This window comes from Hemitrygon akajei, chromosome 6 (assembly GCF_048418815.1).
Source record: "Hemitrygon akajei chromosome 6, sHemAka1.3, whole genome shotgun sequence".
Classification (NCBI taxonomy): domain Eukaryota; kingdom Metazoa; phylum Chordata; class Chondrichthyes; order Myliobatiformes; family Dasyatidae; genus Hemitrygon; species Hemitrygon akajei.
Window position 1 is genome coordinate 111,523,411 of NC_133129.1, and position 72,089 is coordinate 111,595,499.

The following is a 72,089-nucleotide window of genomic DNA, read 5'->3' on the forward strand; positions in this document are numbered from 1 at the left end:
CCATCCTCCTCCTCTCACACCCATCTGTCCATCATTCTCTCTCACACCCATCTGTCCATCATCATTCTCTCACACCCATCTGTCCATCAACCACCTCTCACTCCCATCTGTCCATCATCCTCCTCTCACACCCATCTGTCCATCCACCATCTCTCACTCCAATCTATCCATCATCCTTCTCTCACACCCATCTGTCCATCATCCTTCTTCCTCACCCATCTATCCAACCTCCTTCTCTCACACCCATCTGTCCATCGTCGTTCTCTCACATCCATCTGTCCATCATCCTTCTCCCTCACCCATCTGTCCATCCTCCTTCTCGCACACCCATCTGTCCATCCTCCTCCTCTCAGACCCATCGGTCCATACTACTCCTCTCACATCCATATGTCCATCCTCCTCCTCTCACACCCATCTGTCCATCCTCCTCCTATCACATCCAACTCTCCATACTCCTCCTCTCAGATCCATTTGTCCATCCTCCTCCTCTCACACCCATCTGTCCATACTCCTCCTCTCACATCCATATGTCCATCCTGCTCCTCTCACACCTATCTGTCCATCCTCCTCCTCTCACACCCATCTGTCCATCCTCCTCCTCTCACATCCATTTGTCCATCGTTCTCCTCACACACCCATCTGTCCATCCTCCTCCTCTCACATCCATTTGTCCATCCTCCTCCTCTCACACCCATCTGTCCATCCTCTTCCACTCACATCCATCTGTCCATCCTCCTCCTCTCACACCCATCTGTCCTTCATCATTATCTCTCACACCCATCTGTCCATCATCATTCTTTCACACCTATCTGTCCATCATCCACCTCTCACACCCATCTGTCCATCATCCGCCTCTCACACCCATTTGTCCATCCACCATCTCTCACTCCAATCTATCCTGTTCCTCTCACGCCCATCTGTCCTTCATCCATCTCTCTCACACCCATCTGTCCATCATCATTCTCTCACACCCATCTGTCCATCCTCCTCCTCTCACTCCCATTTTTCCATCATCCTTCTCTCACACCCATCTGTCCTCCTCCTCCTCTCACACCTATCTGTCCATCATCCTTCTCTCACACCCATCTGTCTATCCTTCTCTCAACCCATCTGTCCATCCTCCTCCTCTCACACCCATCTATCCATCCTCCTCCGCTCACACCCATCTGTACAACATCCTTCTCTAACACCCATCTTTTCCGCCTCCTTCTCCCTCACCCATCTGTCCATCATCCTGCTCTCACACCCATCTGTCCATCCTCTGCCTCTCACACCCATCTGTCCTTCATCCACTCACATGCATCTGTACATCACCTTTCCCTCTCACCCATCAGTCCATCACCCTCTTCTCTCACTTGCATTTGTCCATCATCCTTCTCTCACACCCATCTGTCCAGCATCCCTCTCACACTCATCTGTCCATGATCCTTCTCTCACGCCCATCTATCCATCATCCTTCCCTCTCACACATCTGTCCATCCTCCTCTTCTCTCACTCTCATCTGTCCATCATCATCCTCTCTCACCCTTCTTCCATCATCCTGTCACACCCATCTGACCACTATCCTCCTCTCACTTTTCATCATCCACTCACACACATCTGTCCATAACCTTTCCCTCTCACCCGTCTGTCCATCACCCCTCTCTCCCTCACCCATCTGTCCATCCTCCTCCTCCCTCACTCATCTGTCCATCCTCCTCCTCTCTCACCCATCTGTCCATCCTCCTTCTCTAACACCCATCTGTCCATCATCCTTCTCTCTCACCCATCTGTCCATCATCCTTCTCCCTCACCCATCTGTCCATCATCCTCCTCCCTCACCCATCTGTCCATCCTCCTTCTCCCTCACCCATCTGTCCATCCTCCTCCTCTCACACCCATCTGTCCATCCTGTTGCTCTCACACCCATCTGTCCTTCATCCATCTCTCTCACACCCATCTGTCCATCATCATTCTCTCACACCCATCTGTCCATCCTCCTCCTCTCACACCTATCTGTCCATCATCCTCCTCTCACACCCATCTGTCTATCCTTCTCTCAACCCATCTGTCCATCATCCTCCTCTCACACCCATCTGTCTATCCTTCTCTCAACCCATCTGTCCATCCTCCTCCTCTCACACCCATCTGTCCATCCTCCTTCTCTCTCACCCATATATCCATCCTCCTCCGCTCACACCCATCTGTCCAACATCCTTCTCTCACACCCATCTTTCCCTCCTCCTTCTCCCTCACCCATCTGTCCATCATCCTGCTCTCACACCTGTCTGTCCATCCTCCTTCTCCCCTCACCCATCTGTCCATCCTCTGCCTCTCACACCCATCTGTCCTTCATACACTCACATGCATCTGTACATCACCTTTCCCTCTCACCCATCTGTCCATCATCCTGCTCTCACACCTGTCTGTCCATCCTCCTTCTCCCTCACCCATCTGTCCATCCTCTACCTCTCACACCCATCTGTCCATCATCCACTCACATGCATCTGTACATCACCTTTCCCTCTCACCCATCAGTCCATCACCCTCTTCTCTCACTTGCATCTGTCCATCATCCTTCTCACACTCATCTGTCCATGATCCTTCTCTCAGGCCCATCTTTCCATCATCCTTCCCTCACACCCATCTGTCCATCCTCCTCCTCCCTCACCCATCTGTTCATCCTCCTACTCTCACAACTGTCTGTCCATCCTCCTTCTCCCTCACCCATCTGTCCATCCTCCTCCTCTCACACCCATCTGTCCATCCTCCTCCGCTCACACCTATCTGTCCATCCTCCTCCTCTCACACTCATCTGTCCATGCTCCTCTGCTCTCACCCATCTGTCCATCCTGGTTTTTACATTCCCATCTGTCCATCCTCCTTCTCTCACACCCATCTGTCCATCCTCCTCCTCTCACTCCCATCTGTCCTTCATCCATCTCTCTCCCACCCATCTGTCCATCATCCTTCTCCCTCACCCATCTGTACATCATCCTCCTCTCACACCCATCTGTACAGCATCCCTCTCACACTCATCTGTCCATCATCCTTCTCTCACACCCATTTGTCCATCATCCTTCTCCCTCACCCATCTGTACATCATCCTCTTCTCACACCCATCTGTCTGTCATCCTTCCCTCTCACACATCTATCCATCCTCCTCCTCTCACACCCATCTATCCATCCTCCTCCTCTCACACCCATCTGTCCATCCTCCTTCTCACTCACCCATCTGTCCATCATCCTTCTCCATTACCCATCTGTACATCATCCTCCTCTCACACCCATCTGTGCATCCTCCTTCTCCCTCACCCATCTGTCCATCCTCCTTCTCTCACACCCATCTGTCCATCCTCCCTCTCTCACTCCCATCTGTCCTTCATCCATCTCTCTCACACCCATCTGTCCATCATTCTTCTCCCTCACCCATCTGTACATCATCCTCCTCTCACACCCATCTGTCCATCATCCTTCACTCTCACCCATCTGTCCATCCTCCTCCTCTCACACCCATCTGTCCATCCTCCTTCTCCCTCACCCATCTGTAACATCATCCTCCTCTCACACCCATCTGTCCATCATCATCCTCCCTCACTCATCTGTCCATCTTCCTCCTCTCTCACCCATCTGTCCATCCTCCTTCTCTAACACCCATCTGTCCGTCCTCCTTCTCTCACACCCATCTGTCCAGCATCCCTCTCACACTCATCTGTCCATCATCCTTCTCTCTCACCCATCTGTCCATCCTCCTTTTCACACTCCCATCTGTCCATCATTCTTCTCTGACTTGCATCTGTCAATCATCCTTCTCTCACACCCATCTGTCCATCCTCCTCCTCTCACACCCATCTGTCCATCCTCCTCCTCTCACATCCATTTTTCCATCCTCCTCCTCTCACACATCTGTCCATCATCCTTCTCCCTCACCCATCTGTCCATCATCCTCCTCCCTCACCCATCTGTCCATCCTCCTTCTCCCTCACCCACCTGTCCATCCTCCTCCTCTCACACCCATCTGTCCATCCTGTTCCTCTCACGCCCATCTGTCCTTCATCCATCTCTCTCACACCCATCTGTCCATCATCATTCTCTCACACCCATCTGTCCATCCTCCTCCTCTCACTCCCATCTTTCCATCATCCTTCTCTCACACCCATGTCCATCCTCCTCCTCTCACACCTATCTGTCCATCATCCTTCTCTCAGACCCATCTGTCTATCCTTCTCTCAACCCATCTGTCCATCCTCCTCCTCCCTCACCCATCTGTCCATCCTCCTTCTCCCTCACCCATCTGTCCTTCCTCCTCCTATCACACCCATCTGTCCATCCTGTTCCTCTCACGCCCATCTGTCCTTCATCCATCTCTCTCACACCCATCTGTCCATCATCATTCTCTCACACCCATCTGTTCATCCTCCGCCTCTCACTCCCATTTTTCCATCATCCTTCTCTCACACCCATCTGTCCATCCTCCTCCTCTCACACCTATCTGTCCATCATCCTTCTCTCCCACCCATCTATCCATCCTCCTCCGCTCACACCCATCTGTCCAACATCCTTCTCTCACACCCATCTTTTCCTCCTCCTTCTCCCTCACCCATCTGTCCATCATCCTGCTCTCACACCTGTCTGTCCATCCTCCTTCTCCCTCACCCATCTGTCCATCCTCTGCCTCTCACACCCATCTGTCCTTCATCCACTCACATGCATCTGTACATCACCTTTCCCTCTCACCATCTGTCCATCATCCTGCTCTCACACCTGTCTGTCCATCCTCCTTCTCCCTCACCCATCTGTCCATCCTCTGTCTCTCACACCCATCTGTCCATCATCCACTCACATGCATCTGTACATCACCTTTCCCTCTCACCCATCAGTCCATCACCCTCTTCTCTCACTTGCATCTGTCCATCATCCTTCTCTCACACCCATCTGTCCAGCATCCCTCTCACACTCATCTGTCCATGATCCTTCTCTCACGCCCATCTATCCATCATCCTTCCCTCTCACACATCTGTCCATCCTCCTCTTCTCTCACTCTCATCTGTCCATCATCATCCTCTCTTACCCTTCTTCCATCATCCTGTCACACCCATCTGACCACTATCCTCCTCTCACTTTTCATCATCCACTCACACACATCTGTCCATAACCTTTCCCTCTCACCCGTCTGTCCATCATCCCTCTCTCCCTCACCCATCTGTCCATCCTCCTCCTCCCTCACTCATCTGTCCATCCTCCTCCTCTCTCACCCATCTGTCCATCCTCCTTCTCTCTCACCCATCTGTCCCTCCTCCTTTTCACACTCCCATCTGTCCATCATTCTTCTCTGACTTGCATCTGTCAATCATCCTTCTCTCACACTCATCTGTCCATCCTCCTCCTCTCACACCCATCTGTCCATCCTCCTCCTTTCACATCCATTTTTCCATCCTCCTCCTCTCACACCCATCTGTCCATCATCCTCCTCCCTCACCCATCTGTCCATCCTCCTTCTCCCTCACCCATCTGTCCATCCTCCTCCTCTCACACCCATCTGTCCATCCTGTTGCTCTCACACCCATCTGTCCTGCATCCATCTCTCTCACACCCATCTGTCCATCATCATTCTCTCACACCCATCTGTCCATCCTCCTCCTCTCACACCTATCTGTCCATCATCCTCCTCTCACACCCATCTGTCTATCCTTCTCTCAACCCATCTGTCCATCCTCCTCCTCTCACACCCATCTGTCCATCCTCCTTCTCTCTCACCCATATATCCATCCTCCTCCGCTCACACCCATCTGTCCAACATCCTTCTCTCACACCCATCTTTCCCTCCTCCTTCTCCCTCACCCATCTGTCCATCATCCTGCTCTCACACCTGTCTGTCCATCCTCCTTCTCCCCTCACCCATCTGTCCATCCTCTGCCTCTCACACCCATCTGTCCTTCATACACTCACATGCATCTGTACATCACCTTTCCCTCTCACCCATCTGTCCATCATCCTGCTCTCACACCTGTCTGTCCATCCTCCTTCTCCCTCACCCATCTGTCCATCCTCTACCTCTCACACCCATCTGTCCATCATCCACTCACATGCATCTGTACATCACCTTTCCCTCTCACCCATCAGTCCATCACCCTCTTCTCTCACTTGCATCTGTCCATCATCCTTCTCTCACACCCATCTGTCCAGCATCCCTCTCACACACATCTGTCATTGATCCTTCTCTCACGCCCATCTATCCATCATCCTTCCCTCTCACACATCTGTCCATCCTCCTCTTCTCTCACTCTCATCTGTCCATCATCATCCTCTCTCACCCTTCTTCCATCATCCTGTCACACCCATCTGACCACTATCCTCCTCTCACTTTTCATCATCCACTCACACACATCTGTCCATAACCTTTCCCTCTCACCCGTCTGTCCATCATCCCTCTCTCCCTCACCCATCTGTCCATCCTCCTCCTCCCTCACCCATCTGTCCATCCTCTTCCTCTCACACTCATCTGTCCATTATCCTTCTCTCACGCCCATCTGTCCATCCTTCTCTCTCAGACATCTGTCCATCATCCAATCACATCATTTGTCCATCATATTTCCCTCTCACCCATCTGTCCATCCTGGTTTTTACACTCCCATCTGTCCATGATCCTTCTCTCACACCCATCTGTCCATCATCCTTCTCTCACACCCATCTGTCCAACATCCCTTTCACACCCATCTGTCCATAATCCTTCTCTCACACCCATCTGTCCATCCTGGTTTTTACACTCCCATCTGTCCATCCTGGTTTTTACACTCCCATCTGTCCATGATCCTCTCTCACACCCATCTGTCCAACATCCCTCTCACACCCATCTGTCCATAATCCTTCTCTCACACCCATCTGTCCGTCATCCTTTCCTCTCACCCATCTGTCCATCATCATCCTCTCACACCCATCTTCCATCATCCTTCTATCACACCCATCTCTCCACTATCCCTCTCTCAGATACATCTGTCCACTATCTTCTCTCTCACCCATCTGTCCATCATCCTTCACTCTCATACCCATATTTCTATCATCATTCTCTCACACCCATTCCATTATCCTCACACCCATGTGTCGTTTATCCCTCTCACACCCATCTCTCCATCATCCTCTTCTCTCACACTCAGCTGTCCAACATCCTTCTCTCACATACATCTGTCCACAATCCTTCCCTCTCAACCATCTGTCCATCATCATTCTCTCTCACTCCCAACTGTCCATATTCCCTCTCTCGCACACCTGTCCGTCATCCTTCTCGCGCACACCTGTTCGTCTTCTTCCTTGCGCACACCTCTCCGTCGTCCCTCTCGCACACCCACCTTTCCATCGTCCTTCTCTCACATGCGCACAGTTTCCCCATCACTCATCCACCTTGAGGCACTTTACAGTTGAACATGTGCATTTAGGATTTGAGAGGGAACCGAAGCAACCCCAGAGAACCCCTGTGGTCATGGGCTGAAAGTATAAACTGCACCCAAGGTCAGATTTGAGGCATTGCTGGGTACCTGTTCTAAATTATAAACAGCACCCAAGGTCTGGTTTCCTGTTCTAACTGGATACCTGTTCTAAAATGTAAACAGAACCGAAGGTTAGGGTCAAGGTGATGCTGGGTACCTGTCCTAACTGCTGCAACCCTGTCCTGCCTGCTGTTTCCGTGTGATATCCTGGGGTACCGATGAAGGAGATTTATTATGAATTTTGAATCTTCTTTTACAGCAGAGCCAACTGAACATCCTGCACCCAGTGCAGGTTAGTCAGATTTTGTATGTCATTGGATTTGAGAACATTGTGATTTCTCAGTGTACTCCCCAGTTCGCATCTGTTTTCTCCTACACTGGCTGAGGTGCTAATAAAGATTTGCTTATACAGGCCATTTTGTGAAGGAGGGTTTAAATTATATTGGCAGGGGTTAGAAATCTAACGTACCAATGATGCAGGTGGGAGGTTGGAAGTTGAGTCAGAATTAAATGGGAATCTGCGACCAGGTCAGACAGTGGAGGGATTGTGGGGCAGACAGGTGTCATGATCAGTAACTCCGTAAGGAATACAGGCAGAAGAAACATAGACATCATGGGGCAGGCAGGTTGAAATGCATCTATTTTAAAGCACATTGTAGTAAGGGTAAGAGATATGAAAGAGCATGCATCAGTATCATAGTATCAGTATCCATATCATAGAGTCATAGAAAACTACAACACAGGTACAGGCACTTTGGCTCATCTAGTCTGTGCTGAACTACTTAAACCACCTACTCCCATTGACCTGCACCCGAACCATAGCCCTCCATACCCCTCTCATCCATGTACCGATACAAACTTATCTTAAAAGCTGCAATCAAAATCACACCCACCACTTGTGCTGGCAGCTTGTTCCACACTCTCATCACCTTCTGAGTGAAGAAGTATCCCCTGATGTTCCCCTTAAACTTCTCACCTTTCACCCTTAACCCATGACCTCTCGTTGTAGTCTCATGCAACCTCAGTGGAAAAAGTGCTTGCATTTATCCTATCTATATCCCACATTATATACCTCAAATCTCAACTCAGTCTTCTATGTTCCAAGGAATAATGTCCTACCCTATTCAATCTTTCCTTATAACTCAGATCTTCCAGTCCCAGCAACATCCTTGTAAATTTTCTCTGTACTCTTTCAATTTGATTTACTTACTTCCTGTAGGTAGGTGACCAAGCCTGCACACTAGGCCTCACTAACATCATATACAACTTCAACATAACATCCCACCTCCTGTACTTAATACTTTGAATTATAAAGGTACTTCTCAGCCCAGTTTTGCATCCTATCAATGTCCCACTGTAACCTCTGACAGCCCTACTACCCCTAATCAGTCCATGTCTATCCAAATACTCATGTATCTGGTCCCTTAGAATACCTTTCAATAACTTCCTAGCTATGGATATCAGGCTCACCAGCCTATAATTGCTTGGTTTATATTTAGATCCTTCCTTAAACAACAGACCAAATTTGCTATCTACCCATCATCCAGTACCTCATCTGTCCCTAAGGATGATTTAGCTGTCTGTGCTAGGGCCCCTGCAATTTCTGCACTTGCCTCCCACAGGGTCTGAGGGAACGCCCTGTTAGGTGCTGAAGATTTATTCATCATAATTTGCCTTAAGACAGCAAACGTTTCCTCCTCAGTAATCAGTATAGGGTCTATGACGTTGCTGTTCTATTGCCTCACTTTTATAGACTCTGTGTCTCTCTCCTGAGTAAATGCAGATGCAAAAAAAAATTAAATCTTCCCCATCTCTTTTGGCTCTGTCATGGATTATCATTTTGATTTTCCAGAGGCCAAATTTTGTCCTTTGCAGTCCTTTTGCTCTTAGCATACCTGTAGAATCCCTTAGGATTCTTGTTCACCTTCATCCTTTTAGCCTCCCGATTTCTTTCCTAAGTGTTCTCTTGCATTCCTACCTGCCTATACCTGTATCTCATTTTGCTTTTCTTAACCAGGGCCTCAATATCTCTCGACAACCAAGGTTTTCTAATCCTGTTATCTTTACCTTTTATTCTGACATTCTCAAAATTTCACTTTTGAAGGTCCCCCACTTACCAAGCACACTTTTGCCAGAAAACAACCTGCCCCAATCTATTCAGAAACAAGTGTAAATCTACAGGTTCCAGAAATCTAAGCAACACGCAAAATGCTGGAGGAACTCATCAGGTCATCTTCAAGCATCTCGATTTGGACCCTCTGAGGACCCCAGTCCTGCTGAAGGGTCTTAGCCCAAAACGTCAACTGTACTCTTTTCCTAGATGCTGACTGCCTGCTGAGTTCCTCCAGCATTTTGGGTGTATTGCTGGCCCCAATCCACTTGCCAGATCCTTTCTGATAACATCAAGATTGGCCTTTGACCAATTTAGAATCTCATCTGAGAACCAGGTTGTGTGGTATCTGTGGAATGCTCTACCAGAGACTGCAATGGAGGCCAAGTCCATGGATATACTTAAAGCAGAAATTGATAGTTTCCTGATTGATCAGGGCATCAAAAGATATGGAGAGAATGCAGGTGTATGGGGTTGAATGGGATCTGAGATCAGCCATGATGAACTGTGGAGTGGTCTCAATGGGCTAAATGGCCTAATTCTGTTGCTATGTCCTATGGACCAGACCTATCCTTTTCCATAATTACCTTGGAACTAATGACATTATGACCACTAGATGCAACGTGTTCCCTATACAAATTCTGTCACCTGTCCTGTCTCATTCCCTAATAGCAGATCAAGTGTTGCACACTATTGCATTGGGACCTCTACGTACTATTAGGGAAACGTTTTGGAAAACTTTTGATAAACTCTATCCCATCTAGTTCATTTACAGTATGGGAGTCCCAGTCAATATGTGTAAAGTTAAAATCACCTACTAGCACATCCTTATGTCTCTTGCAACAGTCTGTGATCTCTCTACAAATTTGCTCCTCTAGGTCTGAAGATTTCCAGTCTGACCTGACTGAGTGCACTGCAGTGACATTTTCCCTGACTAGTAATGCCACTCCTCCCCTTTAATTCCTCTCACTCCGTCACGTCTAAAACAATGGAACTCTAGAATACTGAGCAGCCAGTCCTGCCGCTCCTGCAATCAAGTCTCAATAATTGCTACAATATCATAATTCCACGTGTTGATCCATGCCCTGAGCTCATCTGCCTTTCCTACAATACGTCTTGCATTGAAATATATGCAACTCAGAACATGTGTCCCACCATACTCAACCTATTGATTCCTGACTTTGTATCAAGTCTTAACAACACCTGTATCCACAACCACTTGATTATTTGTCTGGCACTCTGGTTCCCAACAACTCCAGTTTACACCTCCCCCCACCCCCACATGCAGTACTAGCAAGCCCTCCTGCTATGATATTAGTCCTTCTCCAGTTTAGGTGCAAACTGTCTCTTCCATATAGGTCCCCCCTTCTCTGGAAGTGAGACCATTAATCCAAAAATCTGAAGCTCTCCCTCCTAAACCAATTCCTTAATCATGTGTTAAGTTTTATGGTCTTCCTATTTCTGGCCTCACTAGTACATTTAACAGGTAGCAGTCCTGAGATCACAATCCTGGAGGTCCTGTCCTTTAACTTAGCACCTAACTCCCCATACTCACCTTGTCTCTCTTCCTACCTATGTGAACTGAATGTTACTAAAGCACAGGTAGAAGGAAGTATGGCTTCATTTCTGTTCCACAATTTAAGTGCTGAGCCCTGTCCTGGTATCCCCAGTTCAGGAAGGATATACCTTTATCTTGGTTCTGAAGGTCAGGAAGGGAAGGTTCACCAGTCCAATTCATCACCAGAATAGCTGTACAAGGTGGACAATAAGAACATGACTGCATTTTTTACAAAGCACTAAGTGAGTTGAACTATTAATAAATTTGGATGCGTTTGATGTGGATTCTGTCAGGAAGATCCCCATTGTGGGAGAGCCTGAAATTGGCAAATTCCCATTTATCATGTTGGACTCAGATAGGGGAAAATTTAGCACCATTAATTAGTGTTCATTTTAAGAGACCTGATAAAATTTACAGAGGAGGATAAATTACTGTATCTACAGAAAAGATGTGAACAAAATTGAAAAAGTACAAAGAAAATTAAAAAGGATATTGCCGGGGCTGGAAGACCTGTGTTGTCAGGAAAGATTGAGGTATACAAAATTATGAGGGATATAGATGGAATGCTTCTATTCAAGCAAGCTTTTTCACTGAGGTTGGATGAGACTAGAACTAGAGGTCATGGGTTAAGTGTGAAAGGGGAACATGAGGGAAAATTTCTTCACTCAGAGGGTTGTAAGAGTGTGGAACAAGCTGTCAGCACAAGTGGTGGATGTAATTTCAACGTTTACAAGAAGTTTGGTACATGGATGGGGGAGAAATGGAGGACTAGGTCCGGGTGCAGATCTAGGCAGTTTAAATGGTTCAGCATGGACTAGATGGGCTGAAGGGCCTGTTTCTGTGCTCTAATTTTCTATGACTATGATTCTTTTTCCTTCCAGATGCGCAGACACATTTGTCTATTCCAGTGCTTTTAACTTAGAGCCATTTAATAAATTTCCTCTTTATCCAAGGTGTAGTGTGATGTCAGGAGTTTATAAAGCGTGACATGTATTGTGATTTCTGAATCTTCTTTTGCGGTAAAACCTGTTGAATACCCTGAACACAGTAAAGGTCAGTCAAAACCTATATGTCCTTGGTTTTGTGACCATTGTGATTTCTCCCTGTGCCCCTGGGTCTCAAGTGACTGAAGAGCTCATGAAGAATTGCTTGTCTAGTGAATGCGTCCCCTTCTCAAGCAGTTCCTTGGGACCAAAGAATGAAAGCGGGACCACAGTCTCTGCATGGCGAGGTCAGGACGTGCCTTCAGTGGGTGGACTGGAAGGTTCAGTGTTCCTTTCATACATCATCTGATCTGGAGATCCCCTGACAATGTTTGCTGGCACAAGACACAACAACAGTCTCCTTCCCTCTACAACGTATTGACGTGTTGTGGAAATCAGTGCTGCTGTTTTTGATCTGCAGTGGCTGCAGTTTAAACCTGACCTCCGATGTACTCAATGTGGAGTAACCATCTTCTCCTCATGATTGTGTGTGATTCCTCTGAGTCCTCCAGTTTCCCTTCACATCTTAAAGAGTTACTACTTGGTAGTTTAACAGGCAACTGGATGGGAGGTGAATTATGAGGGAGTTGGTAATCCTGACTGAGAGTACATGTGAGAATGATCGTGATGGGTCGGTCTATACGATATATATAAAATACGCTTTCCACCCTTTCGGCACTAATCCTCACTTCACCATCAAACCCACAGATGGTGAGGGGGTGCTGTAATGGTCTGGTGGACTGATTGTTCTTTGCTGAGGCCAGGCGATGACTGTCAGCCACCTCCTCTTACTTACCCCTCAAACAGGACCCCACAAACAAGCACCAGGCCATTGTCTCCCATACCATCACCAACCTTATTAACTCTGGGAATCTCTCATCCACTGCCACCAACCTCATAGTTCACTAACCCTACACCTCCAGTTTCTACCTCCTACTCAAGAACCACAAACCTGCCTGTCCAGGTAGACCCATTTTTTTCTGCTTGTTCCTGCCCCACTGGACTTGTATCTGCATACCTCGACTCAGTTTTAACCCCCTGGTTCAGTTCCTTCCAACCTACATCCATGACACTTCATGCTCTTGATCTTTTCAATGATTTCAAGTTCCCTGGCCCCAAGCATCTTATTTTCCCCACGGATGGAGTTGTCCCTATACACCTCCATCCCCCACGAAGCTCTCTGTTTCTTTCTGGACAGCAGATCCACCCAGTTCCCCTCTGTGACCACTCTCTTCTGTCTGGCAGAACCTGTCCTCACTCTCAATAATTTCTCCTTCAGCTCCTCCCACTTCAAACAGAAGGTGTAGCCATGGGCACTTGCATTGGTCCCAGCTATGCAAGCCTGTTTGTCGGCTACATGGAACAGTCTATGTTCCAAGCCTACACCAGTCACTCCCCAACTTTTCCTACACAATATCGTTGACTACTTTGGTGCTGCTTCCTGCACCCATGCCAGGCTTGTCAACTTCATCAACTTTGCCTCCAGCTTTCACCCTGCTCTCAAATTTAGCTGGGCATTTCAAACATCTCCTTCCCCTTTCCCAATCTCTCTGCCTTTATCTCTGGAGACAGCTTATTCACTGATCTCTGTTGTAAACCCACTGACTCTCACAGCTACCTGGACTATACCTCTTCCCACCCTGTTTCTTGTAAAAATGCCATCTACTTTTCTCAATTCCTCTGTCTCTGCTGCATTTGCTCTCAGAATGAGGCTTTTCAGTCCAGAACTAAAGAGATGCTCTCCTTCTTCAAAGAAAGTGCTGCCCTTCCTCCACCATCAACACCACCCTCAATCACTTCTCTTCTATTTCGAACACATCTGCCATCATTTCATCCTCCTGCCACCCCTCCAGGGATTAGGTTCCTCTTGTCCTCAAATACCACCCCACCAGCCTCTGCGACCAGCACATAATTTATCCATAACTTCCGCCATCTCCAATGGGATCCAACCACCAAGCATGTCTTTCTCTTCCCCTTTCCCCCCAACTTTCTGCTTTCCACAGGGAACGCTCCCTACCTGTCTCCCTTGTCCATTCGTCCCTCCCCACTAATCTCCCTCCTGGCACTTATCCTTGCAAGCGGAACAAATGCTATACCTGCCCCTACACCTCCTCCTTCGCTACCATTCAGGGCCCTAAGCAATCCTTCCAGGTGAGGCAAAACTTCACCTGTGAGTCTGTTGGGTTTATATACTGTGTCCGATGCTCCTGGTGTGACCTCCTGTATATCGATGAGACCCAATGTAGATTGGGAGACCGCTTCATCGAGCACCTATGTTCGGTCTGCCAGAAAAAGCTGGATCTCCCAGTGGCCTTCCATTTTAATTCCACTTCCCATTCCCAGTCTGATATGTCCATTCATGGTCTCCTCCACTAGTAACCTGAAGGTCACTGGTTCAAGCCTCAGCTGAGACAGCGTGTTTGTGTCCTTGAGCAAGGCATTTAACAACACATTGCTCTGCGATGTCACCGGTGCCAAGCTGCATGGGTCCTAGTGCCCTTCCCTTGGACAACATCGGTGGCGTGGAGAGGGGAAGGCCTGCAGCTTGAGCAACTGCCAGTCTCCCATACAACGCTGCCCAGGCCTGCGCCCTGGAAACTCCAGGCGCAGATCCATGGTCTCTCGAGACCGACAGATGCCACCAACCACTGTCATGATGAGGCAACACTCAGGTTGGAGAAGCAACCCCTTATATTCTTTCTGGGTAGCCTCCAACCTGATGGCATGAACATTGATTTCTCGAACTTCCGTAATGTCCACCCTCCACCCACTCTCCTTCCCCATTCCCCATTCCAATTTCCCTCTCTCACCTTATCTCCTAACCTGCCCATCATCTCCCTCTGGTGCTCCCCTCCCTTCCCTTTCTTCCATTGCCTTCTGTCCTCTCTTATCAGATGCCCCCTTCTCCAGCCCTTTATCTTTTTCACCAATCGACTTCCCAGCTCTTTACTTCACCTCTCCCCCCTTCCTGGTTTCACTATCACCTTGTGCTTCTCCCTCCCCTCCCCCCACCTTCTTACTCTGACTCCTCATCATCTTTTCTCCAGTTCTGATGAAGGGTCTCAGCCCGAAACTTCAACTGTTCTCTTTTTCATAGATACTGCCTGGCCTGCTGAGTTCCTCCAGCATTTTGTGTGTGTTGCTCAGATTTCCAGCATCGGCAGATTTTCTCTTGTCTGTCATTTTCCTCTTAGATTCTTTTATCTCTCACCTACTGTAGGGATAAGTTACAACTGCCAAATAAACTGTCAGGTTGAGCGATATCCAACTTCCCCTTTTACAGACGTCATTGTCACTGATCCAGTATCTTTATTTGCAGCCACTTGATCTCTGTCTCTCATCTGTTTGTACAAAGCTGAAGTAGTGTTGGTGTGGCTGCATCTGGAAGAGTTTGTAGACATCTTAGACATGGTGGAAATCTTAAGCAGCACTTAAAACGCTGGAGGAACTCAGCAGGCCAAGCAGCATCTATGGAGGGAGTGTTTGAAGTGTTGTGTAATCAGTCAGTGATACTTCTCTGACCCATAGCTCCATGCAGAAGTTTATAGGAGCTGAGTTCATCTCAGCACAGTTAGTCAGCTGGAGTGTTAAGGAAAAAAAAGACTGGAGAGTGGAAGGTGGTGTCATTCTGAGATTAGATGATACAATACGCTCGACAGAGGATGGTGCTCAGAGAAGCTGTGCTGGAGGGGATGGTCGGAAGCTCAGAGGTTCGACGGACTCAGAGTCCGCTGTGGTCGGGGGCACTTTCAGTGTGTGCTGCGTCTGTGAGGCTGAGTCGGGCAGTGCCGTTGAAGTCCATAGCGGGGGTATTCCCTTCTGCCGCCTCCGTGGAATGACGAGTCTATCGGGGCCCTGAGGACTTGTGGAAACTGTGTGGAGGTTTCTTTTGAACTTATAGTCTTTTAACATCTTTGGACTATTTTTACTGTGCCCATGGTCTGTTTTTTATCAATTATGCTATTGTTTGCACTGTTGTAACTATATGCTGTAACTATGTGGTTTTGTGCTGGTTTTGCAGCTTTAGGCTTTGGTCTTGTTTTGTCTGGTGGATTTGGAGCTACTTTCCGGGAACACACTAAGATGGTAGCATGATATTAATACGCAGCAGCCTCTCCGGACTCTGGATTGGGGATTGCCAAACGTTATATGGATGTTCTGGTGTGGTCTGTTTTGTCATGTGCTTTTGTGATATCATTCTGGAGGAACGTTGTCTCATTTTTTAACTACATTGCATTTGTGGTTTCTAAATGACAATAAACTGAATCTGAATCTGAATCTGAACAATGTTTGCAGTTCCCTGACAGGGACATGATGAACCTTAATATTGTGCCTGTTATTAAAGAGCAGTGATCCATGATTTGCAATCAGTACAGTGTGAACATCTCAGGACTCAATCACTAATCTGCATGAAGTCAGTGACTGAGTGTCTACAATTCACAACAATTCCAACAATTCACCCCCTTATGTGTGAAGGCACTTCTCTTCACCTTACTTCAAAACTCTACCCATTCTTCTGAGACTGGGCACCTATCATGGGAATCATTGTCTGGGATCACATTTGTCCAATCCCAGAAGAATGCTATGAGTTCAGAATCCGAATCAGAGCCAGGTACAATAATAGAAAAATTGCAATAAGTTACTGTAGGAAATGCAACAAAATAAATAGAGAGCAAAATAAAGTGCAAATGTGAGATTGTGTTTATGGATTCAGAAAGATCTCTAGTCAGATATACACTCAATCTTCAAAATTTTGGAGAGTATAGGCCCAATTACAGTAGGTTAGAGGGTGGGAATTCAGAGTCAATGCACTGACACGGGAAGGTTCCAGATTCTGACCAGAAACCTCGACGTTAATGGACGTTAATCTTTGTGGGTGGTGGGTTGGGTGAAGGCAGTGGTAGCAATGGCCACAGACAGAAAGTCATTCCTTTCACCAGCCCTCCTCACTCTGCAAACCATCTTCTTATCTGTTTCTGGGGATGACTCCCTCTTTGTGTTCACAGCATACTGATCATGCCCTGTGCAAGTATCTGTGTTTCCTTGGTCAGATTCCTTGTTGCTGACTGATATTTCATACCATTTGTTACAGTGCATCTTCATGAACATCTCACTCCAGGTGAGCAGACACCTTCATCATTCACTTGGTGCTATTAATTTGTAGTCTCATCAATACTTTTGCCTCTCTGCAAGGTGAAATGATGTTTGTGTGGCAAAATCTGAGGGGTTTGTGAAATGCTGTGTGTTCAATCTTTTACAGCAGGACCTGCTGAATACCCAACACCCAGTAAAGGTTAGTCAGAGTTTACATGTTTGTCAAGATGAAACTTTTGTGATTTCTCCATTTGCTCAAGATTCATCATGTGTACATTGAAACATAACAGTTAAATGTGTCGCTTGTAGTAACAACCAATACACCTGAGAGTGAGCTTGGGGCAGCCTGCAAGTGCTGATATATCATGCCCACAATGCCCTGAGTGCAGTTTGGTGGGAGGGACAGATAGAGAGAGTTGGTGACCATTGTTGGGATTAACAGAAAGAATGAGAGTAATGGGACTGTATGAGATATGTGAAGCTCACTCTCTGTCCCCATGGAATCTTTAACCTCTCACTGACTCAGCAACCTCTCAGGTGGACTGATATCTGACTTCCCCTTTTACAGTGCCAGCTCCTGAGTACTTCTCTCCAGGTGAGCAGACACCTTTATCATAGATCCAACGTCTTTAATTTACAGCTATTTGATCTCCCTCATCTGTTTCCACAAGTTTCTATGATGTTTCTGAGGAGTTTGGGAGTGCTGAGCGTTTAGTGATTCCTGAATCTTCTTTTGCAGCAGAGCCTGCTGAATACCCTGAACCCAGTAAAGGTCAGTCAGAGTCTGCATGCTCTTGTATTTCAGCTCAATGTGATTTGTCTGTGGATTCCTGTCAGTTTCTCTGACACTGACTGAGGAGCTGACAAAGGTTTTCTTCTCCAGTGAATGTGTCTCCTTCTTGGGCAGTTCTTCAGGACTGATGAATGAATGTGGGACCTCAATCTCTCCACTGTGAGAACGGGAGTTTCCTTTACTGGGTGGGTTGAAAGGTTCTGTGCTCCTTCCATCAGTTACACTGGTAAATCACAGCCTGCGTTCCGGAGCTCTCCTGGCAATGGGTAGTACAGTGTTTACTGGCACACAACACAGGATCAGTCTATTCCATCGTATTTATTTCAGTGTGGGGTCAGCATATTTTCCCTGTCTTTGTTCCTGGGTATACCAGTTTCCCTTCACATCTCAAAGACCTGATGATCTTTAACTGGCTGCTCGGAGTTGCTGTGACAGTAGTTAGGTGGGAAGAGAATAATGGGGAAGTTGGTGGCCATGGTCAGGATATCTGGAAGAAGGGGAGTGTGGGACATGATGTGAAATATGAAACCATATAACCATATAACAATTACAGCATGGAAACAAGCCATCTCGGCCCTTCTAGTCTATGCCAAACACTTACTCTCACCTAATCCCACTGACCCGCACTCAGCCCATAACCCTCCATTCCTTTCCTGTCCATATACCTATCCAATTTTGCTTTAAGTGACAATACCGAACCTGCCTCTACCACTTCTACTTCCGTTCATTCCACACAGCTAACACACTCTGAGTAAAGAAATTCCCCCTCATGTTACCCTTAAACTTTTACCCCCTAACTCTCAACTCATGTCCTCTTGTTTGAATCTCCCCTACTCTCAATGGAAAAAACCTATCCATGTCAATTCTATCTATCCCCCCTCATAATTTTAAATACCTCTATCAAGTCCCCCCTCATCCTTCTATGCTCCAAAGAATAAAGACCTAACTTGTTCAATCTTTCCCTGTAACTTAGGTGCTGAAACCCAGGTAATATTCTAATAAATCTTTTCTGTACTCTCTCTATTTTGTTGACATCTTTCCTATAATTTGGTGACCAGAACTGTACACAATACTCCAAATTCGGCCTTACCAATGCCTTGTACAATTTTAACATTACATCCCAACTCCTATACTCAATGCTCTGACTTATAAAGGCCAACATACCAGAAGTTTTCTTCACCACCCTATCCACATGAGATTCCACCTTTAGGGAACTATGCACCATTATTCCTAGAACACTCTGTTCTACTGCATTCTTCAATGCCCTACCATTTACAATGTATGTCCTATTTGGATTATTCCTACCAAAATGTAGCACCTCACACTTATCAGCATTAAACTCTATCTGCCATTTTTCAGCCCACTCTTCTAACTGGCCTAAATCTCTCTGCAGACTTTGAAAACCTACTTCATTATCCACAATGCCACCTAACTTAGTATCATCTGCATACTTACTAATCCAATTTACCACCCCATCATCCAGGTCATTAATGCATATGACAAACAACATTGGACCCAGTTCAGATCCCTGAGGCACACCACTAGTCACCGGCCTCCAACCTGATAAACATTTATCCACCACTACTTTCTGGCATCTCCCATCCAGCCACTGCTGAATCCATTTCACTACTTCAATATTAATACCTAACGATTGAACCTTTCTAACTAACCTTCCGTGCGGAACCTTGTCAAAGGCCTTACTGAAGTCCATATAGACAACATCCACTGCTTTACCCTCGTCAACTTTCCTTGTAACCTCTTCAAAAAATTCAATAAGATTTGTCAAACATGACCTTCCATGCACAAATCCATGTTGACTGTTCCTAATCAGACCGTCTGATGAAATACATTCATCATCCCTGTAGTTTCTTTTACCTCTCTCCTACTGTTTCAATAATTAACAATGGCCAATTAACCTGCTAAGTTGATTAATATCTGACTTCATCTGTTACAGCAACATCTATATACTTACCTTCAGGTGAGCAGACACCTTCGCCATTGATCCAAGATTGTTAATTTGAAGCTACTTGAGGTTTTGCACCCAATTTTGCAAGGTGAACTGATGTTTGTAGGCAGGATCAGAGGCGTTTGTCAAGTGCTACGTGTTCAGTGGGTGACATTTCATCTGATCCATTGTTCCAGGTAGAGATGCTGCTTCTTCCTGTTTAGTGGAGCTGAGCTCATCCTAGCAAATATGGTCCCCTGGAGTGTGTAAGGGAGCAAAGATCCAAGTACGAGGGGTGATTGATAAGTTTGTGACCTAAGGTCGAAGGAGTCAATTTTAGAAAACCTAGCACATTTATTATTCAACATAGTACCATCCTACATTTACACACTTAGTCCTGCAGTCGTGGAGCATACGGATCTTGGACCTCTTAGAAAGTGTCCACAGCAGGGGTGATTGATAAGTTCGTGGCCTAAGGTAGATGGAGATGAGTTATACAGCTCTTGTTACATGCACGTGAAGTTCAATTCTTTCAGTGATTATGCAGAAAGTTTGAAGTTAATAACATCTCCTTCTACCTTAGGCCACGGACTTATCAATCACCCTGATACGTTATTAACTTCAAACTTTCTGCAGAATCACTTTGTGAGCCGGTTCAAGTGCATTGGGAAGTGGATCGCCACAGTACTTAAATGGTAAAATAGTACAATCATGGCTGACAAGGGAGTCAAAGTTATTGTAAAAGCAAAAGAAAGGGCATACAATAAAGCGAAAAATAGTGGGAAAATAGAGGATTGGGAAGTTTTTAAAAACTACAGAGCAACTAAAAAGAATCATTAGAAGGGAAAAGATGAAATATGAAAACAAGCTAGCAAATAATATCAAAGTGGATTGTAAAAGTTGTTTAAAGTATGTTAAAAATAAAAGAAATGAGAGTGGACATAGGACCACTAGAAACTGAGGCAGGAGAAATAATAACAGGGGACAAGGTGATGGCTGATGAACTAAATGAGCATTTTGTGTCAGTCTTCACTGTGCAAGACACGAGCAGTATGCCAGATGTTGTAGTGTGTGAAGGAAGAGAAGTGGGTGCAGTTACTGTTACAAGGGAGAAGGTGCTTAAAAAACTGAAAGACTTAAAGGTACATAAGTCGCCGGACCAGATGAACTGCACCCAAGGGTTTTGAAAGAGGAAGCATTAGAGATTGTGGTAGCTTTAGAAAAGATCTTGCCTGATGAACTTGTTGGAATTCTTGAGGAGATTACAAGTAGGATAGATAAAGAGAATGGAGTGGATGTTGTATATCTGGACTTTCAGAAGGCCTTTGACAAGGTGCCACATATGAGGCTGCTTACCAAGTTAAGAGCCCATGGTATTACAGGAAAGTTGCTAACATGGTTAGAGAATTGGAATTGGCTAATTGGTAGGAGGCAGCAACTGGGAATAAAAGGATCCTTTTCTGTTTGGCTGGCAGTGACTAGTGGTGTTCCACAGGAGTCAGTGTTGGGACCACTTCTTTTATGCTGTATATAAATGATTTAGATGATGGAATAGATGGCTTTTTTGCCAAGTTTGCAGATGATACGAAGATTGGTGAAGGGGCAGGTAGTGTTGAGGAAATAGGTAGGATGCAGAAGGACTTAGACATATTAGGAGAATGGGCAAGAAAGTGGCAAATGAAGTACAGTGTTGGAAAATGCATTGTCATGGACCTTGGTTCTAGAAATAAATGTGCAGACTATTTTCTAAGCAGGGAGAAAATCCAAAAATCTGAGATGCAAAGGGACTTGGGATTCCTTGTGCAGAACACCTTAAAGGTTACCTTGCAGGTAGAGTCGGTGGTGAGGAAGGCAAATGCCATTTTAGCATTCATTTCAAGAGGTCTGGAATACAAGAGCGAGGATATGATGCTGAGGCTTTATAAGGCACTAGTGAGGCCTCACCTTGAGTATTGGGAACAGTTTTGGGCCCCTCATCTTAGAAAAGATGTGCTGGCATTTAAGAGGGTCCAGAGGAGGTTCACAAGGATGATTCCAAGAATGAAAGGGTTATCTATATGAGGAAAGTTTGATGGCTCTGGGTCTGTACTTGCTGGAATTCAGAAGGATGGGGGGGGATCTCATCGAAACCTTTCAAATGTTGAAAGGCCTAGACAGAGTAGATGTGGAAAGGATGTTTCTCATGGTGGGAGAGTCTAAGACAAGAGGGCACAGCATCAGGACAGAGGGGCACCCTTTCAAAATATAGATGCAGAGAGATCTCTTCAGCCAAAGGGTGGTGAATCTGTGGAATTTGTTGCCACATGCAGCTGTCGAGGCCAGGTCGTTGGGTGTATTTAAGGCAGAGATTGATAGGTTCTTGATTGGACGTGGCATCAAAGGTTACAGGGAAAAGGCTGGGAACTAGGGTTGAGGAGGAAATTTAAAAAAGTATCAGTCATGATTGAATGGCGGTGCAGACTCGATGAGCCAGATGGCCTAATTCTGCTCCTATGCTTTATGGTCTTATGATGAAGATGAAATATTTTAGATACATTTGTCTGCCATGTGTTCCCTGTTGAAGAGACTGTGCTCAGAACTCCTCTGCCTGCCTTCAATGGGCAGATAACCTCGTCAGCTCTAGAGAAAGGGGAACCAGGTTTTACAACATTGAATTACAGTGGATATAATTTGGCTTTTTTGACACTAATCGACAGAAAAAGACTCTTTTGTGTCAAAGTCAAAACAGATCTCTACAAAGTGATCTAAACGAATTACAAATATAAAAGACAAAATAATTGATCGCATAAGTATTCACCCACTTTAATTTAACACACCAAGTCGTCACTGGTGCAGCCAAGTAATTTTAGAAGTCACATAATCAGTTAAATTGAGATATCTTTTTGTGTGGCGTCAAAGTGTTTCAATTAATTGTAGTAAAAATCTCCTGTGTCTGGAAAGTCCAACTATTGGCTAGTCAGTATCCTGGCAAAAACTACACAAAGACAAAAGAACTCTCCAAGCAACTCCACAAAAAAAGTTATTGAAAAGCACAAGTCAAGAGACGGATACAAGGAAATTTCCAAGTCTTGCAGATGTGCAAAGCTGATAGAGACCTATCCACACAGACTCAAGGCTGTAATTGCTGGCAAAGGTGCATCTACTAAATACTGACTTGAATGCTGTGAATACTTATCTAATCAATTATTTTGTGTCTAATAACTAATAAATTCAGACCAAATTGTAGAAATTTCTTTTCATTTTGACATGAAAGAGTCTTTTCTGATGATCAGTGTCAAAAAAGGTAAATTAAGTCCACTGTGCTTCAATGTTGTAAAAACAATAAAACATGAAAATCTGCTTGGGGCGGGAGTGAATACTTATTAGCAGCATCAACATCACCTTAACTAGAACATAGAATAGTACAGCACAGTACAGGCCCTTCAGCTCACAATGTTGTGCCGACCCTTAAACCCTGCCCATATATACTCCCACCTTAAATTCCTCCATATACCTGTCTAGTAGTCTCTTAAATTTCACTAGTGTATCTGCCTGCACCACTGACTCAGGCAGTGTATTCCACGCACCAACCACTCTCTGAGTAAAAAACCTTCCTCTAATATCCCCCTTGAACTTCCCACCCCTTACCTTAAAGCCATGTCCTCTTGTATTGAGCAGTGGTGCCCTGGGGAAGAGGCACTGGCTGCCCACTCTGTCTATGCCTCTTAATATAGACCCAATGACTTGGCCTCCACAGCTGACTGTTGCAAAATTTCCACAAGTTTACCACCAACTGGGTAAATGAATTCTTTGTCACTTCCATTGTAAATGGATGCCCCTCTACTATGAGGCTGTGTCCTCTGGTCCTAGACTATCCCACTACAGGAAAGGTCCTCTCCTCATACACTCTATCCAGTCCTTTCAACATTCTATCAGACCATAAGATAAAGGAGAAGAATTAGGCTTTTTACCATTCAGTGTTTCAATTAAGCCACCTCCCATTCTTCTGAATTCAAGTGAATGCAGCCCCAGAGTCATCAAACACTCTTCAAGCCATTCAATCATAAAATTATTTTCATGAACTTCCTTTGAATCCTCTCCAATTTCAGCACATCCTTTCTTAGAGAAGGGGCCCAAAACTGCTTCAATACTCTGAGGCCTCACCAGTGCTTTATAAAGCCTCAAAATTTTATCCTTGTTTTTTTATATATTCTGGTGCCCTTGACACAAATGCTAACATTGCATTTGCCTTCCCTGTAACAGACTCAATATGCAAACTAACCTTTAGGAAATTCTGCACTAGAAATCCCAAGTTCCTTTGTGCCTCAGTTTTTTAAATTCTCTTTCCATTTCAAAAATAGTCAACCCTTTAATTCTTTTCTACCAAAGTGCATGACCATGCACTACCTGACACTGTATTCTATCTGTCACTTCTTTGCCCAATCTCCTAATCTAAATCCTTCTGTATCCTCTCTACTTCCTCAAAACTACTTGCCCCTCCACCTATCTTTGTATTATCTGCAAACTTTGCAACAAAGCCATCAATTCCATCATCCAAATCAATGACATATAACATAAAAAGAATCTGTCCCAACACAGAACCCTGTGGAACACCACTAGTCACCAGCAGCCAGTCAGAAAAGGTTCCCTTTATTCCCACTCTTTGCCTCCTGCCAATCAGCCACTGCTCTATCCACGCCAGAATCTTCCCTTAAATGCCATGAGCTCGTAACTTGTTAAGCAGCCTCATGTGTGGTATCTTAAAAAAGGCCTTCTGTAAGTCCAAATACACGTCATCAACTGACACTTCTTTGTCTATTCTGCTTGTTATTTCTTCAAAGAATTCCAACAGATTTGTCAGGCAAAATTTTCCTTTGAGGAAATCATATTGGCTATGGCTTATTTTATCATGTGCTACCAAGTACCTCAAAACCACATTCTTAACAGTCGACTCCAACATCTTCCCCACCACTGAGGTCAGGTTAACTAGCATATAGAACATAGCACATTACAGGCCCTTTGGCCCACAATGTTGTGCCCTGCCTCTCATATAACCCCCCACCTTAAATTCCTCAAATATAACCTTATTCCTCAAATAACACCTTAAATATAATTTCTTTTCTTCTGCCTCTCTCCCTTCTTGAAGAGTGGAGTGACAATTACAATTGTTCAGTTTTCTGGAACCATTCCAGAATCTAATGTTTCTTGAAAGATCATTGTTAATGGCTCCACAATTTTTTCAGCCATCTCTTTCATAACTCTGGGGTGTACACCAAATATCTTTCAAATTTTCTGTCACCATCTCCAGATGGAATTGGAATTGGTTTATTATTGTCACGTGTACCAAAATAGAGTGAAAAGCTTGTCTTGCATACTGATCAAATCATTACAAGGTGCATTGAAGGAGAACGAGATAAAACAAAACTGCAACAGCTAGCAAGAAATTGAAGTGCAGCTGGACAACAAGTTGCAGTGAGGTAAATTGTGAGGTCAAAAGTCAGCTATGCCATTATGCCATACTGACAAGACAGAGTCATCAGAGGAAGAAGTGGGATTGTATGTATTCAACATTCAGGAAAGTTTCATCGAGAGATGAAGTATCCCCCAGTGAAGCCTCTCTGCAGACACAAGAAATTCTGGAGATTCTGAATATCTTGAACAACACACACAAAATTCTGGAGGAACTCAGCAGTTCAGGTAGCATTAACGTCTTGATGCAGGGTCTTGGCCCAGAATGTCAACTATTCATTTCCCTCCATAAATGCTGATAAGTTCTTCCAACATTTTGTGTATTGCTGAAGCTTCACTACAACACAAAATGGTATTTAAAATTACTTATTGATACAGCTGAGTCATCAGTCTTTGAATCATGTCAACACATTGTGTTCCTGTCCAAAAGAAAGACAGCAACCAACTCCAGCAAAGGAGATTGGAATCACTTTTTCTTGCCATTGAATGGCAAATGATCATTAGTTCTGCTGCTTCACTGCTCCAATGACCTGGATTTGACACTGACCTTGCCAGGACACCCATATCCTGCCTGTGAAAATATGGGTTTCCCAGGGGACTCCAGTTGCCTCCCATATCCCAAAATCATCCCAATAAATTGAACTGTCATTGGCAGTGATCTGTTAGATAGATAAGTGGCACAAGACTGAAAGGAGAATCGATGGGCATGTGAGAGAAAATAAGGAAAGAGGGAATGGGATTAGTGGAACACACACAAAATGCTGGAGGATCTCAGAAGGCCAGACAGCATTTATGGAAAAGAGTACAGTCGATGTTTTGGGCCGAGACCCTGCATCAGGATTTCCAGTATCTGCAGATTTTCTCTTGGTTGTAATGGGATTAGTGGAATGGCAGAGTTTGGTGGGTTGAATAGCCTCCTCTTGTTATAAGAAGCAGCTTCCCAAAGGATGAAGTTTTTAATCCTATACTGAATGTCATCTTCAAAGTCTGTTGCTCTGAAAGTCTGATACCTAAGGTTAGCGAAATATTGGCCATCTGTGGTATCTGCCCCTTGGTGGTGAATCACAAAGGCTCATCTCTGAGGCCTGTAGCAGGGGTTGTGCTTCCATGTTAAGAGAGCTGAGTCATTGAGTAGCCTCTGCACAGAAGGTGCAAAGTGAGGGTCATTTATCAAAGTGAAAACTGCAGCTGATGGTCACTGTAACTATCAATGCTTACCAATATCTAAATTGGTCAGTTAGTAAATTGATTTATTATTATCACATGTACTGATCACACCAACCAAGAATAGTGTAGAAGTATAGCAATATAAAACAATAAATAATTAAATAATAATAAGTAAATTATTCCAAGTGGAAATAAGTCCAGGACCTGCCTATTGGCACAGGGTGTCTGACACTCCGAGGGATGAGTTGTAAAGTTTGATGGCCACAGGCAAGAATGACTTCCTATGATGCTCAGTGTTGCATCTCGGTGGAATGTGTCTCTGGCTGAACGTACTCCTGTTAGGCACCAGTACATTATAGAGTGGATGGGAGACAATGTCCAAAATGGCATGCAACTTGGACAGCATCCTCTTTTCAGACACCACCGTCAGACAGTCCAGTTCCACCCCCACAACATCACTGGCCTTACGAATAAGTTTGTTGATTCTGTTGGTGTCTGCTACCCTCAGCTTGCTGCCCCAGCACACAACAGCAAACATGATAGCACTGGCCACCACAACCTTGTAGAACTTTCTCAGCATCGTCCGGCAGATGTTAAAGGACCTCAGTCTCCACAGGAAGTAGAAACGGCTCTGACCCTTCTTGTAGACAGCCTCAGTGTACTTTGACCAGTCCAGTTTATTGTCAATTCATATCCCCAGGTATTTGTAATCCTCCACCATGTCCACACTGACCCCTTGGATGGAAACAGGGGTCGCTGGTGCCTTAGCCCTCCTCAGGTCCACCACCAGCTCCTTAGTCTTTTTCACATTAAGCTGCAGATGATTCTGCTCACACCATGTGACAAAGTTTCCCACCGTAGCCCTGTACTCCGCCTCATCTCCCTTGCTGATGCATCCAACTATGGCAGAGTCATCAGAAAATTTCTGAAGTTGGCAAGACTCTGTGCAGTAGTTGAAGTCCGAGGTGTAGATGATGAAGAGAAAGGGAGACAGGACAGTCCCCTGTGGAGCCCCAGTGCTGCTGACCACTCTGTCTGACACACAGAGTTGCAAGCACATGTACTGAGGTTTAAATCTATTTTTTACTCTGCTGTTCCTAAAGAAATACTTCAAACCCTTAACCTAGCTTTCAGGCAGTGGGGGAAAGCTCTCAAAAAGTAGTACACTTTAAACAAACTATTATTGCTACAGTTGTAGTTTCCTATCTCACTCTCACTGATGAAGTGCCTTCATGATACATGAACATGAACTTACAAAGGCCTGACTGTGGAGAATTCAAAGGTTTCTAATTTGTAATTTGTTATCAAAGTATACAACTCTGAAATTCTTCAATTCTCTGGTAACCATGAAACCAAGAAAGTAAAGAAAGATCATCAATGCTCAAATCCCACTTCCCTGTGGAAAGAAATGAACAAAAATGGAACAGGAACATCTAACCGCAACTCCCTCCTCCCGCACAAAAAAATGAACAAAACAGATCAGGCACATCGACTCCCTCCCACTGAATTCCTCTTCCTACACAAAAAAAATAACAAAACAGATCAGGGACATTGACCCCCAAATCTCTCTTCCTGTACAAAAAAAAAATGGATCAGGCACATTCCCCCCACCACCCCAACCTCCCTGGCTGCACAAAAAAATGAGATTCAGGTGAGAAAACACAGAATATATAAACTGTAAGCCTGAAAAAAAAGTCTATAGTCCAAGTCCACATCCAAAACGTAGGAAAAAACTGGACAACATTCTCTCCCCTCTGATATGGAGCAACTGATTAAAAGGCAAGCAGCCCGTGCTTACCCTCACTTCGAAGCTAAAATCTCATGATCATGTTCCACTTTGCCAGGATATGCCACTTACAAACTGAATCCAAAGCAATTTTGTTGACATCCACAATGCTCATCAGTAGAGTAAAGTCACATGTACCAAGATACAGTGAAAAGCTTGTCTTTCATATAGTTTATAGAGATCAGATCATTATTTGGTGAGGTAGAAAAATAGCAGGATGCAGAATTAAATGTAAAGAACAAAGAAAATGCAGTGCAGATAAAAATAAAGTACAAGGTAGAATGTGAGGCCAAAGATCCATGTTATTGTACAAGAGGGCCATTCAAAAGTAAGCTGCCCTTGAGTCGGGTGGTACATGCTTACAGGCTTTTATATCTGATGGAAGAGGAGAAAAGAGAGAATGGTTAGGGTGGATGGGGTATCTTTGATTATGCTGGCTCCTTTATTGAGGCAGCTAGAAGTATAGAAAGATTCCTCAGGGAAAAAGCTAATTTCTGAGATGTACTAAGTTGTGTCTACAACTGTCTGCAGTTTCTTCTGGTCTCAGGCAAAGCAATTGCTATACCAAGCCATGATTCATCTGGATAGGATGCTTTCTATGGTGAATCAATAAAAATTGGTGAGGGTCATCAGAGACATGCAAATTTCTTTAACCTCCTGGAAAAATAGATTCATTGGTGAGCTTTCTTGACCGCAACATCAATGTGATTGGACCTGGGCAGATCATGATAAATTTCACTGCTAGGAACTAGCAATCTCAGCAGCAATGATGTAGAGGAACATGTTACTGCCCCCCTTACTGAAGTCAATGACCAGATTCACATTCGGATCCATTTATTTATTGAAACATGGAATGTGTAATTAGTGTCAACAACCTGCACAACCTGATGTGCTGAGGACAGCCAGCAAGTGTCGCCACAGAGGCCAACACTAACTTAGTATACCCACAACACTCAGCAAAACAACAAAACAGAGTACAACAATCAACAAAGCAACAAAAACAAAGCAAGCCTCTTTCCTCCCAGCCACACAGACAGTCCTCCAACCCCAACACAGACCTCTGAGCCTTCAGTGGACTCACAGACTCATTCAGCCATCAGGCTGCAATTTCCACACTTTGTGCTTTGATCTTTCATATTGGCCATGAAACTAGCTGATGATGGAACCTCCAAACTCCAGGTCACTACTACCAGCTTTTTTGTTCAGTTGATATTACATAGAATAGTACAGCACATTACAGGCCCTTTGGCCCACAATGTTGTGCTGACCCTCAAACCCTGCCTCACATATAACCCCCCACCTTAAATTCCTCCATATACCTGTCTAGTAGTCTCTTAAACTTCACTAGTGTATCTGCTTCCACCACTGACTCAGGCAGTGCATTCCACACACCAACCACTCTCTGAGTGAAAAACCTTCCTCTAATATCCCCCTTGAACTTCCCTCCCCTTAACTTAAAGCCATGTCCTCTTGTACTGAGCAGTGGTACCCTGGGGAAGAGGCACTGGCTGTCCACTCTGTCTATTCCTCTTAATAACCTGTACACCTCTATCATGTCTCCTCTCATCCTCCTTCTCTCCAGAGAGAAAGCCCTAGCTCCCTTAATCTCTGATCATAATCCATACTCTCTAAACCAGGCAGCATCCTGGTGAATCTCCTCTGTACCCTTTCCAATGCTTCCACATCCTTCCTATAGTGAGGCGACCAGAACTGGACACAGTACTCCAAGTGTGGCCTAACTAGAGTTTTATAGAGCTGCATCATTACATCGCGTCTCTTAAACTCTATCCCTCGACTTATGAAAGCTAACACCCCATAAGCTTTCTTAACTACCCTATCTACCTGTGAGGCAACTTTCAGGGATCTGTGGACATGTACCCCCAGATCCCTCTGCTCCTCCACACTACCAAGTATCCTGCCATTTACTTTGTACTCTGCCTTGGAGTTTGTCCTTCCAAAGTGTACCACCTCACACTTCTCCGGGTTGAACTCCATCTGCCACTGCTCAGCCCACTTCTGCATCCTATCAATGTCTCTCTGTAATCTTTGACAATCCTCTACACTATCTACAACACCACCAACCTGTGTGTCGTCTGCAAACTTGCCAACCCACCCTTCTACCCTCACATCCAGGTCATTAATGAAAATCAAGAAAAATAGAGGTCCCAGAACAGATCCTTGTGAGACACCACTAGTCACAACCCTCCAATCTGAATGTACTCCTTCCACCACAACCCTCTGCCTTCTGCAGGCAAGCCAATTCTGAATCCTCCTGGCTAAACTTCCCTGGATCCCATGCCTTCTGACTTTCTGAATAAGCCTACCATGTGGAACCTTGTCTAATGCCTTACTAAAATACATGTAGATCACATCCACTACACTACCCTCATCTATATGCCTGGCCACCTCCTCAAAGAACGCTATCAAGCTTGTTAGGCATGATCTGCCCTTCACAAAGCCACGCTGACTGTCCCTGATCAGACCATGATTCTCTAAATGCCCATAGATCCTATCTCTAAGAATCTTTTCCAACAGCTTTCCCATCACAGATGTGAGGCTCACTGGTCTATAATTACCTGGACTATCCCTACTACCTTTTTTGAACAAGGGGACAACATTTGCCTCCCTCCAATCCTCCGGTACCATTCCTGTGGACAACGAGGACATAAAGATCCTAGCCAGAGGCTCAGCAATCTCTTCCCTCGCCCCATGGAGCAGCCTGAGGAATATTCCATCAGGCCCCGGGGACTTATCTGTCCTAATGTATTTTAACAACTCCAACACCTCCTCTCCCTTAATATCAACATGCTCCAGAACATCAACCTCACTCATATTGTCCTCACTGTCATCAAGTTCCCTCTCATTGGTGAATACAGAAGAGAAGTATTCATTGAGGACCTCGCTCACTTCCACAGCCTCCAGGCGCATCTTCCCACCTTTATCTCTAATCGGTCCTACCTTTATTCCTGTCATCCTTTTGTTCTTCACATAATTGAAGAATGCCTTGGGGTTTTCCTTTACCCCACTTGCCAAGGCCTTCTCATGCCCCTTTCTTGCTCTTCTCAGCCCCTTCTTAAGCTCCTTTCTTGCTACCTTATATTCCTCAATAGACCCATCTGATCCTTGCTTCCTAAACCTCATGTATGCTGCCTTCTTCCACCTGACTAGATTTTCCACTTCACTTGTCACCCATGGTTCCTTCATCCTACCATTCTTTATCTTCCTCACCGGGACAAATTTATCCCTAACATCCTGCAAAAGATCTTTAACCATCGACCACATGTCCATAGTACATTTCCCTGTGAAAAAATCATCCCAATTCACACCCAGAAGTTCCAGCCTTATAGCCTCATAAGTTGCCCTTCCCCAATTAAAAATTTTCCTGTCCTCTCTGATTCTATCCTTTTCCATGATAATGCTAAAGGCCAGGGAGTGGTGATCACTGTCCTCCAGATGCTCACCCACTGACAGATCTGTGACCTGACCCGGTTCGTTACCTAATACTAGATGTAGTATGGCATTCCCCCAGTTGGCCTGTCAACATACTGTGACAGGAATCCATCCTGGACACACTTAACAAACTCTGCCCCATCTAAACCCTTGGAACTAAACAAGTGCCAATCATTGATGGAACTCTCTACCTCCTACCTGTACTTTATTTTTATTTAAGATGAGGCCTACTTCGGGAGTATCATCTGATAGACTTAAGTGTAAGAATGAAGAAAGACATTTTACGTAAGGCCTCTAGCCCAAGGTTTCTCAACCAGGCTTCCACGAGAGATCATGGTTAAAAAAATAAACAAAGTTTTTTGAACTTTGTGTAACGTGTGATGCTAGTGCTCGCAGTGGTGAGCTTTGTCCGAGCAGCCTGTTAGCGATCACATCCAGCGGTGTGCATTTGGACCCTGAGTCCATTCTCAGTTTTTGACATGAGATGGGGAGGCCATTGATAATTGGTGAGTGCTGTATTGCATGGAAGGGAGAACGGTAGGCTGATAATTGGTGAGTGCTGTATTACACAGAGGGTTGGACAGTAGGCTGATGATTGGTGAGTGTTGTATTGCACAGAGGGGAGGACGGTAGGCTGATAATTGGTGAGTGTTGTATTGCAGAAAGAGGAGGACGGTAGGCTGATAATTGGTGAACACTGTATTGTACGGCGGGGAGGACGGTAGGCTGATGTGAAGCATGAAGTATGTTTACCAAGCATTGAAAGGACTCACCCAACTTGGGCTGTAACGTAAGCCTCATCCCTCAGAATAACCTCTTCCAACATAAAGTGCCGCCAACTGACAGATGGGAGCAAATAAACTCTACCAGTGTTGTAGAAAATTGGAGGGAAATTTTCATTCTAAAGACAGTCCAGTGTGGCGATTTTTGAAGAGGAGGATCCTAGGCCTAGGCCTATGGACAATTCTGATAAGGTTAATGATGAAGAATTACAATCCCCTGAGTCATTTCACTGCACTAGTGCAACAACGGGCACAAAGTCAGTCCACCTTTACAGTGAAAGCTACTTATCAATAGGTTTTACATGAATTGGTGTTCAGGAAGCAAATTATTTAGTAGCAGAACTTATTAACCAGAAAAGGAAAAGTCACACAGTTGGTGAGAACCTAATAATGTCAGCATGTAAAATTATAGTAAGTAAAATGCTAGGGAGAGATAGAGTACGAGAAATTGAAAAGTTTCACTCTCAGATAGTACGATAAGTTGATGTATTGATGACATGTCACATGATGCTGAAGCGGTTTTGTGTGATAAACTGGAAAACAACAGCTTCTCTACCCAGGTTAACAAGTCAACAGATTTCAATAAATCTCATGTTGTAGCATTTGTAAGATTTGTAAATGATGGTGAAATTCAAGAAAACTTCTTCTGTTGCAAATGTTACATACCCCGTAACTGGGTGTCTGACCAGCAGAGAAAGAAGAATCCGTTGGAGTCTGGTGGTACCAAACTAAAGGTGTTTATTAGTAAACTACACAATGCAATATCAAAAATGCAAATATACATATAAAACAAGTTAGCAGTAATAAACCTAAAAGTGTAGGAATAATAATAATCAATAATAAACAAACTCTATCGATGTCTAGGGGTAAATGAATTGTCATAGGAAAGTATAGAGTTCAGTTCATAAATGCTGAAGTAGTTATGGTTGTTGTATTGAAATCGGAGAGAGAGAGCGAACGAGATGTAACAGCAACAGCTGCGGCAGGCAAACCTTTTGTGGCTTCCTTAATCCGTTGTGTCGTTGTGGCCATTCAGTTATGACCCCTCTGGTCTTCAGCTAGACCATTCTTCTGTGGTGGACTGGTCACTCTGGCATGAGTGGACACACACACAAGTCCCCACCGGCCCTGCTGTAACACTGTGAGTTTTACTGACCGATCCCCTGATTTGGTCTCCAAAGCCCCCACCTTTCTTGTGGGTCCACAACACTCAGTCAGTGTCCACTGGTGTGTCTGAAGGGTGTCTCTGCAGACCTGTCTTTTTATCCCCACTCACGGGGTCTCAGCTATCCATCAACTCTGAATGACCGTGTCCATCAAATCAGGCCACTCCTGCTATCTCCTGAGGAATGTTAACGAGCAAAGTAAAGTCCTTGTAGTAGAAGATAAATAATCCAGGAAGAGTCATAATACAGTAAATCAACAGTCTTATCTGTAGCAAATGTTCCTGCCTGGGCTTTATCTCTCTCTCATGAGCAGCATAACAGCAGCAATAGTTTGTAGTTTTCAGGAGGGGGGGGGTTGGGAATGGTTAACTCTGCACCCCATTAACCATCAGGTCTGTTCATCACTCATAACACAAAGAGCTGCCTGAAACAAGCAAAGACCAAGATATATTTAATGGTTTGCCTTCGTATCTGCAAACAAAGTTGAGTCTTGAAGGAACTGTTGGCTCCATGAGAGGTTCCATTTCTCCTGTGAAAAAAGAAAATCATGACAACACAACAAAGAAAGGTGCTGATGAAATGAAAAAAGTTCTGGATGATGTTACAAAAATGGTTAACTTTATTAAACAAAGACCAGTTTGCTCGAGAATGTTTTTTTAAAAAAACTTTGAAAACCTGGGCAAAGAGCACACCAATCTCCTGCTACACACAGAAATCCAGTGACTTAGCAGAGGAAGAGTTCTCAACAGGGTGCTTGAGTTGAAAGGTGACTTGTGTCGTGGTTTCTCGTGCCCCAAAAAAGACCAGGAGACGCAGAAGATTCTTCAAGAAGTATGAAACTTTAATTTGCAAATCAAAGCTGAGACAGTCATTGAGCTAGTTGCCAATTGCCCACCGATCCTTGTACATAGCATTTTTTATAGCAATCTCCTGGTTTAGTTGTATTAGCATATCCAATTGGTCTATAGTTGCATATCACAAGTACATCCGCCACTATTGTTTCTACCTATTGACTTAATCATGTTCTAATCTACATCTCTTAGCTACCTCTCATTAACACACCATTGTCTTCTACATTCTTAAGGTTTCATTCTCCTACTAAATTGGATACATGCATAGCAAATAGCAAACTCAGACTATATAATACATGCATAGCAAATAGCAAGTTCAAAACTGACTACATAGTTTTGATTACACAGCAAACAATGCAACTTTTATACTCCAACACTTGCAGGAGTACTTTCAAGAAAATAGTAGACCAGATATTGACGAGTGCTTTGAAGATGAAGAATGGCAGCAGAAACCAGCTTACTTTGCAGACACTTTTCATGATATGAACCAGTTGAACAACTCCCTGTAAAGCCCCAGAGAAAGTCTTTTGACTTTAAATGACAAAATTCTTAGATTTAAAAGAAAACTGAATCTTTGGAAAAATCAAGTTGCAAAAGGAAATCTTGAAATGTTTCCACTGCTGCCTAGGCTTGTGAGTGAGGAAGGATCAGAAAGTCTCAAGTCTTATTGAAACCACCTGAAAGAACTGCAGAACAAAATAGAACAGTATTTTTTCTCCCTTTCACCACAAGTCTATGACTGGATGAGGGACCATTTCTCTGAATCTTCTGCTCAGTCTAAGAACTTGACTTTGAGAGAAAAGGAAGAACTTTGTGTGCTGCACTCTGATCCTGCACTCAAGATGAGGCTTACTGACACGCCCTGGAAAAGTTCTGCATTTCTGTGAAAGAGCATCCTGCCATTCATAGGAAAGCAATAAACATTTTGCTGCAGTTTTCAACGTCTTACATGTGTGAGAAAGCTTTTCCTTTTTAACAAGCATCAAGAGCAAGGATAGAAGTCCTGAGTTTTTTTTAAATTAATGAAAGGGAAAGAAAGAGATTAATTTCAAGTAAGGTAAGCTGAGCTTAACACCTTTTTCATGAAAGGCTGGCTAAAAATTCATTCTCTACTCAAAAGAGAATTGGCAATTATGTTTGTATTTTGGGATTATTATATCTAGAACTTACTAATCATGCTAACATACCATGAGCTGTAGATATAATTATTTTTAAGCAGGGCTTCTCTGAGACCTAAAATTTATTTCAAGGGTTCCTCCAGGTCAAAAAATGGTTGAGAAAGATAGCTCTAGCCTGTGGACAAGCAACAGCTTCACTGGCAAAGGTCCTTCTGGCATGCTTGGGCAAGTAAACTAAGGTTGCTCTGTTCCTCGGTAGACCCGATTGACATCGTTCTTTCTATATTTCTCACAAAAGGAGAGGAGGTGTTGGAGTTGTTAAAATACATTAGGATGGATAAGTCCCCAGAGCCTGATGGAATATTCCCCAGGCTGCTCCACGAGGCGAGGAAAGAGATTGCTGAGCCTCTGGCTGGGATCTTTACGTCCTTGTTGTCCATAGGAATGGTACCAGAAGATTGGAGGGAGGCAAATGTCGTCTCCTTGTTCAAAAAAGGTAGTAAGGATAGTACAGGTAATTATAGACCAGTGACCCTTACGTCTGTGGTGGGAAAACTGTTGGAAAAGATTCTTAGAGATAGGATCCATGGGCATTTAGAGGATCATGGTCTGATCAGGGACAGTCAGCATGGCTTTGCGAAAGGCAGATCATGTCTAACAAGCCTGATAGAGTTCTTTGAGGAGGTGACCAGGCATATAGATGAGTGTAGTGCAGTGGATGTGATCTACATGGATTTTAGTAAGGCATTTGATAAGGTTTCACATGGTAGGCTTATTCAGAAAGCATGGGATCTAAGCGAATAAAAAACACAAAATGCTGGCAGAACTCAGCAGGCCAGACAGCATCTATGGGAGGAGGTAATAACGACGTTTCGGGACAAAACCCTTCATCAGGAGTGATGTAACATGAGATGGTCGAGGGGGGATCAGTAAGTGGGGGGAGGGATAAAGTAGAGAGCTGGGAAGTGATAGGCTGGAGGGAAATGGGCTAGGGGGAAGGTGGAGAATTATGGGAAATAAAAGAGAAAGAAAGATAGGGCTGAGGGGAGAGATTATAGTGAGGGGGGAAAGAGAGAGAGAAAGAGAACCATACTAAAATAATAGATAGGGATGGGGGTAAATGGTTCTCTTTTTCCCCCTCACTCCTGATGAAGGGTTTTGGCCCGAAACATCATTATTACCTCCTCCCATAGATGCTGTCTGGCCTGCTGAGTTCTGCCAGCATTTTGTGTTTTTAATTTATTTCCAGCATCTGCAGATTCACTCGTGTTGGATCTAAGGGAATATTGCATTGTAGATCCAGAACTGGCTTGCCCACAGAAGGCAAGGAGTGGTTGTAGACGGGTCATATTCTGTGTGGAGGTCAGTCACCAGTGGTGTGCCTCAGAGATCGGTTGTGGGACCCCTACTCTTTGTGATTTTTATAAATGACCTGGATGAGGAAGTGGAGGGATGGGTTAGTAAATTTGCTGATGACACAAAGGTTGGAGGTGTTGTAGATAGTGTGGAGGGCTGACAGAGGTTATAGCGGGACATTGATAGGATGCAAAACTGGGCTGAGAAGTGGCAGGTGGAGTTCAACCCAGATAAGTGTGAAGTTGTTCATTTTGGTAGGTCAAATATGATGGCAGAATATAGCATTAATGGTAAGACCCTTGGCAGTCTGGAGGATCAGAGGGATCTTGGGGTCCGAGACCATAGGACACTCAAAGCTGCTGCTGCTACTTGCAGTGCATTGGCCTTCATCAATCATGGGATTGAGTTTAAGAGCCGAGAGATAATGTTGCAGCTATATAGGACCCTGGTCAGACCCCACTAGGAGTATTGTGCTCAGTTCTAGTCACCACATTACAGGAAGGATGGGGAAACCATAGAAAGGGTGCAGAGGAGATTTACAAGGATGTTGCCTGAATTGGGGAGCATGCTTCATGAGAATAGGTCGAGAGAACTTGGAGTGACAGAGGATGAGAGATGACCTGATAGAGGTGTAAAAGATGATGAGAGGCATCGATCGCATGGATAGTCAGAGGCTTTTTCTCAAGGCTGTTGTAGAATACACCTTCTGGTGCTACTTGGACACCAGAAGTCTTCACACGTCTTCAGTGATGAACCCAAGGTCGTAGGATGTTTCGGCTCTTTAATCATCAGACACCCTCGCCTGGGCAACTCAGCCAGGGGTGATCAGCCCCCGACTTGTGTCCAAGTGGTACACTAATCCACGGATCCACCCCTCCGGGAGAACCACAGCCACTGCAAGGCCTTTTCAGCAGCCTCCAGAATGATCTTGGTGGCTCTTCTGCACTGCAGTCCTTTTACTCCAAGGAGTTTAAGAGTCCGCTGTAATGAAAGGCCAGCAAAGCCCCGGCACCCAACTTCGACTGGCTCACAGCGAGCTCTCCAGCCATTGCACCCAACTTCGACTGGCTGACAGCGAGCTCTCCAGCCATTGCTCCCAACTTCGACTGGCTCACAGCGAGCTCTCCAGCCATTGCACCCAACTTCGACTGGCTGACAGCGAGCTCTCCAGCCATTGCTCCCAACTTCGACTGGCTCACAGCGAGCTCTCCAGCCACTGCTCCCAACTTCGACTGGCTGACAGCGAGCTCTGCAGCCACTGCTCCAGCATTCTGCAGCTAGATCTGTGTATCTAGCCCTCTTGCGCTTGTTGGCCTCTTCAATCTGGTCTCCCCAGGGGACAGTAAGTTCCAGCAGGGCCACCTGCTTTGTAGACTCCGATATTAACACCATGTCCGGGCGAGCGGAGTAGCTGCGATTATCTCTGGGAACATGAGCTGCCTCCCTAGGTTGACTTGGAGCTGCCAGTCTCATGCAGTGGCAAGAAGCCCTACTGAGGAGCTAGGCCTTCTGCCCTGCTCTAATAAAGGTGATGGACTGTTTTTTTAATAAAGGTGATGTGCTGATTTTTGCTGCTGATTGCGTCCACCGTAGATCTTAGAACTTTGTCATGACGCCAGTGGTATCGCCCTTCCCCCAATGCCTTCGGGCAGCATCTGAGGATATTCTCCAAAATGCCGCTCTTCTGGCACAGTTGGCATGCTGAAGTGTTTGCCATGCCCCACCTGTGCAGGTTGGGCAGGTTTGGGAGAACGTCGTAGACTGATTGGATGAGAAACTTGATGCACAATGGTTGGGCTCTCCAGAGCTCTGTTCAGGTGAATTTGCGAGGTTCCGCATGCTCCCATCTAGTCCAGGCACCTTGTTTGTACATGCTGACCATCTTGCTGTATCGTTCTTCCTCCACTTCAGCTCATATCTTGTCCTGAACCAGTTGATGCTTCTCCTTTCTGCGGGTTTTGTTGTAGCGTGGTTTGGGAAACAGCCCAGTCCTGCCCGCCCCACCACAGCAGTGCCTACCAAAATGTTGTGCTGCAGCCGAGCCTCCGCTCTGTCGCCAGCTTCCTGTACCTGCCACTTCCTTCCAGTCTTCACGCAGATTCTTGCCGAAGCGAATTTAGAGGTAAAAACAAAGTCACTCACTTGTTAGTTTTATTTCCAACAATTTTGTAAATAACTTCAAAGTCATATATACAGATTTCTTTGTTGCTCAAAGTGTTTGTGATTCCCTTCCATCTTTACATGGAGCAGGATTAGCTGAATGGAAGCCTTCTGAGGATTAAAAAAGATAATTTTTCAGAGTGAAGATTCTGATGAAGTGATTATTAGTTTGGCAGTAATCTGAGAAAAGGCATTAGCCAATCAGAACATACACAATACACAACAAGAAAAGGACCTTCAGCCCAAGATATTGTGATGAAACATTTAAGATAATAATTAAATGCCCAAACAAAACTAATCCCTTCTGCCTACAGAATGTTAATATTCCTTCATTCTCTGCATTCACGTGTCTGATAAGACCATAAGAAGTAGGAACAGAATTAGGCAATTTGGACCATCGAGTCTGCTCCACCATTTCATCTTGTCTCAGCCCATCTCCTCCTCATATTCCTTCATGCCCTGACCAATCAAGAATTTATCAAACTCTGCCTCCAGAGTTATACATATAAACTTGGCCTCCACAGCAGCCCGTGGCAAAGAATTCCACAGATCCACCGCCCTCTGGCTAAAGAAATTCCTCCTCATGTTCGTTCTAAAAGGATGCCCCTCTATTCTGAGGCTTTGTCCTCTAGTCTTAGACTCTCCCACCATAGGGAATAGCCTTTCCACATCCACTCTATCAAGGCTTTTCACCATTCGATAGGTTTCAATTAGGTCACCTCTCATTCTTCAGAATTCTAGTGAATACAAGTTGAGGCATCAATTGTTTTTTATACGGCAAGCCATTCAATTCTGGAATCATTTTCATAAACCTCCTTTGAACCCTCTCCAGTTTCAGCACATCCTTTCTAAGATAAGGGTCCCAAACCTGCTCACAGTACTCCAAATGAGGCCTCACCAATGCTTTATAAAATCTCAATATTACATTCTTACTTTTATATTCTGGTCCTCTTGAAATAAATGCTAACATTGCATTTGCCTTCTTCACCACAGACTCAACTGCAAATTAACCTTTAGGGAATCCTGCACAAGGACTCCCAAGTCCCTTTGCACCTCCATTTTTTGTATTTTTTCTCCATTTAGAAAATAGTCTACCCTTTCATTTCTCTTCCAAAGTACATGACTATATACACTTCATGACATTGTATTCCATCTGCCATATCTTTGCCAATTCTCTTAATCTGTCAACGTCCTTCTGTAGCCTCTCTACTTCTTCAAAACTACCTGCCCCTCCACCTATCTTCATACCATCTGAAAACTTTTCATTAAAGCCATCAATTCTATCACCCAAAACATTGATATATAAACATGAAAACATGAAAAGAATCAGTCCCAACTCCAACCCCTGCGGAGCACTACTAGTCACCAGCAGCCAACCAGAAGAGGCTCCCTTTATTCCCATTCTTTGCCTCCTGTCAATCAACCACTACTTTATCCATGTTAGAATCTCTCCTGTAATATCATGGGTTTGTAGCTTGTTAAGCAGCCTCATGTGTGGCACCTTGTTAAAGGGCCTCTAAAAATCTAAGTACACAACATCAACTGGTTCTCCTTTGTCTATCCTGCTTGTTATTTTTTCAAAGAATTCTGGCAAATTTGCCAGGAAAAATTTTCTTTTGAGGAAACCATGCTGAGCATGGCCTATGTTGTCATGAAACTCCAAGTTCCCCCAAAATTACATCCTTAACAAATGACTCCAAAATCTTTCCAACCACTGAGGTCAGACTAACCAGCTAATAGTTTCCTTTCTTCTGTCTCCTTTCTTGAAAAGTAGAGTCAGATTTGCAACTTTCCACTCTTTCGGAACCACTTCAGAATCTAGTGATTCTTGAAAGATCATTACTAATGCCTCCATAATCTCTTCAGTCACATCTTTCAGAACTCTGGGGTGCACACTATCAGGCCAAGTGACTTATCTACCTTCAGACCTTTCAGTTTCTCAAGAACTTTCTCTCTAGTAATGGTAACCTTGCACACTTCTGACCCCTAACACTCTGGAACTTCCATCATACTGCTAGTGGCTTCCACAGTCAAGAGTCTGGGGAAAGGCACTGAAGCATTCGGGCTCACACAACCAGACTATGTAACAGTTTCTTCCCCCAAGCTATCAGACTCCTCAATACCCAGAGCCTGGACTGACACCTTACTGCCCTATTGTCTTGTTTATTATTTATTGTAATGCCTGCACTGTTTTGTGCACTTTATGCAGTCCTGGGTAGGTCTGTAGTCTAGTGTAGTTTTTGTGTTGTTTTTTACTTAGTTCAGTCTAGTTTTTGTACTGTGTCATGTAACACCATGGTCCTGAAAAAACGTTGTCTCGTTTTTACTATATACTGTACCAGCAGTTATGGTTAAAATGACAGTAAAAGTGACTTGACTTGACTTGTGTTTATGTTTTAATCATTTTAATCTGAATGTTATTAAAGCATTCCAGTAGATATTTATCTGACAGCTTTCTTGCACCTAATTGTTATTCACAGCTGGGTGTACCTTGAATACAAAGGCAGTCACACTGAGTAAGGATGGGTGCCAAGTCAGTGTTGTCAGCCATTACTGCAAAGGCCAATGTATCTCAGAAACCAGGTAAGAATCTTGGTTTAATACAGTAGCTCATGATAAAGTAACTTCATTAAAAATTGCATTGTTTTCTTAAAAAACAGCAGGGCTGGAATGTCAAAACACAAAAATACAACTGCAGATGCTGTGGATCAAAGAATACGTACACAACACTGGAAGAACTCAGCAGGTCAGGCAGCATCCATGAGAAAAGATTAGCCAACGTTTCAGGCTGGAATATCTACTTCTCCTTAAAGCAACTTGTTTCTAATGCTTTACCTCAGCAAGAGTTTGATAGATACCATCAAGCCATGTTTTTTTGCTTTGAATCCACTGATCAGCCACACCTCGATGGATTGATTCTGTAAGGAAACCTTTATATTACTGGCTTCCAGCTTTTGTAATGACATAGAAGAAAAGGGTTCCTCATTTTAAAGGACTTACGTTTCTTTTTTTTACATTTCAGTGAAAGAACTTTATTTAATATCACACATTTCAAAATCAAAATCAGTGATCAGCACAATTTACTGCAAGGATCTTTAGAACAAATTTTATTATTCATAGACCTCAATAATGACTGATGTATAGCTTGTCTTGCTAATACTTTAAATTGTTCAGGTAATCTTGTGGATACAGTTTAAAATACAATTTGTAAGCAAATTTCATTTTAAACAGACTCTGCTGCTTTCAGTTAGAACAGACAACCAAGTTTATAGTTACACATTTAAAAACTGGTGTAAACTAGATCAGATCAAAACTGTGGACTTTCGAGTAATAGACCAAAATTTAAGTAAGTAACAAGACAGTCACTTAAGGCTCATGTATTCTAAATGGAGTACAATGAAAGTACTGGTTGAATAGACATTAGGCAGCAAAACCATGAAATATTAAAGACCTAATGCCAAGCCTGCTAAATGCAAAGATTAAATATTAAACCATTTGCCACTATTGTACCACAGCCATTCGGCATTGCCAACAATATTGTTTAGTGCTTACATTATAATCTCTGCTAAATTTCCATACTAAACATAAACAGTATCCCCTTAATTCACCCAGAAATCTTTGGTTTTCCAAGATCATTTTTGAGCAAACTGGTTGTGCTCAATGTTAGAGGCCAGAGCCCTTTTGCTCAATCTTAAACCAGGAGGCTTTCATTCCTTTGAACTATCAGACCCAAAAAATTCGCATGAAGAGAAAAATAAAATGATTGAAGTTTTGTTGCATACCTTAAACATAATAGGTCATTAACATTGGGTGGTGAAGCACATACATTCTTTGGTGTTAACAGTAATGGTAGTACACCAATAAGTACAAATTTAACAAAACCAATTTCAAGAACGTAATGCATCTACCCACATGCCACTGTCCTGATATTTCTTTTTAAAGACTGGGACAGATTTTTACTGAGTGTTATACATTCAAAAAAAATTTCAGTACAATGAGAACAAGTTCAAACACTGACTTGCATATTAAATATGTTCAATTCTGTCTTTCAACAGATTAACAAATCACACCATGTTTTGTAGCTGAACATGAAGAAATACATTGCCATGAACATTAGCATTTCATGTAACCTGCATTAAAAAAAAGCTCATGTTTAATTGCTGTTTGACAAATGCCACACAGGCTGAAGTGCAATTTCCATTTTTACCTTCCCCTTTACCAAACAAAATGTGAATGTTGGCACCTAGTATGTAAAACGCATTCCTTGTGAATATCCAAGTTTGTCCAAGTTGGGGTTGCATGCAAGTTGAATCATGGCAGGTGGGCCACACATGAGAATCAATACGTCATCAGCAGATTCTGGAAGGTGTTCTTTAATCATATCAGAACTCACAAAACCTTCACTATAATCCCAGCCTTCAGGAGCTTTATCCACAGTATACCACAGCCTAAAGCGATCTGGATACAGAGCTTGAAGTTCCTCCAAATCATCACGTAGCAGAATGTCTTTTTCGGTTTGATTTGCAAAGAGCAAATTTGCACATAGCTGGGTCTTCACGATCCTTCATGATAGCACGTATTAACTGCAGCATTGGAGTAATACCAGATCCACCTGCAATCATGCCAAGCTTTCTGGCAAACTTGTCCTCAGGGGGTGATTTCTTGTCAGGTTGGATGCCAAACTTGCCATTTCCATTTTAAATGAGTAATCCACCTGGGCCTCTGAAATTGATAGTATCCCCAGTCTTCAGATCTTCCAGGTACTGAGTCATTTTTCCACCCTCAGGGAATTTAGGATGTACTCCTTTAAAATATATCTTCACAACAAGATCAACATAACCCCTTTCATCATCACTGGCAACTGGATTATATGGTCGCACAACAAGGTTTCCATCAATTCTGACAGAAAGGTACACGTGTTTTCCCACAGGCAAACCAAGAATGTGACTCGCTGAAGGAAGGGCAAAACGAAACTTCCTAGTGTCATGACTCACAATCTCTTTATCTATTAGTCGCAGAGGGTACTTCTCATTGGGATCTTCCAACGTAACCTTAGGTTTCTTTTTTTTGGACAATACGTAATGGCCAACAACAACACGAACCATTGTTAAGAAAATGGCGCCAAATGCAATGAGCACTCCGGAGGTCAGTGAGTACGCCATGACCGGACCATCGAGCCGAGCTGCACTGCACTCACCCGGCGTCACCTCTCCCTCCCTCCCGTGTCACACATGCGCACTCCGGGACTTTCGTTTTTAATGGAAGGTTGCAGTGTTATTAGTCCCAATCCGCAATCCAATTCACTTTCCGGAATCCCACTTTGTGGAGCAAAGTTGTCATCTGGTTGGCATATAGCAGTCTGAGACAAACTGCCTTCGTCTCTAAGGCTAGCCAAAGATGTTGGGTACAATTCTTCTTGACACTTCATACTAGACTGTACATTTTGTCTGTATTACTTATTTTCTTGTGCATATCAGCTCTATCTTCCACTGGAATAGCAACTCTGTTCTTGCACTGAAGAGGAAATTGGGTTGCACAAAGGGAATAAAGAAGTTGCTTGTGAGAGCTGATTGTGAGATCCTGATGATGGCTGATAGGAGACATTTCCCTGTTGGGAGGATAAGCTTTGTGGTTCTGTATCCACTGCCTGCACTGGTATATTGATTGTCTTCAGATCTCCATTTACCTTTTCAAATGATGCAGAGAAGTTTTCTGAGGCACAATTTCCTTTGGCTCGTTTGAGATACAAAACATCCTCAAGTAGAGTCAGCTCATTAAAGGTTTGAACCACTGGTTCCAATTCTATGAGGCACATAATAAAGGAAGGGTGTTCATTAGGGTTTTGAGACCAGCCACTTATCATCAGTTCGAGCAGAATTTCACGGTTGGGGATGTCTAATGGTAAACTTTCCTCACTGGTGTCAGGTCTGGTACCTCACAGTACACTAAACATCACCTGTACTGAGTTTCTCGCATCTTCAAATGGTTGTTTTCTTGAGAGAACTTCCCACATTATTATCACATAGCTGTACATGTCATGTTTTACATCTGCATGCTTCACTTTGTTTGGCTCATACTGCTCAGGGGCCATGTAGATAACTGTCCCACTGGCTGTGGGGGATTTAACTCCTGATGATTTACTCACGGTTAAACGCTGCCATTTCGAAAGTCCAAAGTCTGCAATCTTCACATGGAATTCCCCATCCAGCAGAATATTTTGTGCCTTCAGGTCATGATGCAGAAATGGAGGATTCATGTTGTGCAGGAAATTTACTCCAAGGGCAATGTCATACAATATATGAAGTCGCAACGACCAAGGAAGTATAGGATAAGTTTCTTTCTGATGAAGGAGTTGGTCCAAAGATCCATTGCTCATGGATCAATTGGATAGGTATATGGACAGGAAAGGAATGGAGGGTTATGGGCTGAGTGCAGGCCACTGGGACTAGGTGAGTGTAAGTGTCGGCACGGACCAGAAAGGCCGAGATGGCCTGTTTCTGTGCTGTAATTGTTATATGGTTATATATATTTTACCTCCAACTCTATAAAGACCAGAAAGGAAAGGTAATTGTTCAAGCAAAATTCTGTTTGTTCTGAGCTCAGCAATTTTCTTAGTTCCTGGAGATTCTAAGATATCTTCCTTGGTGTCAGAAGTCAGGAGATCTCCTCCTCTGTGCCTGAAGTTAATGAGATGTTAGAAACATAGAAACATAGAAAACCTACAGCACAATACAGGCCCTTCGGCCCACAAAGTTGTGCCGAACATGTTCTGACAGGAAGATGGCTGGTGATCTTCTCGATAACCAGGTACTTCGGGTTTGGTGCTGCTACATCTGTGAAAGAGTACAGCCAGGACTTCAGTACCTGAGTTACAGGCACTGTATATGGAAAGGTTGAATAATTTATGTCTTTATTTCCTGTAGCGTAGGAGATTGAGGGGAGATTTGAATGAGGTATACAAAATTATGAGGGATATAGATAGGGCTAATGAAAGGAGGCTTTTTCACTGTGGTTGGCTAAGACTAGAACTAGGACTAGGGTCAGGGTGAAAGGTAAAATATTTAAGGGAAACCAGAGGGTGAACTTCTTCACACAGAGTATGGAATAAGCTGCCAGAGCAAGTGGTGGTTACAGCTTCAATTTCCATATTTAAGAGAAGTTTGGAGAAGTACATGAACATGAAGGATATGGCAATCTATAATCCATGTCTGTGTCAATGTGAGTATGCAGAGCTATAGTTCAGCATGGACTAGATGGGCTAAAGGGCCAGTTTCTATGCTGTAGTGCTCTAAAGCTCCATTACTCTACCCAATGTTTTAAAAAGTGACAATACAACCTCCCAGCTGGAATCAGCTGCAATCAATGCAAGAGCTCTTTCACTGGTGCTGCAGGACAATGTTTAAAATGAGCTTGGGTGCTTTCAAGATTTTGCAGTGGGTTGTAAGAGGTTGTTTGTTGGTGATGCAGCATAAGGTTTAAGAAGAGCTCAGGTACCTTTGGGACTTTTGCAGGGCTGCAACCAACATAATCAGTCATTTGTTAGTGACCAGTGCAAAGTATAAAAAGAGCTTGGGTGCTTTGGGGACTTTTCAATGGGCTACAACCAATGTGAGAGGTTGTTCTTTGGAGACCAACACAAGGTTTAAAAAGACTTTTTGGCAGGTTGCAATCATAATGAAAGTCAGTTCTTGCCTAAGCTTGTTGAGCCAAAGCTTGATTACACTAATACTGTCCACCAACACTATGGCTGCTCCACTTACACCTCACTTCTCTTTCACCTCACCTCACCCTGCTGAGGGTCTCATAGTGAGGATTAGCATGGAGTATTGTGAGCAGTTTTGGGTTCCTTATCTAAGAAAGGATGTGCTGACCTTGGAGATGGTTCAAAGAAGGTTCACAACAATGATTACAGGATTAAAGGGTTTATCATATAAGGAGCGTTGATGGCTCTGGGCCTGTACTCACTGGAAATTAGAAGAATGGAAAGGGATCTCATTGAAATCTATTCATATTGAAAAGCCAAGATAAAGTGGATGTGAAGAGGATATTTCCTGTAGTAGGGAGTCTATGACCAGAGGCACCTCCTCAGAATAAAGAATCTGTGGAATGCATTGCTACAGTTGGTTGTGGAGTCCAGGCCATTGAATGTGTTTAAAGTGGAGATGAATAGATTTTTGTTAAGTCAGGGCATGAAAGATTACGGGGAGAAGGCAGAAGAATGGGGCTGAGAGGAAAATGAATCAGCCATGATCAGATGATAGAGCAGCTTTGATGGGCCTAAGGACCTTCTTTTGCTCCAGTGTCTTATGGTTTTATGGAAATGGCTTCTTAGAGCAGTTTATGGTTGAACTCACTGGTGGAATGGCAATTCAGAAGGTAAAGAGTCAGAATAAAGGGGGCCTTTTCCAGCTGGCTGCCAGTGATTAGTGTGTCCTGCAGGGGTCAGTGTTTGAATCGCTTCTATTCAAGTTATATGTCAATGATTTGGATGAAGGAATTGATGGCTTTGTGGCCAAGTTTGCAGATGATACAAAGATAGGTGGAGGGGCAGTTTGAGGAAGCATGGTGTCTCTGAAGAATTTAAATAGATTGGGAGAATGGGCACAGAAGTGGCAGGTGGAATATAGTGTAGGGAAGTGCATGGTCATGCACTTGGGCAGAAAGAATAAAGGGATGGACTACTTTCTAAATGGGAGAACATTCAAAAATCAGATGTGCAAAGGGATTTGGGAGTCCTCAAGTAGGATTCCCGAAAGGGTAGCTTACAGGTTGAGTCAGTGATAAGGAAGGCAAATGCAATGTGAACATTTATTTCAAGAGGACTTGGAATACAAAAGGAAGATTGTAATGCTGAGGCTTTTTAAAACATTGGTCAGACCCTGTTTAGAGTATTGTGAGCAGTTTTGAACCCTTTATCTAAGAAAAGATGTGCTGGCCTTGGTATGTCCATAGTAAGTTTGCAAGAATTATCCCAAAAATGAAAGGGACATATGAGGAGCATTTGATGGCTCTGGGTCTATACTCACTGAAATTTAGAATGAGAGAAATCACATTGGAACCTATTGAATATTAAAAGGCCAAGATGAGAGACATTGATCATGTGGATAGTCAGAGGCTTTTTCCAAGGGCTGAAATGGTTGCCACAGGAGGACACAGGTTTAAGGTGCTGGAGAGTAGGTACAGAAGAGATGTCAGGGGTAAGTTTTTTACACAGAGAGTGGTGAGTGTGTGGAATGGGCTGCCGGCAACGGTAGTGGAGGTGGATACAATAGGGTCTTTTAAGAGACTTTTGGATGGAGCATAGACGTGGAGCTTAGAAAAATAGAGGGCTATGGATAAGCCTAGTAATTTCTGAGGTAGGGACATGTTCGGCACAACTTTGTGGGCTGCAGGGCCTGTATTGTGCTGTAGGTTTTCTATGTTTCTAAGATAGAGAGGTTATTTCCTATAGTGGGGCAGTCGAGGACAAGCGGGCACAGCCTTAGAATAGAGGAACATCCATTTAAAACAGAGAGGAGGGAAACATTTCTTTAACCAGAGGGTAGTGAATCTGTGGAACTCATTGCTACAGATGGCTGTGCAGTCCAAGTCATTGGTATACTTAAGGCAGAGGTTGATATGTTCTTGATTAATCAGGGAGTTGAAGGCAGGTGAATGCCATGATAGAATGATGGAATGGCAGAACACACTTGATGGGCTAAATGGCCTCACACTCAGTGCCTCAGCCTGTGAAGACAAACATAGCAAATGCTTTCTCACTGCCCCATAAATCTGAGTCACGACTTTCATGGAGCTATCAATTTAAAATGTGATTTTCAGGCAGGTTGTGCTTACAGTATGCAATGGGTCAAATCAAGCACTGACAAATAAGCCTGCTTGTATTCATCCCCTGCAAAACAAGCTCCCTCAGCCAGATGGCCTACTCTTGCTCCTATGTATTATGTTCTTATAGTATCTCTTTCTATTTCTGTATTCAGTGAACAAAACTATTCCAGTGATTAATTGAAGTTACGGAGTTAAAAATGCCCAGAAGTGGGTTTGAATCTAATCACAAACTTGGTATGTTACGTTCCCCAGTAACCGGGTAGTTTTCCAGCAAAGATAGATGGAGCCACCGAAGCCGGATGCTACTATTTTCAAACGTTTTTATTTATAAAGGGGCACAAACGTATGGTTAATACAAAACATTCAGATCATATACGTCGTCACAACTCAATCTAAAGCACAGGTATAGTAATAATCAATCAGAAATAAGCTCTACAGTTGTCTAGGGGTAATGTAGATATATATTGTTTACTGGATATTTAAAAGTCTTTTTGCGGTCACTGCAGTTCCACCAGCCACCGTCGGTTGTGGTGTCGCGTTGGTGCACTTTTGTTAGAAAGAGAGAGAGAGAGAGATGTCATTAAACAGCTTCACCTGCCCGGGTCCCTACGGAGCACCGCCATGGAATCAGAAGAGCAGGCTTCCCGGTTGTTAGTTAAAAGCGATTGTCCGTGATTCCATCCACAGACTCCCGATCCGGAGTCTAACGTACGTGGTTTCCTTCAGAATGGCGTCCCGCTCCGACGGGAAGCACTACTGTGTCTTCTTCGTGTGTCTCCTTGGTGCGTCTGAGGCCCCGCCTCGGCAGCCCACCTTTTTATCTGGACTGGCAGGGCTGTAGATGTCCATCAGGGTAGGGGGGGCGAGGCAATCCTTCCCCCATCACCCAACTCACATTGCCCTGAGATTTTGCACGTAGGCCAATTCCTTATCCCACAAAGGTGTCTCCCAAGACAATGGCTATGTCCGAGGCTTTTGTCTTGTTGAGCGACCAGCCCACTTTGCCTGAGGGCTTTACACGTGGTTTTCATGAGACAATAGTCAAAGAGTCGCTTTATTCTGCTTCCCTGGGAAACATGGTCTTCAGCACGTCTCCCTCTCTCTCTTGGGTCATTTGACCCCCCCTTGACTAGGGCTCTTGCGAATCTCACAAAGGAGGGGGCTGGAGTCATAACAGGTACATCACAGGAAAGTTTCAACAGCAGTAAAATGTCGAGAGCAGAAAGTACAGACTTTCAGGTTTTACCTTGATTCACTTTTCCCTTTGAGAATTTTGTCACTTTTCTCTCATGCAGATCACAAGACTAATGGGAGTGTGGTTGGGAAGTGAGGTGATGGTGCTCAGGATAAATGCAAAATGCATGGCCGTAGATGTCACTGACCTCCAGAGCAGCAGCAGCTGGACTTGAAGCTAGTGGCCACCTCTGTTGGGGTGCTGTGAGTCCTACTGGTATTAATGGTGGAAGTGTGGCCAGGTCCAGCAGAACTGGACAAGAAAGGCTGAACAGGTTTTGAAAGGCCAAAGTACTTCTGACATTCCCATCTTCAGTAATGTGCAGAAATGAAGGAGAGTGGCTGTACCTTTCCTCTGACACTTCTGCTTCTGGTTTGGCAGGTATAATGGTGAGGTGGGTGTGACTGAAACACACTGTAGCTGCTGCAGCCCGAAGAAATTCACCGAAATGACCACTCATGCCAACTGCCCATCTGGCAACACCGTGCCCATTAAGTACACCCTGTTCCAAGAATGTGAATGCATTTACAGATCCTGTGAAAACGCGCACCAGAGGGATAACCCCACACTTGCTGGAAACATGAATGAGTGAGAAACATTCTTTCAGAGATGCCAAATCAAGTTTACTGGTCTTTCGATAGAGCTGCAACTTCTTCATAAAAATGTATGCTCCACCTTGTAATTGTTCTTGAAATTTTGAAATGAATGATCACAACTAACTTTGCTTCTACCTGCTTCACTTTTTCTTTGATGAATGCACATTTATATTTGTAGAATATAGAACAAAGAATAGTACAACACAGGAACAGGCTGTTTGGTCCACAATGTGCTAAACTAATTCATCTAATAATTAAACACGTAACAAAACTAATCCCTTCTGCATACACACTATCCATATCTCTCCATTCTCTGCACATCCATGTGCCTATGTAAGAGCATCTTTAACACCTCTATCCCACTTACTTCCACTAACACCCCTGGTATTATAATGTAGGCACCCACTGCTCTATGTGTAAAAAAATGTGCTCATCTCCTTTGAGCTTTCCCACTCTCACCTTAGATACTAACTCTCTAATATTAGACACTTTAACCCTGGGAAACAGATACTCATTGTCTCCTCTATTTATGGCTCTCATAATTTTATAAAGTACAATCAGATCTCCTCCCAGCCTCTGCTGCACCAGAGAAAACAACCCAACCTTCTCCATCATCTCCCTATAGGACATACCCTCTAATCCAGGCAGCACCTTGGTAAACTTCGTCTGCACCTTTGCCAAACCTCCACATCTTTCCAAAAATGTAGCAACCACAACTCAATATAGTACTCCAAATCTGGCATACCCAGAGTTTTATAAAGCTGTAATTCTACCCAGATTAGTGGAGAGTCCTCCATTATGTCACATCATTGGAACCCTGAACATTCAGCATCCAGTCCTGTCCTCTCTCTCTCAACCAACGCTACAGGCCACAATATTTTTGTACCATGCACTGACCCATGGGTGTGTCACCCTTTTCATTATACTCCTTGCAATAAAAAAACACACCCCATCCATCCACCGTATCTATTACCTTGCTCATGCCTATCCTTTGTTACAGAGATATGGTCATGAAATCTACCTTCCCCTCAATTCCTCTACTTTCTGACCTAGTACTCTGGTTCCCATCCCCCAGCCAAACTAGTTTAAGTCCTCCCAAGAAGCATCAACAGACCTACTGGCCATGATATTGGTTCCTCTTCAATTCAGGTGCAACCATCCTCCTTGTACAGGTTACCCCTGCTCGGAAGAGGTTCCAATGATTTAAGAGTCTAAAACATAATTCCCTGTATCAGTTCCTCAGCCACTCATTATCTGTTCTGTATTACAATTTATACCTTGATTAGCACTTACAATAGCAACAGAAGGAATCCAGAAATTGCCTTCGGGGTCCTGTTTTTCAGCCCACTTTCTCACTCTCTATGCTCACTGCACAGCACATCTTCCTCCTTTCTACCTATCTTATTGGTGACAACCTCTGGCAGCTCCCCCCCGCCCCCTTGAGAATTTTCTTCAGCCGTTCGGAATCATACTTGACCCTGGCACCTTGGTGTCTCTTTCAAGGCCACTGAATCTCCTGTCTTTCCTCCAACTATTGAGTCTGCTATCACTAGTAGCCTGACCTTACCTTTTTGTGCTGAGCCTCAGAGCCAGCCACAGTGCCACCGATCTTGCTGTTGGTGCTGTGACCTGACAGGTTATCCCCCCATCCCAAGACAGTATCCACAGTATACATGTTGCTGAGAGGCGTCCTGCACACTCTGCCTCTCTTTCTACCTTTCCTGGTGGTCACCCAACTATATACCTCCTGCAGTTCAGTGTGACTACCTCACTGAAACTGCAGCTTTAGACATACTAGGATCATCTGGGAACTGTGGACTAAGTCCCCACGATTCCTTTGTACAGGAATACTTTTAAGGGTCCTGCCACTACCAGTACACCACCCTTTTACATTTGACCTCCAAAAGTGCAACACCTCTCATTTAGCTGGCTTAAACATCTTCTGCTAATTCTCTATCCATTTGGGAAATGATCAAATCCCATTGTATCCTTTGGCAATCTACAACATCATCAATCTTTTTGTCATCTGCAAACATACATTTTCATACAGATCACACAATATTTATTGACAAACATGGACCCTGAGGAACACTTCTAGTCACAGACTTCCAGCCAGAACAAGTACCATTGACCACTATGCATCCAAACCATGAACACAACACTGCCAGGAACGACTGGTCTGCTGAAACCTGCTTCTCTCTTATCCTGCAAAAAATCTACTTCTGAAACGCTGCTGGTTTCTTCCCTCTGCTGCTCTACTGCAACTGGAAACAAGGTGTTAAAGGTGATCATATACAGCCAGCAATAAATAAAATATTAGCAATGATTGAAGTGATCTCAGGTCTTTTTACTTATGTGTGTGTAAAATAATGAAATTCCAGTGGAAACAGACACTGTTCAGCAAGGAAGAGACCAACACAGACAGGGCCAGATGTAATCCCAGTCCAGATGGAGTTCACATTGACCTAACTTTAGGAGGGCAAAAGAGAAAAATGGTCACAGACCAAACTTGTCCATATGGTGGACAATGGAAAGGACATGTTTGGCCTGCAAAAGACAAGAATTTGTCTGGTCAGTTGCACAGAAAAGTGGCAAATGGAATTTAAAACACATACCACCAAACTCTAGGACACCTTCTACAGTGCTGTTATAAAATTAATAATTAGTCCCCTGGTGTGTTAAGTTGGACTCTTGGCCTCACTACCTGCCTGGTCATGATCTTGCACTTTATTGTTTACCTGCATTGCATTTCCTCTGTAGCTGGTGCACTGCATTGTTAATGTTTTGCTGCCTCTACTTCAAAATCAGGCTTATTATCACTGACATATGTCATGAATTTTTTTGTTTTCTGGCAGTGGTACAGTTTAGTACATAAAATACACTATAAATTACAATAGGACATATGCTGTATGTACATATATAGTATACAGCAGATATAATCTCACTAGCTCTCCATTTGGCCTTGGATCACCTGGACAATAGCAATACCTGTGCCAGGCTGCTGTTTATTTATTACAGCTCAGCATTCAACACAATCATACTCTCAGTACTAGTCAATAAGTTCCAAAACCTGGACCTTTGTATTTCCCTCTGGATCTTTGACTTCCTCACAGACAGACCACAGTTTGTGCTGATAAGAAATAATCTCTCTCCTCACTGACAGCCAACACTGGTCTACCTCAAGGATACATGGTTAGCCCACTGCTCTACTCTCTGTACTCCTACAATTGTCTGGCTAGACACAGCTCAAACACCATCTATAAATTTGCTGATGACACACTTATTCTTGGCAGAGTTTCAAATGGAGATGAGGAGATTTACAGCAGCGAGATAGATCAGCTGGTTGAGTGGTATCGCAGCAAAAACCTTGCACTCATCGATAGATGTTGCCTGGCCTGCTGAGTTCCTCCATCATTCTGTGTGTGTTGCTTGGATTTCCTGCATCTGCAGATTTTCTCTTGTTTGAGGGTGAATAATTTCAAGAACCTGGGTATAAACATCTCTGAGGATCCATCCTGGGCCCAAGATGTTGATGTAATTACAAAGAAGGCACGGCAGTAGCTATATTTCATTAGGTGTTTGAGGAGAATTGGTTGTCACCATAGACACTCACAAATTTCTACTGATGTACCGTGGAGAGCATTCTAACTGGCTGATCACTTTCTGGTATGGAGGGGCCACTGCACAGGATCAGAAAAAGCTATAGAAAGTTGTAACCTCCATACACTGCATCACTGGCATTAGCTTCCCCACCATCAAGGACATTTTCAAAAGCAATGCCTCAGAAAGGTAGCATCCATCATTAGGGACCTCCATCACCCAGGACATGTATAGGGTAATGTAATTGGTGGAAATGTACATAATTCACAACCACTGACATGGAGTTGAGGTTTCATTTAAGAGGATGGTCTGACATAAAGGACTGTTACCATGCTTTGTGTTGAGTGTTTGAATTATAATAAGTGAGTTGTTATGGTATTGCTTAAACATAAAACACCTACGCTGTTTTAATTGTGAAAATTTAAATTCATGACCCCAATGCTCTAGGATGAATTAACACGTTGGCCAACATAGTTGCTTTGAAAGTACCAGAGTTTTGGGAGCAAAATGCTGTTGCTTGGTTTGTACAAGCAGAGGCGCAATTCATGCTTCACAAAATCTCCACTGAAAATACCAAGTATTTCTATGTGGTGGTGTTGTTCAAAAACTCCATGGCTGGAGAGTGGTGCGTCTACTAGAATTCCTGCCTGAACATGATAAATACCAATCTCCTTTGACAGACTTTGCGACTATCAAAATCTGAGCATGCCAAACAGTTGTTCTTACTTGGCTTCAGCAATGCTGAGCCATCAGAGCTTATGAACCAAATGCTGTCTGTCTTAAGAAATCACCATCCTTGTTTTAGTTTTGAATAAATCTTCATGTAGCAAATGCCTGATCCAGTTTGCATCGCCCTCTCTAATGCACCTGTAAGGACTATAGGGAGCTTGCTAAAACAGCTGATAGTCTACTCTCAGCCAGGCAGTGGTGCATCATTCCAACTCCTTTCTCTACCTCAATAAACCTGGTCAGCAAGGCCCCCAATGTAAGGTCTCCTGTGGCTGCAAAACAGATGATGCCAGGCCTGTGTTTTTACCATACTTGCTTTGGTAGGAAAGTGCTAGGAAGTGCCGACCGCCTTGCAGCTTCAACAGTGCAAGTGCCTCAGGACATCAGACGTCTGTGAGCACCTTGGGTTCAAACTGCCAGAGACATCTACCATTCATTACAGACACCCTTTTCAGGGCTGCACTTCCTGTATGACACATATGGTCAAGTGTTCTGCCAGCATCGCCTGTTGATGAGAAAGCAAAGTGTGACGAAACCTTGCTGGAGGCCACCAATGGCAGCAGGATCCAGACTTAAGTGACACAATGGGTGATGTTACAAATGGGATTTCGTCCTTAGTAAAGTGGCTAGACTTCAGCTCGATGCAAATTTCCTGGGTGTGCCAAAGAACTATTACTTGTGAATGTCATGTGACAGGATGTGTTGTCATTGCAGAGAGTCCAGAGGAGGTTCACGAGGATTATTCTGGGAATGAAGGGGTTAACATATGAGGAGCATTTGGCAGCCTGGCCTGTACTTACCGGAATTTAGAAGAATACAAAGGGATCTCATTGAAACCTACCGAATATTGAAAGAACTAGATAGGGTGGATGTGGAGACAATGTTTCCAGTGGTGGGGTATCTAGAACTGGAGGGCACAGGCTCAAACATGAGGGGCAACCTTTTTAGAACAGAGGTATGGAGGATTTTTTTAAGATGGAGAGTAGTGAATCTGTGGAATAGTCTGCCACAGACTGCAGTGGAGGAAAAGTCCATGGGTATATTTAAGGTGGAGTTGATAGATTCCTGATTGGTCAGGGCAACAAAGGATATAGTCAGAAGGCACGTTTATAGGGTTGAGTGGAATCAGCAATGATGGAACGGCAGAGCAGACTCAATGGGCTAAATGGCCTAAATCTGCTCCTATGTCTTATGGACCACTATTTGTGAGTTTACTCAATCACTAGTCCATGCCCATGCACATAGAATGAACCCAGAAAAGCTGGCAACTGCAGAGGCCGTCTCTGCCAACATGGAAAAATTTGGCGTTGTACACCAACTGAATAGCCCCCAGTATCCACTCCTCCATGTGGTCCCTAAGTCCAATGGTGAATGCCACCTATGTGGCTATTACCAGGGTCCTAACAAGATCACCACCCCCCCATCATTATCCAATCCCACACATGCAGGAGGCTTGGTACGTTTAGCCAGGGAGTTAAGTTTTTCCAAAGTTGATCTAGTTAGGGGCTACCATCAGGTGCCTGTGTGCTCGGAGGACATTCCCAAAACAGCTGTGGTAACCCCATTTGGCCTCTGTGAGTTGAGTTTCAGCACATGCCATTTTGGACAGAAAAATGCAGCCAGATTTTCTAACGGCTGAGAGACTCTGGCTTAGATTTTCTTTGTTTGGTATACTTGTCACCAGTACATCCAAATCTGAACACGTATCTCATCTCCTCACACTTTTCAAGTGCTTAAACCCACATGGGTTGATTATTAACCATGCTAAATGCCAGTTTGGGTGGTCAACCATTGACTTTCTCAACTATTGCACCTCTACAGAAGGTGCAAAAACCCTCCCATTGAAAGTAGCTGCTCTTATAGATTTCCCACTGCCCCACACTACTAAAAGTCTACAGGAGTTTTTAGGAATGGTGAATTTCTATCACCATTTCATTCTGTGAGCTGCTGAACTTATGCTCCCCCTTATATAGTACATTTAAAGGCAATACCCCTAATTACGTGGTTCACTGGTCAGCGGGCATGACCTGGGCATTTGATGATACCAAACAGACTCTTTCCAACACAATCCTACTGGCCCACCTACTCCCCAGTGCACCTATAGCCATTACTACGGATGCTTCAGACAATGTTGTGGGTGCTGCACAGGAACAATTGGTCAGAGGCGTGTGGCGGCTGTTAGTATCCTTCAGCCAGTAGCTCCATCCCCCAAAAGGAAGTACAGCATAAATAACCATGAGCTGCTTGGTCTCTATCTGGCTGCCAGCCATTTTCAATTTCTTCTAGCAAGTCGCCATTTCATAGAGTTTGTTGACCACAAACCCCTCATGCATGTGATGGTCAAAATACCAGACCTTCAGTCTGCATAACAACAATGCCACCTGCCCTACGTATCCGAGTTCACAACTGGTATGCAATATATCAAGTGGAAAAATAATGCAATGGCTGATTGCCTCTCATGGCCAGTCAATCAGGCCATAAAGGTTGGCATGGCATCCATCTAAGCAACTGACCCAGAGGTCCAGGCTTACCGAACAGCAGTCAAGGGCCTGCAGTTGGCTGATATTAAGTTTGGGTAAGCTGGGTTTCTCTCCTGTACATCTCAATTGGTCGCACTCACTCCATCGGAGGTGGACTGTTTTTGACTACATACATGGCTCCTCACATCCAGGCCGGAAGGCTTCACAGAAACTGGTTCCACTAAAGTTTGTGTGGCATGGCCTTAGAAAGGATGTGCGTGTTTTGACTGCTGCCAGTGTGGAATGCCAGCGGGCAAAAATTAATTGAAATGTCCAGGTGCTATTGCTACCTTTTGAGGACCCTGAGTGACAAATTGATCAAATCAATGTGAATCCTGCTGGTCCTCCTTCCTTCCAGTCCTGTGGTCTCACGCACCTCCTTACCATGCTGGACCGTACCACCAGATGGCCAGAGATCCTCCCTCTAATATCGACAATGGCCATAGTCGTGGCTCAAGCGTTCATCAGCACCCGGGTTGCTTGGTTTGGCATCGTAACTGATATTTCCTCCGACCATGGTCCCCAGTTCATATCAGACCTCTGGGCAGTGAAGGACCAGAACCTTGGCGTTAGACTACATCACACCACATCATATCACGCACAGTCTAATGGCATTCGCAAGCTGTTTCACCACTCCTTAAAGGCTACTCTGAGGGCTTCCTTGACCAATGAACGACCAAAGCTCAGAACAGCTCCAAAAGAGGACCTGCTGTTGTCCACAGTTGAGTTGGTATATGGACAGCTGCTAAGAATGCAAGGTGATTTACAACCGCCTGGTTGGCTTCTCAATAGTATTCCACCCTCCTCAGTAAATTTAATTCCTTTTTACCAGTTCCTACTTCCTACCATAGCATACAGCACTCTTGGATTCCTGTTGACCACATTCTGCCTCATTTCTTAACACCAACAGGACTACATAAAGTGCACAAAACAGTGCAGGGCAGTACAATAATTAATAAACAAGACAAAAGACACAGTAGAGGACAAATTACAATATAATAATAAATGATGTAGATGTCAGTCTAGCCAGATGGCAGGAGGGAGAAGAGTTTATGTGAGGGGTGCATGGGGTCCTTCACAATGCTGTTAGCTTTGCGGGTGCAGCGTGTGGTGTAAATGTCTGTAATAGCGGGAAGGGAGACCCAATAATCTTCTCAGCTGACCTCACTATCCGCTACAGGGTCTTGCGATCCAAGACAGTGCAATTCCCGAACTAGGTAGTGATGCAGCTGCTCAAGATGCTCTTGATACATCCTCTGTAGAATGTGGTGAGGGTGGGGGAGTGGGAGATGGACTTTTCTCAGCCTTCGCAGAAAGTATAGATGCTGCTGGGCTTTCTTGGCTATGGAGCTGGTGTTGAGGGATCAGATGGGATTCTGCACCAGGTGAACACCAAGAAATTTGGTGCTCTTAACGATCTCAATGGAGGAGCTGTCAATGTTCAGCGGAGAGTGGTCACTCCGTGCCCTCCTGAAGTCCACAACCATCTGTTCTGTTTCGTTCACATTCAGAGACAGGTTGTTGGCTCTGCACCAGTCCATTAGCCGCTGCACCTCTTCTCTGTATGCTGACTCGTCATTCTTGCTGATGAGACCCACCACAGTCATGTCATCGGCAAACTTGATGATGTGATTTGAGCTGTGTGTTGCTGCACAGTCATGGGTCAGCAGAGTGAACAGCAGTGGACTGAGCACACAGCTCTGGGGGCCCCTGTGCTCAGTGTGATGGTGTTGGAGATGTTGCTCCTGATCCGGACTGACTGAGGTCTCCCAGTCAGGAAGTCTAGGATCCATTTGCAGAGGAACAGCAGTCAAATGTATGTGTCATTTTTGTCCAGGTGGAGAGTGGTGGCGATGGCGTCATCTGTTGAGTGGTTGGGATGATATGCGAACTGCAGGGTGTCCAGTGAGGGGGGCAGCAGGGTCTTTATGTGCCTCATGACAGGCCTCTCGAAACACTTCATGATGATCGATGTGAGTGCAACACATCGTTGAGGCAGGACACTGAAGACTTCTTCGGCACGATGATGATGGTGGCGGCCTTAAATCACGTTGGAACGATGGCGCTGCTCAGGGAGATGTAGAAGATGTCAGTGAGAACATCTGCCAGCTGGTCTGCACATCCTCTGAACACTCTGCCAGGAATATTGTCTGGTCCAGCAGCCTTCCGTGTGTTAACTCTACATAGAGTTTTCTTCACATTGGCCACGGTAAGACACAGCACCTGGTCACTGGGAGAAGGAGTGGTCTTCCTCACCACCACGTCATTTTCCGCCTCAAAACAAGCATAGAAGTTGTTCAATGCATCTGGGAGGGAGATATCACCAGCACAGGCAGGTGATGTTGTCCTGTAGTTGGTGATGTCCTGAATGCCCTTCCACATGCGCCGTGTGTCGCCGCTGCCCTGGAAGTGGCTGTGGATTCGCTGGGTGTGTGCACACTTTGCCTCTCTGATGGCGCGGGACAGTTTGGCCCTTGCTTTTGTTAGAGCTGCCTTGTCACCTGCTCTGAAGGCGAAGTCCCGGGTCCTCAGCAGCACATGCACCTCCGCGGTCATCCATGGCTTCTGGTTAGAGCGTGTAGAGATGGTCTTGGACACAGTGACGTCATCAATGCACTTGCTGATGTAGCTAGTCACTGATGCAGTGTACTGCTCTAAGTTGGTGGAGTCGCCATCGGTTGCAGCTTCCCTGAACATGTGCCAGTCAGTGAGCTCAAAGCAGTCTTGAAGAGCAGAGATGGCTCCTGCTTGTCAGGTTTTCACCTGCTTCAGAACTGGTCTGGAGCGCCTGGCGAGCAGTCTGTATGCTGGGATTAGCATAAGTGATGTGGTCTGAGTAACTGAGGTGGGTCTGGTACGCATCGGGGATGTTTGTATAAACAAGGTCCAATGCGTTCTCCCCTCTCGTTGCAAAGTCCACATACTGATGGAATTTGGGGAGAACTGACTTGAAGTTCACGTGGTTAAAATCTCCGCATTTTGGAACAGGGAGAAAAGACTTCTATCATAGATAAGAGGGTAAACTTGAACATTCTTCAGTAGATCACCTGAAATTGGCCCACCAAGATTTGGATGATTCTGCAGCAACTCCTGGCATGACATGACAATGGACGAGCCAGAGGCACTTGCTGCTTCTCACACATGGAACACAGGAAGCTCGTCTGAAGTCCGGGAAGGTTCACAATACCAGTTTCAGTGAATTCTTGGGAGGGGGAGCATGCAGGGGAAGTGTACATAATTCACAACCATTGACACTGAGTTGGGATTTCACTTTAAGAGACCGGTCTGACGTGATACTGTTCGGAGTTTGGATTGCAATAAATGAGTTGCTACGGTTTTGCTTAAACATAGCTTCTGCCATTTTATTTGGGAAAACCTGTGCATGCTTTCTCCTGATTCCACCATCAGGGAGGAGCTACAGGAGCCTGAAGGCACACAGCCAATGTTTCAGGAACAGCTTCTTCCCCTCCGCTATCTGATTCTGAATGGACAATAAACCCACAAACACAATGTCAGTATTTTTTCTTTCTCTTTTTACACTACTTATTTAATTTAATTTTCTTTATTTAAGTACACTTATTATTGTAATTTATAGTTCTTATTATTAAGTATTGCAATGTACTTCTGCTGCAAAATAACAAATGCCTGTGATATTAAACCTGATTCTGATTCATTCTGGTCTACAAAGTATACACACACAGTGGCTACTCTGTTAGATAAGCCTTTACACCAAAAGAGCAGAATTGCACCATTCAGCCCATCAAATCTGCTCTGCCATTCCAACATGGCTGATCCTAGATCCCAAACAACCCCATACACTTGCCTTCTCACCATATCCTTTGATGCCCTGACCATTCAGGAAACTATCAACTTCTGCTTTAAATATACCCATGGACTTAGCCTCCAGCACAGTCTATGGCAGAGCATTCCACAGATTTACTACTCTCTGGCTAAAATAATTCCTCCTTACCTCTGTTCTGAAAGGTCACCCCTCAATTTTGAGGCTGTGCCCTCTAGTTCTGGATACCCCATCATAGGAAACATCCTCTCCACATCAACCCTATTTAGTCCTATCACCATTCAGTAGGTTTCAATGAGATCCCCACGCATTCTTCTAGTAGACAAGGTTTCACAAGGAAAGTTAGTTAGGAAGGTTCAATCATTAGGTATTAATATTGAAGTAGTAAAATGGATTCAACAGTGGCTGGATGGGAGATGCCAGAGAGTAGTGGTGGATAACTTCAACTCCATCAACTTACCAACCACTGATGTAAGACTCACTGGTCTATAATTTCCTGGTCTACCTTTACTCCCTTTCCTGAATAAAGGAACAACATTTGCAACCCTCCTATCCTCTGTAACCTCTCCCATCCCTATTGATGATGCAAAGATTATTGCCAGAGGCTCGGCAATCTCCTCCCTCGCCTCCCACAGTAGCCTGGGGTACATCTCATCCGGGCCCAGTGACTTATCCAACTTGATGCTTTCCAAAAGCTCCAGCACATCCTCTTTCTTAATAAACACATGCTCAAACTTTTCAATCTGCTGCAAGCCATCACTAATATCACCAAGAGCCTTTTCCATAGTGAATGCTGAAGTAAAGTATTCATTAAGTACCTCTGCTATTTCCTCCTCTTCCATACACACTTCCACACTGTCACATTTGATAGGTCTTATTCTTTCACGTCTTATCCTCCTGCTCTTCACATAGTTGTAGAATGTCTTGGGGTTTGCCTTAATCTTGCCTGTCAAGGCAAGATTAAGGTTTCTACAGTTATATTAATAGGAAAAGGATAGTGGGGGATAAAATTGGTCCCTTAGAGAATCAGAGTGGACAGCTATGGAGCTGTGGAGCCAAAAGAGATGGGGGAGATTTTGAACAAATTTCTTTTCTTTGGTATTCACTAAGGAGAAAGATATTGAATTGTGTAAGGTAAGGGAAACAAGTAGGGAAGTTATGAAAACTATGATGATTAAAGAGGAGGATGTGCTGTCGCTTTTAAGGAATATAAAAGTGGATAAATCTCCAGGTCCTGACAGGATATTCCCTAGGACCTTGAGGGAAGTTAGTGAAGAAATAGCAGGGGATCTGACAGAAATATTTCAAATGTCATTAGAAACGGGGATGGTGCCGGAGGATTGGTGTACTGCTCATGTTGTTCCATTGTTTAAAAAGGGTTCTAAGAGTAAACCTAGCAATTATAGATTTGTAAGTTTGATGTCAGTGGTGGGTGAATTAATGGAAAGTATTCTTAGAGATGGTATATATAGTTATCTGGATAGACAGGGTCTGATTAGGAACAGTCAACATGGATTTGTGCATGGAAGGTCATGTTTGACAAATTATATCAAATATTTTGAAGAGGTTACTAGGAAAGTTGACGAGAGTACAGCAGTCGATGTTGTCTATATGGACTTCAGTAAGGCCTTTGACAAGGTTCCACACAGAACGTTAGTTAGGAAGGTTCAATTGTTAGGTATTAATATTGAAGTAGTAAAATGGATTTAACAGTGGTTGAATGGGAGATGCCAGAGAGTAGTGGTGGATAACTGTTTGTCAGGTTGGAGGCCGGTGACTAGTGGTGTGCCTCAGGAATCTGTACTGGGTCCAATGTTGTTTGTCATATGCATTAATGATCTGGATGATGGGGTGGTAAATTGGATTAGTAAGTATGCAGATGATACTAAGATAGGTGGCGTTGTGGATAATGAAGTAGGTTTTCAAAGCTTGCAGAGAGATTTAACCAGTTAGAAGAGTGGGCTGAAAGATGGCAGATGGAGTTTAATGCTGATAAGTGTGAGGTGCTACATTTTGGTAGGAATAATCCAAATAGGGCATACATGATAAATGGTAGGGCATTGAAGAATGCAGTAGAACAGAGCGATCTAGGAATAATGGTGCATAGTTCCCTGAAGGTGGAATCTCATGTGGATAGGGTAGTGAAGAAAGCTTTTGGTATGCTGGCCTTTATAAATCAGAGCATTGAGTATAGGAGTTGGGATGTAATGTTAAAATTGTACAAGGCATTGATAAGGCTAAATTTGGAATATTGTGTACAGTTCTGGTCACCGAATTATAGGAAAGATGTCAACAAAATAGAGACAGTACAGAGAAGATTTACTAGAATGTTACCTGGGTTTAAGCACCTAAGTTACAGAGAAAGGTTGAACAAGTTAGGTCTTTATTCTTTGAGCATAGAAGGTTGAGGGGGAACTTGATAGAGGTATTTAAAATTATGAGGGGGATAGATAGGGTGACGTGGATCGGCTTTTTCCATTGAGAGTAGGGGAGATTCAAACAAGAGGACATGAGTTGAGAGTTAGGGGGCAAAAGTTTAGGGATAACACGAGGGGGAACTTCTTTACTCAGAGAGTAGTAGCTGTGTGGAACGAGCTTCCAGTGGTAGAGGCAGGTTCGATATTGTCACTTAAAGTAAAATTGGATAGGTATATGGACAGGAAAGGAATGGATGGTTATGGGCTGAATGCGGGTCAGTGGGACTAGGTGAGAGTAAGCGTTCAGCATGGACTAGAAGGGCCAAGATGGCCTGTTTCTGTGCTGTAATTGTTATATGGTTATATATTCTAAATTCCAGTGAATACAGGCCCAAAGGTGCCAAATGCTCTCATATGTTAACTCCTTCATTCCCATAGTCATCCTCATGAATCTCCTCTGGACTTTCTCCAACGACAACACATCCTTTCTAAGATATGGGCCCAAAACAGCCCTGTTAGCAATCCCATTAGAGGTCATTCAGCTCAGAACACAATAATGCCAACATGTGAAATTATAGCAGATAAAATGCTAGGATAAGATATAGAACGAGAAATTGAAATGGTTTCACGCTCAATGATGGTGGCTGGATTTTCACTTGCAAAGATCAAGAGGGAAGATGAGTCCACAGGAGTGATGGCACAATTGTTGGTGACTGGAGAGGCCAATTCTGGATCTGCGAACTCTAGAACAGTAGGGACACAAGAACAGCCTGGATGCAGGCATTTTGGCAGTAGGATCCTTCCTGTGTCTCCTCTTCTCTTCAGCAGTCACTCTTCTGGATTGCTCAAAATTCTTGGCTACTCTGTGGGTCAGTGTTCTCCAGTGGTCTCTGTCACAAGCCGGCTGCTGCCACTCATTGGCCTTGATATTTGCCTGAGAGTGCTGCTGCTTAAGTTGGTGCAAAGTGGTTTCAATGCTTGGAAGTTGAACCTTCTCCAGGACCTCGTTGTTGGAGACAAGATCCTGCCAGCTGATACCTATGATGGAGCGGAGGCAATGCTGATGGAAGCACTCGAACCACCAGATTTTCTTGTGGTACAAGACCCAAGCTTCAGAGCCGTATAGCAATAATGAGACAACAACAGCCCTGTACACCTGGATTTCTCTGGACAGACACAACTGGTGGTTTTTCCACACAGGTTTCTGGAGGCGTCCAAAGGCACTGCTGGCTCTGGCGAGTCATTGTCAATGTCCCTTACTACTGTAGTGTCATTGGAGATGACGTTGCCTAGGTAGGTGAACTGCACAGCCGTGGAGAGAGAGTGGTCCTCAGTAGTGATCCGAGGTGGGCTGTAAACACCATGAAGGGGCTTCTGTTGGAGGATTATTGTTTTTTTCAGGCTGGCTGTTAAGCCAAAAGCCCTTGCAGCCTTGGCAAACTGTGATTGCAGCCGGTAGCAGGTCCTCTGCGTGCGTGGGAAGAACACAGTCATCCGCATGTAGTAGCTCAAGAATGGGCTCTTGCATGGTTTTTGTTCAGGCGAGAAAGTTGCCACTCTCAAACAGTACAATAAATCGATGTATTTTTGACATGTCACATGATGCTGAAGATGTTTTGCGTGATAAATTAAAAAGCAACAGCTTCTCTATCCAGGTTGATGAATCAACAGATTTCTATAATACCATACAACACAGGAGCAGAATTAGGCCATTTGGCCCATCCAGTCTGCTTCATCATTCAATCATGGCTGATTATTTTTATCCCTCCTCAGCCCCACTCTCCGGCCTTCTCCCCATAACCTTTGATGCCACGTCCAATCAAGAACCTATTAACCTTAAATACACCCAACGACCTGGCCTTTACAGCAGCATGTGGCAATAAATTGCACACATTCTTCATCGTCTGGCTAAAGAAATTTCTCCACATTTCACCAATAGATGTCATGTTGTAGTATTTGTAAGATTTGTAAATGACGGTGAAATTCAAGAAAACTTTTTCCGTTGCAAAGAGCTGCCTGAAACAAGCAAAGACCAAGATATATTTAATGTTTTGTCTATATATCTGGAATCTAAAGGTCTGCCTTGGAGGAACTGTGCTGGTATCCGTACTGATGGTGCCCCATCAATGTTGACTCTATGAGAGGTTTCGATTCTCTTGTAAAAAGTTCTGATGTCACACCACACTGTTTTCTTCACAGAAAGGTGTTGATGTCAAAACCTCTTGGAGTTCTGGATGATGCTACAAAAATGGTTAACTTTATTAAACAAAGCACAGTTCACTCAAGAATGTTTTTAAAAACTGTGTGAAAACCTGGACAAAGAGCACAGCAATCTCCTGCTACACACAGAAATCCGGTGGCTTAGCAGAGGAAGAGTTCTCAAGAGGGTATTTGCAAGAAAATAGTAGGCCAGATTTGATGAGTGCTCTGAAGATGAAGAATGGCTGCAGAAACTAGCTTACGTAGCAGACACTTTTTCATCATATGAACCAGCTGAACAAGTCCCTGCAATGCACTGAAGAAAATATTTTGACTTCAAGCGACAGAGTTGGTGGATTTAAAAGGAAACTAAATCTTCGAAAAAATCATCTTGAAATGTTTCTCATGCTGCCTGGGCTTGAGAGTGAGGAAGGATCAGAAAGTCACGAGTTTTATTGAAACCACCTGGAAGAACTGCAGAACAAGATTGAGTAGTGTTTTTCCTCCCTTTCAACACAAGTGTATAACTGGGTGAGGGACCTTTCTCTAAATCTTCTGCTCAGCCTGAGAACTTAACATAGAACATAGAAAACCTACAACACAATACAGATCCTTCATCCCACAATCCTGTGCTGAGCATGTACTTACTTTAGAAATTACCTAGGGTTATCCATAGCCTTCTATTTTCCTAGGCTCCATGTACCTATCCAGGAGTCTCTTAAAATACCCTATCGTATCCGCCTCCACCACCGTCGCTGCAGCCCTTTCCACACACTCACCACTCTGCATAAAAAACTTAACCCTGACATCTCCTCAGTACCTGCTACCAAGCACCTTAAAACTGTGCTCTCTCATGTTAGCCATTTCAGCCCTGGGAAAAAGCGTCTGACTATCCACACGATCAATGCCATGGAAGCTGGGACCTGTTCCGGCGGGATGGTTTACATCTGAACTGGAGGGGGAAAATATTCTTGCAGGTAGGTTTGCAAGAGAGGCTCCAGTGGATGTAAACTAGATGTTCCCCTAACCAGAGTGTAAGAGCAGATGTATGGGAGAAGGAAGAAAAATAAGATAGTAAAGTTGTTTGCACCATTAGAGATAAACAGAGAGGAAGAGGTGGAGAATTTCTTAAATGCATTTATTTTAATGCTAGGAGCATTGTAAGAAAGGTGGATGAGCTTAGAGCATGGATTGATACCTGGAAATATGATGTTGTAGCTATTAGTGAAACATGGTTGCAGGAAAAGTGTGATTGCAACTAAATATTCCTGGATTTTGTTGCTTCAGGTGTGATAGAATCAGAGGAACAAGAGGGGCAGGTGTTGCGTTGCTTGTCAGAGAAAATATTACAGTGGTGTTCTGGCAGGATAGATTAGAGGGCTTGTCTAGGGAGGCTATTTGGATGGAATTGAGGAATGGGAAAGGTGCAGTAACACTTATAGGGGTGTCTTATAGACCACCTAATGGGGAGTGAGAATTGGAGGAGCATATTTGTAAGGAGATAGCAGAAACTTGTAGTAAGCACAGGTGTGATTGTGGGAGATTTTAATTTTCCACACATAGACTGGGAAGCCCATACTGTAAAAGGGCTGGATGGTTTGGAGTTTGTAAAATGTGTGCAGGATAGTTTTTTGCAGCAATACATAAAGGTACCAACTAGAGAAGGGGCAGTGTTGGATCTCCTGTTAGGGAATGAAATAGGTCAGGCGATGGAGATAAGTGTTGGGGAGCACTTCGGGTCTAGTGATCACAATGCCATTGGTTTCAATATAATTACGGAGAAGGATAGGACTGGACCCAGGGTTGACATTTCTGATTGGAGAAAGGCTAACTTTGAGGAGATGTGAAAGGATTTAGAAGGAGTGGATTGGGACAATTTGTTTTATGGGAAGGATGTAATAGAGAGATGGAGGTCATTTAAAGGTGAAATTTTGAGGGTACAGAATCTTTAAGTTCCTGTTAGGTTGAAAGGAAAGGTTAAAAGTTTGAGAGAGCCATGCTTTTCAAGGAATATTGGAAACTTGGTTCAGAAAAAGAGAGAAATCTACAATAAATATAGGAAGCATGGAGTAAAAGAAGTGCTCAAGGAATATAAAGAATGTAAAAAGAATCTTCAGAAAGAAATTAGAGAAGCTAAAAGAAGATACGAGGTTGCTTTGGCAAGTAAGGTGAAAATAAATCCAAAGGGTTTCTACAGTTATATGAATAGCAAAAGGATAGTGAGGGATAAAATTGGTCCCTTAGAGAATCAGAGTGGACAGCTATGCGTGGAGCCAAGAGAGATGGGGGAGATTTTGAACAATTTATTTTCTTCGGTATTCACTAAGGAGTAGGATATTGAATTGTGTAAGGCAAGGGAAACAAGTAGGGAAGTTATGGAAACTATGATGATTAAAGAGGAGGAAGTGCTGGAGCTTTTAAGGAATATAAAAGTGGATAAATCTCCAGGTCCTGACAGGATGTTCCCTAGGACCTTGAGGGAAGTTAGTGTAGAAATAGCAGGGGCTTTGACAGAAATATTTCAAATGTCATTAGAAATGGGGATGGTGCCAGAGAATTGGTGTATTGCTCATGTTGTTCCATTGTTTAAAAAGGGTTCTAAGAGTAAACCTAGCAATTATCGGTCTGTAAGTTTGACATCAGTGGTGGGTAAATTAATGGAAAGTATTCTTAGAGATGGCATATATAATTATCTGGATAGACAGGGTCTGATTAGGAACAGTCAACATGGATTTGTGTGTGGAAGGTCATGCTTGTCAAATCTTATTGAATTGCTTGAAGAGGTTACTGGGAAAGTTGACGAGCGTAAAGCAATGGATGTTGTCTATATGGACTTCTGTAAGGCCTTTGACAAGGTTCCATGCGGAAGGTTAGTTATGAAGGTTCAATCGTTAGGTATTAATATTGAAGTAGTAAAATGGATTCAACAGTGGCTGGATGGGAGATGCCAGAGAGTAGTGGTGGATAATTGTTTGTCAGATTGGAGGCCGGTGACTAGTGGTGTGCCTCAGGGATCTGTACTGGATCCAATGTTGTTTGTCATATACGTTAATGATCTGGATGATGGGATGGTAAATTGGGTTAGTAAGCATGCAGATGATACAAAGGTAGGTGGCGTTGTGGATAATGAAGTAGGTTTTCAAAGCTTGCAGAGAGACTTGGGCCAGTTAGAAGAGTGGGCTGAAAGATGGCAGATGGAGTTTAATACTGATAAGTATGAGTTGCTACATTTTGGTAGGACTAATCAAAGTAGGACATACATGGTAAATGGTAGGGTATTGAAGAATGCAGTAGACCTGAGTGATCTAAGAATAATGGTGCATAGTCTCATGTGGATAGGGTGGTGAAGAAAGCTTTTGGTAATGCTGGCCTTTGTAAATCAGAGCATTGAGTATAGAAGTTGGGATGTAATGTTAAAATTGTATAAGGCATTGGTGAGGTGAAATTTGGAGTATTGTGTACAGTTCTGGTCACCAAATTATAGGAAAGATGTCAACAAAATAGAGAGAGTACAGAGGAGATTTACTAGAATGTTACCTGGGTTTCAGCACCTAAGTTACCGAGAAAGGTTGAACAAGTTAGGTCTTTATTCTTTGGTGCATAGAAGGTTGAGGGGGGACTTGATAGAGGTATTTAAAATTATGAGGGGGATAGATAGAGTTGACGTGGATAGGCTTTTTCCATTGAGAGCAGGGGAGATTCAAACAAGAGGACATGAGTTGAGAGATAGGAGGCAAAAGTTTAGGGGTAACATGAGAGGGAACTTCTTTACTCAGAGAGTGGTAGCTGTGTGGAACGAGCTTCCAGTAGAAGTGGTAGAGGCAGGCCGAGATGGCCTGTTTCCTTGCTGTAATTGTAATATGTTTATATGGTTATATATGTGGCGGTTCAGTCTCAGTCCTTTTCACTGAAACTCCAACTTCTAGAGGTCAAGCCTCACTATCATCCTGGTACATTGCACATTCCACCTCAGGCCAATGTCAGACAGGCTTTGGAGGAGATGAATCAACAATCACAAAACAGCACACCTGATGCCTTCCCTATCACTGTGGGGGATTTTAGCCAGGCCACCTTGAAGAAGTCTCTGAACAAACAGCATCAAGATATCACCTGTGGAGTCAAAGAAGCCAGCACTCTTGACCAAGAATGCTTACTGTGACATCCACACCCTTGCTTTGGAAGGTGCAATCAACTGGCTGTACTTCTACTTTACTGTACCAGCAAAGTATGCAAATGATAGAAAGATAGATGGAGGGATAGGTAATTTTGAGGAAGTAGAGAGACTTCACAAGAACTTAGACAGATTAGGAGAATGGGCAAAGAAGTGGCAGATGGAATACAGTTTCAGGAAGTGTATGGTCATACACTTTGGTGGAAGAAATAAAAGGGGAGACTCTTTTCTAAATGGAGAGAAAATTCAAAAATCAGAGGCACAAGTCCTTATGCAGGATTCCCTGAAGGCTAATTTGCAGGTTCAATCTGTGGTGAGAAAGGCAAATAAGATATTACTATTCATTTTGTGAGGATTAGAATATAAAAACAAGAACGTAATGTGAGACTTTATAAAGCACTGGTGAGGCCTCACTTGGAGTACTGTGAGCAGGTTTGTGCCCCTTATCTTAGAAAGGATGTGCTGAACCTGGAGAGGGTTCAAAGGAGGTTTTCGAAATAGATTCTAGAAATAAACAGCTTGTCATATGAAGAGCATTTGATGGCTCTGGGCCTGTATTCACTTGAATTTGGAAGAATGAGGGTGACCTAATTGAAACCTATCGAATGTTGAAAGGTCTTGAAAGAGTGGATGTAGAGAGAATGTTTCCTATGGTGGCAGAGTCTAAGACCAGAGAATACAGCCTCAGAATAGTTTTTGTACTGTGTCATGTAACAACATGGTCCTGAAAAACGTTGTCTCATTTTTACTATGTACTGTACCAGCAGTTATGGTTGAAATGACAATAAAAGTGACTTGACTTGACTTGACGTGACCAGAATTATTCTGGGAAGAAAGGGGTTAATGTGTGAGGAGCATTTGGGGCATTGGTCTTATACCCGCAGAAGTTTAGATGAGTGAACGGGGTCATATTGAAACTTATCGAATATTGAAAAGCTCAGATAGAGTGCAGAGAATCTTTCCAATAGTGCGTGAGTCCAGGACCAGTGCGCCAGCCTCAGAATAGAGTGACTTTCATTTAGAACAGAGATGAGGAGGAATTTATTTATCCAGAGGCTGGTGAGTCCGTGGAATTCATCGTGAAGGATGACTGTGGAGGCCAAGTCACTGAATATACTTAAAACTGAGTTCGAAGGTTCTTGATTAGTTAGGGCATCAAAGGTCATGGGGAGAAGGCAGAAGAAAGGATAATAAATCAGCCATGATGGTATGTTCAACAGGCTTGATGGGCTGAGTAGCCTCACTCTACTGATGGCATTTGCCACCCCTCTCCCAATTTATCAGCTGGTAAAGATCCATCTGTAAATCCTGACAACCATCTTCACTGTCAATAACATCAGCTGTTTGCCTGAGGTACCTGAGGGTTTTAAGTTTGCTCTGGCAGAGTTAAAGCCTTGAACTAGGGAAAGCTGGTTTCAGTATAATCAGCAGGACCTGGGAGTAGCAGCTGTGCTGCTGATCTAAGTGATACTTGCATCAACTATTTCCTTTGGCAGTTTGTTCCATGTACTCCTCACTTTCTGAGTGAAAAAGGTACTCCTCAGGTCCCTTCTAAATCTTCCTCCTCTCCCCCAAACCCTAGGCTGCCCAGCACAATCCTCACTGATCTTTCTTTAATGCAAATGATGCATTTCACTGACTGTTTTGATGTACATGTGGCAAACAAAGCTAATCTTCTTCATTTTTTGTGCCTCTCATAAGTTTAAACACTTCTATAAAGTCACCTTCATTCTCTTACCTTCCAAGGAACAAAGATCTAGCCTGGCCAAC

General features: G+C 44.0%; 2 pseudogenes; both read right to left on the reverse strand.

Moving 5' to 3' along the window:
* Positions 1-38,982: 38,982 nt before the first annotated feature.
* Positions 38,983-45,606, reverse strand: LOC140729831 (receptor-interacting serine/threonine-protein kinase 2-like; annotated as a pseudogene).
* Positions 42,242-44,392, reverse strand: LOC140729383 (NADH-cytochrome b5 reductase 1 pseudogene; annotated as a pseudogene).
* Positions 45,607-72,089: the final 26,483 nt, after the last annotated feature.